At 39.8% G+C, this 58,509-nt stretch overlaps 2 protein-coding genes and 1 long non-coding RNA gene across 7 annotated transcripts; 2 read left to right on the top strand and 1 right to left on the bottom strand.

Annotated features, from left to right (window-relative positions):
• Positions 1-3,280: 3,280 nt before the first annotated feature.
• On the top strand, positions 3,281-11,190 carry LOC124120678. Of its 5 annotated transcripts, none has more exons than XR_007218044.1 (3): positions 3,281-3,315; positions 7,277-7,343; positions 11,020-11,190. It is a non-coding gene; the product is annotated as an uncharacterized LOC124120678 (long non-coding RNA). The 5 variants fall into 5 exon arrangements; XR_007218043.1 differs by lacking the exon at positions 3,281-3,315 and adding an exon at positions 4,026-4,095; XR_007218047.1 differs by lacking the exon at positions 3,281-3,315 and adding an exon at positions 4,275-4,306.
• A 12,537-nt stretch (positions 11,191-23,727) lies between these two features.
• On the top strand, positions 23,728-30,847 carry LOC125372583. The gene is made up of 4 exons (XM_048383033.1): positions 23,728-23,774; positions 24,454-24,643; positions 25,753-25,957; positions 29,556-30,847. The coding sequence occupies exons 1-4, from the start codon at positions 23,728-23,730 to the stop codon at positions 30,722-30,724; spliced, it is 1,611 nt and encodes a 536-aa protein (XP_048238990.1). The 3' UTR covers positions 30,725-30,847.
• Positions 30,848-31,494: 647 nt separating this feature from the next.
• LOC124150094 (DNA polymerase iota-like) lies at positions 31,495-48,670 on the bottom strand. Its single transcript, XM_046522008.2, has 9 exons — positions 48,492-48,670; positions 46,389-46,508; positions 45,176-45,340; positions 42,190-42,339; positions 40,612-40,848; positions 38,747-38,925; positions 38,129-38,220; positions 36,491-36,621; positions 31,495-33,445 (listed from the first exon to the last, which is right to left on the bottom strand). Exons 1-9 carry the CDS (start codon positions 48,604-48,606, stop codon positions 31,506-31,508), a joined length of 3,129 nt encoding a protein of 1,042 aa, XP_046377964.2. The 5' UTR covers positions 48,607-48,670; the 3' UTR covers positions 31,495-31,505.
• Positions 48,671-58,509: the final 9,839 nt, after the last annotated feature.

Here is a 58,509-nt window from a genome sequence, read left to right as displayed (position 1 = left end):
CAACTGTTGGTAATATTTGAAACATGTAACACACGTTCTTGCAAAAGTATTAGGTCATCAGGTAACTATAATGTTATTCATGATACTTGTCAGTATTTACAGAAAGTTTATCAATACGGAACTGCACTCTTAAATGATGAGTGATATTTATAGTTCATTGAAACATAATGTCTCAATGTCAAACAACTATTGTCAACATGTGAAACATGTACCAACTTTCTTGCATATGATTGACATTGTACATCTGCCTTTATATTAGCGTAAGCGCAGTACATGTGAATAAAATCAAGCATGGGCCTTTGGCCTTTATACTGTAATAAAGAATCTGAATCTATTGTCTTTTTATAGACTTACAAAAGCTTTTGACAGTGTGAACCACAAAATGTTATTTAACAGATTCCTTCAACTTAAAGTTAAAGGTAAATTTCTCAAGTTTATAATTCAGATGTATTCAACACTATGAGCATGTGTGAGAACTGATTGTGGACTATCGCCATACTTCAAGTGTACCATGGGTACTCGTCAGGGGTGTATCTTAAGCCCTAAGATCTTCATCATATTCATTAATCTGTTAGTTTCAATGTTGGAGGAAGAAGGTGGTAGAGGTGTGTTTATATCTACTCATATCCCTGATGTATTTGCTCTGTTATTTGCTGATGATGTGTCAACCGTCTCTGATACTGCTTAACAGCTTCAAAAGAAAATAAAGACCCTTGAGAAATTCTATGATGATACTGGCATGAAAGTCAATCTGAATAAGACTAAAATAATAGTATTTCTGAATGGAGGTCCTCTTCGCAGTTATGAAAAGTGGTTTTTGAATGGTCAACAGATAGAAGTTGTCAACATGTACAGCTATTTAGGAATTATTTTCTCACCAAAGTTATCTTGGACCAAGACCCAAGCATGTCTAGCAGCCCGGGCAAGGAAAGCACTTCTATCAATATATAATTATCAAAAACAATTTGGATACATTAATCACCATGATCTTTTTAATATTTTTGATGCTATGATTTCACCAATCCTATGCTATGGATCAGAGATCTGGGGAACCAGCTACTGTAACATTATTGAGAGTGTCCATAACAGATTCTGCAAATCCTTTTTGAAAGTAAATAAGTTCACCAACAACAACATGGTTCTAGGAGACTGTGCTAGGATCCCCCTACAGTATAACTACATGTCAAGAGCAGTCAAGTACTGCTGCAGACTAATTCAGATGGAACAACACAGGCTACCCATCCAAGCTTATTATATACTAACATCTCTTGATGATAATGGTAAAATACATGGGCATCACATATTAGAATGATTTTATTTCAGTTTGGATTTGGTTTTGTTTGGCTAAGCCAAGACATTGGTAATATTCAACATTTCATGACAGATTTTAAACGAAGATTTTACGACTGCCTCACTCAATATTGGCACTTCTCCCTGACATCATCAACGAAATGCAATTACTACTCACAGTTCAAGTCATTACTAAATGTTGAATCATATATAACTTGTGATATGTCTTCTTACCAACGTAGACGTATAGCCATGTTCCGATGTAATAATTTCAGACTTGCTGTCGAACTGGGGCGTCACAACAACATCCCATATAATGAACGTGTCTACACTTTCTGTTTTTCAAAGGGACATAACCATGTAGAAGATGAATTCCATGTTCTTATGATTTGTGACCAATATTCTAGAGCAAGAAAAAACTCAAGAAGAAACTCTTCCCAAGCGTCTCGTTACCCCTCCCTCTATTGAGAATTTTATAAGACTTATGTCAGCTGAAAACGAAGAAATTATAAAAGGCTTAGGTAAATGTCTCTCCCAAGTCATGAACATCGAAAGGAAACAGTGTGGAACGGTAAATCTTTATTAAATCTACCCAGTATGCAGTATATAAGTATACAGTATATTTCCATTGTATGGCCTAAAGTACCGAATAAATTTGTCTGTCTGTCTGTCTGTCTGTCTGTCTGTCAATTAAGGCAAGAGGCGAAATTAACTGCAACAGATAGACTAACGAACCATCCAGGAAATATTACCTACTACTAGCACAGAGTTGTTAGCAACTATGACCTGCTACTAGTAGGTACAAAGACGGTCTCTACGTCTCTGGAGACTAACATTTACTGCTGCATATATACTAGCTAACAGTAAGAATTAAATAGCATAACCATATTAGGGTGTATGTTCACAGGGGCGCATTTCACGCCATATTGGAACATGCAGTGTCCAACACAGCATTCAGCAGATGGTAGGATGTCTGTCATCATTTTGTTGTTGTTTTTTATCCCCGGTCTAGACAGGCTAGACTTAGATTTAGTATATTCATACGGTATATGTATTTTATACATCACCTTATTACAATTTTAACAACCAATAGATAGATCTATAGATATAGTAATCCGGTCTTAATAGAAGATCGTTACGGTTTTCATTCATACATGCCATTGTATGTGTATTTGTTTGATAGAACTACACATATTTATAAGAACTTATCGTTACAAAATATATTGACAAACAAGGTTAAAATTTGTCTTTGGAAAAATCGTCCCGACGTGGTCAGAAAGAGTTATCACCCTTGGCCGGCATAGCGATCGGTTTTCGATCAAACATTTATCGGTCAGATCTTGCTTTTAGTTTACTGTTCTTACTTGTTATCTAGTCTTTGTGCAAACATAATTTACAGCCTACAACCATTCACTATGGTACTTTTTATTTTCAGATATGGATCTACTGAGGTGGAGAACGTCAACGTGCCGCTGACCCTGCACATGACGCATGTTTGTATTCTATGTCTGTAGGCCTAGAATGAGTGTAGGACTAACACAGATATATCATCGGGGAAGCATCTAATCTCATCTAGATTTTTAGTGTTAATTAATTTGTTTTGCTGAAAGGTCTGTGTTCCGGGTTGAAAGTGAGGTCCATTTCTGGCGTTCGCTCCATTGTGAGATAATTAAGGCTCACGCTCTAATTCACTATAGTGAACAACACCAACAACAAACAAAAAAGAGGGGATGTAGACTATAGTCTACATCCCCTCTTTTTTGTTTGTTGTTGGTGTTGTTGTTGTTATGATGAACATTGGGGGAATATGTAGACATACGAGATTAATAAAGGATCATAAAAATTATTGTGCATCCGTCAAATTTATAGTAAACTATGTATCATTGATTACCTCCCTTTGCAACCAATATGTCAAAATATCAGTACCAATTTAGACCTACACATGTTTTTATTCCCAGGGTATCCTAGTGGGCTGTGTCCTGCCACATTCAGGACATTTGAGGTGCAACCCTTGTAGGAAATCAGGTATGTTGTATTCTACCCCTATACATGTTGGGAATAACATTAATTTGTATTATTACACTAAGGCTAATTTATATTACTGTTGTATAGATTTAGCACAAGCTAAGCACAGGTGGTGTGAACATTTATCTTTATGCACCCCCATGATAAAGTCAGGGATAACAATAGAGGAATCATCATACATCAAATTAAATCATGGATGTCATGATATGAAATACCACATTTGTAGTATTATGGGTACCTCATTATATCAGTCTTTCATCGCTGGATCATCAGCCGACACACTGTGATATTACTGAAACTCAACCATTCACTTTGCAAACTTACTGACCTGATTATGGCAATTGTGAAAGTATTACTTTCCCTCAGACCTTAAGCCATTTATTAAGTTATGAGGTGTGAGTTGGTATACTGTTATCAAACTACAGGCTATCATGAATACAGGAATATCCAATTTGAAGTCAAATGAGCTTATGTCATGGTGCATTATCTGTCATCTGTCCAATACTAACTTGTACACTTTCAAACTCTCCTCTGAATCTACTAGGCCTATGAAACTGAAATCTCAGCAATGATATTCTAAAACATGAGGCCATTTACAAAATATCACTTTTGTGTATCACACAGCCATTTCAGATGTGGCATTATGAAACTTGATACGTGTTATGGGGTTTACATTGATGCATTTTTTGCTTGATCTGGGAAGAACATCTTAGATATTAACCACTTGGTGAGACCCACCAGCGTGGAAATGGTGCTGACAAACCAAGGAAAATAATCATGGTAATTATGGGATTTGAACCCATTGTCATAGATATCTGGCATATGAAAGGGATGCAGCTTAGTCTATGAAAATGTAAAATATTGATAGAAACATTTTATATTCATTTTAGTTTAAAAGTAGACCCAGTGAGATGGGCTTGGCGGAAGGGAAAATAATATGGTTCAAGGACTGTGAGACAGACAGGGATGCAACTCTGCCCAGCAAATTGAGGTGGCTTCTTAGATAACTGTATTACCTGAGCCTTCTATGGCCTTAAACTTTCACATACCTCGTTTTATGAAGTTTGTTTGTGTTTTCATTACCTTTTCTGAAAATCATATTTTCAATAAGCTGAGATTTTGTGTATTTGATCCCACTAACATGATGCCAATACAACTTCAAGCTGTCTAGACATGGCAACCATATTGAACTTATACGTTTCACCCTTTAGAAAGACCCTTCTGCATTTACATTATGAAATTTTATATACAGTAATTATTTGGTAAACCCAACAACAGGGTCATATTTTGCAAGTTATTCTTATGTTTGGAACTGCAACATTTTGTCTTCATGTGCTGCTGCAGCAGTCATGATGAATGTTTTCTTTTGACTTGTTTCATTACCAATTATTATCCCCCACAACATGTTTTGCGGGGGTATTAAAATGGACATGGTCAGTCCTTGCATTCATACTTCTGTGTAAGATTTTGAAAAAATGTTTACTATTTTCTTCACCAATCATGGTACATGGGTAGGCCTAGTGGTGACCTGGTGCCTGTTGATAGTTTTGGATTTTTGTAAAATGTATCTTTTTAGTTTCCATGGCAACATCTTTGACTGAAAAAGGAGGGTAGTGATCGTTCTTGGAACATACCTTAAAAACCTACAATATTTCTTCACCAAACTTGACACACAGATCGGTCTAGTGGTGAACTGGTGCCTTTTGATAGTTTAGTATTTTTAAAAAATTATTATTTTGAGATGCCACAACTTTGACTCATACTGAAAATGAGGGTAGTGCTCCTTTCTATGCAGATTTTAAAAAAAATACAATATTTCCTTAACAAGCATGGAACATAGATAGGTCTAGTGTTGAACTGGTGCCTTTTGGTAGTTTAGGATTTAAAAACATATATGATATTTTGAGATGCCACAACTTTGACTCATACTGAAAATGAGGGTAGTGCTCCTTTCTATGCAGATTAAAAAAAAACTTACAATATTTCCTTAACAAACATGGCACATAGATAGGTCTAGTGTTGAACTGGTGCCTTTTGATAATTTAGGATTTTTTAAACAAATATTTAGTTTCCATAGCAAGTATTGAAATATTTAGGGGATAATGGTGAATTTGTCTTCTTGCATATACTGTCATCCTTTTAATTGGTCAAGATGCTGTGAGAAAGTCTGTTCTGTAGATAAATAGTTTAGTTTCTTTTGCTTATTTATTATACCCTTGTATTGCCTTTTTGTTGTAATAATATATTCCGTGAAAAAGTACAGGGAAGCTACAGAGCCTTTACCCAGGGTAGTTTGTTCGAACAGTATTTCTGTCAGTCATGTGAGGGGACAGCCAAAAGGTAATGAAGGGAAAAATTATTACATCAGAGCTACAGATAAGCAGCGTATTTGTGTAAAATACCCCCCCAAATTATTTAAAACCCAATTACTTTCCATTAAGTTGTGTACAGAAACGCATGCATTAGATGAAAAACGCAAATTATTAAAACAGCTCGCGTAAATGCCAAATGAAGCTTTTTCACCATGCATACAAAGGAGCTAATTTCTGAAACACAATTACAAGCTTATTTGCTTTCTGAGTCAAACCTAGGTATTTAGAACATTTTTTCATTTTTTTGAAATCTTAAAATGTTCACTAATTTTGGGAAAGACCCAAGAGAGTGATGAATAGATGAGTGAAAAAATATTGGTTACCCAATGAAAAATGTAATAACCCAATTAAAATAGAAACCCTAGAGTAAAAACTGAATTGCTCAAAAAGTTATCTGGAGCTCTGTTAGATGAATCAGTTTAATGGCACCAATACAATGGGCACATCTGGCCTCCATAAGGTTGAATCTGGTAAACTGTCTGTGATGTTTTGGGGTGACGACATTGCAGCCATATTGAATGTTATTTTGACCAGGTACTCATGTATCATGGTGTTATTTATTTAACAGGCTGTAATACTATATTTCAATCTCCAATGTGCTATGTTTCAGTGATCATATGTTGCATTTGGTCATGCCATCATCTTTCACCTTTTTGTGTCCTACTAATGGAATGTACCAGTAAGTGTAATAACCTTGTACCTGCAATATTTCCTATGAATCTTTTTGGAAGTGAAGCTATGATTGGTTATATATGTGTGTTGTCATGCACTCCAACATTGGTATAAAATATATCTACTGTTCTTTTCAGATTTCAGATTCAGATTATCATGCCATGGTCATACCCTTTGCATGCACCCTTGTATCTAGATTACAGGTATACTAACACGGACATGATCCAAGTAATTCAGTCTCAAAACGTAGTCACAGAATTTGATTCTTATCATTCACAAAGGGCAACTGTATGGAATGTCAGTTTTGTGTGACCTGGCTGATTTGGTGACATTACACCCCAATTACATGGATAGTTGTTAGTGCTATCAACCTCTTGCCTGCCTGGACCAAGCACCATTAATTTAAGTGGTCATAAAAAATTCACATTTGTCATTGATTATTAAATATTCATATCATTTGGTGTATCTGAACATTTGTTACTTATTTCTGCATAATCTTGTTAATCTATTTATGATGACCTTTACCAGTATTTAATTCCCTAAAAATAAATTCTGATCAGTTTCAGGCCCATTCAAACGGTACGTAGTGAGGCATATTTTTGTTTATCCTAGATAACCTTAGCAAAGTTTTCATGAAGAGGTTGATGGGTGTTTATTACACTTTTTTAACCTTCATTTGCAAATGTATTTTTGTATCTTCCAATTCTGATTTGTTCAACTTTAAGAACTTTCTTCTCAGAAACCAAGGAAACTAAAACTTAATGACACCTGGCATGTGTAGCACCACAATGGGACTCGGATTAAGTTATGTGGTTGTCCCAGTGTTTTCTTTGACAATTTGTTCATTCAGTTCTGTAGTGTCATGTGTTGTGTTTGTTCTTATGAAGATTTTCATTCTTCGTATACCATGTTCACAGGTTTCACTGTCCAGTTACAAGAAGCCTGGTGTAAATAGCTTGTTTGGTCCAGTTGCACCCAACAAAGGTAACATTGATCGCCTCGAAACGTAGGATTCATGTCTGCATGTCTTTAAACAAACTGGTTGTAATATAGCATAGACTATTTTTCCAGATACGACAAATATACAAATAAAACAAAATACTTTTTGAATACAAACAACATGGCCTGCTTGTCTGGTGTTTATCATCCTGACACAACTATTAGCTCACCAAGGTGAGCTTATGCCATACCATGGGGTACGTCGTCCGTATGTGAACAATTTTAAAAAAAACCTTCTTCTTTTGACCACAAATTGACAATTAACGAAATTTGACTGGAAGCATCCCTAGGTGGTGAGGATTCAAAATTGTACAAATGGGGGTAATTTGGCTATATTGCTTTAAGCGACATCTTCTCTGGAACTAAGACATAGATATCAACCATATATTGTTGGAAGCATTCTCCGTCGGTGAGAAGTCAAAATTTTACAAATGGTGGGCTGACCCCCGCAAGAGCTGGGTGGCGGGCCCAAATAAGAGTAATTTGGCTATATTGCTTTAAACAACTTCTTTATTGGAACTAAGAGATAGATATCAACCATATTTGGTTGGAATCAATTCTCCAATGGAGGGGCTGAAATTGCTTCTTGAAAAACAATTAAGAATGAAACTAAGAAAAGAGAAACCACACTCTGCAGGAAGCTGAAACTTAACTTTGTAGAAATGATGATGATCACTTGTAGCCTTCACAAAGCGAAGGAACAAATAAGCTTATGTCATGGCTGTGTTCATCTATACTAATGGAAAAAAGTAGCTGCTGTGTATTAAGTAGTGTAAATGTTATGTTATTGTAAATAACAACATAATATTTGTTTTTTTTGTCTCATCATTGTTTTATCATGACAAATTCATTGACAAAATCCATTCCTGGTAATTGGAGACGGAGAGACAAGCCCCCAAAGAGGGGTGCAACTTGTAGGCGGGCAACTATCCTGCTGCAACATGATGTTACGTCCCTGCATGTGCACAAAGGCAAGAACATTATCTCAAACGATGTCCTCATAACAATGATGAGTTGTGATGCCACCCCACACCATTACACTTCCATCCCAAAACTGATGATGATAAGTAATGCAAGAGTTGCTAAAACATTCTCCAGTATGCATGTAGACCTTTGCACGACGATCAGAGCTGTTCAGATGAAACCCTCATGCATCTGTGAATAGTGTACTGTCCCTGTTTTTCTTCTGAACCTCAGATGCTGTCTACACCAAGTGTGACTGATAGTGCTGTGTAAGCAAAATTAGGCATATTGCTGAATGTTGGGACCGGATGTTGTGCTCTCTGAACTGGTAACGTACAGTTCTGCCACTAATTCGTCTTAACCCAAGAATTGTCCGATTATTAATGTGGCAGATGATATTTGTGATTCGATGAACATTAAAAATGTTTGGCAATTTCGTTTTGCGCATTTCCTGTTTGCAACATGTCATCAAGCCGTGACAGCATTATTAATTACGGTTGAACACATTTTATTAGACCCACATAGCTAAACAATAATTGTGTGCTGTTTACATTATGAAAACGCGTGTAAATACCTTGCTCCCAACAAACATGCAAACACACAAATTATACGCAGTCCATAAACATCTGCATGCAAATTGTGAATCACGACCTTTAAACTGAGGAGATGTCTTCATCAATATGCATATTGAAAGATGCATTATTTAATTTCAGATTAAACTTAGTTTAATTCAATCTCACTAAAATCAGATCTTAGTTTTCGCTACCGCTAACCAAAGATCTGAGGACATCCCATTACGGGTCACGTCAGAACGACCTTTCGCGATCATTGACCGACCAATGAAATGACTGATAAGAAATCGACATTTGCCAATCAGAAGGCAGCTATCTCAAGCTTTACTGCACTAGTTTCAAACTGGCGACTACGCCTCGAAATATATTTTGACGTATTCTTGATTAAAAAAAATTAAAACTGACCAAAACAACATTCTGGAATGACTTATAGATGGCCTAAATTATATGGATATAATCATAAAACCCATAACTGTTGTTCGGAATACCCTCTGTTAAATATTTCGAGGATGCATGATTAGACAACACATTTTGACTGTCACTTTCAGAATCTGGTAAGTGACGCTCTGATTGGTTGGATGAAAGGTCATGCTGACGTGACCCATAATGGGATGTCCTCAGATCTTTTTTAAGCGGTAGCGATAACTAAGATGTGATTTTAATGAGATTGAGTTTTGTTGGACTTTATATTAAGTATAGTTACCTTTTTCCGCTAGTATGTATGTCATTAACGATTACACTTTCAACATCTCCTCTAGAGCTACAAAGCCTATGAAGCTGAAACTTGGCATGAATCATCCCAGCAATGATGTCAGAATTGTGATTTGATGTTAAGCGTGTTGCTGTGTAACAGCAGCGTATAAAATTCCCGGAAGGGCAACTTTGCCAATATTCCTGTCCAGATAAAATGCTTCCCGTCCAGAATTTTCTACACTAATGAACAAAAGTAACAAAATGGTGAACATAAGAAAAGTACTGTTGATTGTTAGTTCTCAGAAAACGACAATAAACTGATGGATTGTCAACTTAGTTACTTTAACTCATTGAAATTCATCAAATTCCAAGTCTGATTGACTGCCTTCATGGTGTACTGGTGGAGTGTCTGCTTGGAGAGCGGAAGGTCAGAAATTCGATCCCTTGAAGCATCATTCCAAGAGACCTTAAAAGATGGTACTTGTTGTTACCCTGTCTTGCTCTCGGTAGTAAGGGCTAAAAGAAGGATGGTCCACTCAGAGTCAGTATACTGTATATAAAATTTGTTTTGCAGGTTTTTGTTGAAGTACATGTATATCTTTTTTTGAAATTCATGTCTAACTGTATCAGTCATCTCCCTCACAAAATGTTAGAAATTTGGTTGTATTTTAAGAACCTTACACTTACATACTTTGAAAATAACAAAATCAGATCAAATTATCATCTGTTATCACATTTTCCTTCACACGAATATCCAGATACAAATTATGAGTCTGTGTCCAGAAGCCAGAAATCTTTTACCAAAAAATAAATGCTTATCAGTTTCTGGATGTGAATTACAAAAAGTACACAAATTATCATAAGATATTTTAATTTTGTTCAAGACAATATTTGTGGTAATAACACCATCTTAATTTTGTATCCTGGACACATTTAACGGGCTTGAGAAAAATTCCTTGCAGGTTGAGATAAATGCAAATTATAACTTCCCATTAAGTTTTGAATTTAAGTGAGACAACATGATATTAAAGTATAATATCTTTACAGGCATTTTTAATGGAACATAACTTGATGTTGCCATGAACCTAAAATAAATGTATGCCATACCCACAAACGGTCAACTGTTTCCTGATTGGCTGATAATAGAATGGGCGGGGCTTGTTTTTCATTATATTGGGTTTAACAATGTCACTGATTTTCTTTTGTTGTCTTCCTGTTTTTTATGTAAGTACTTAATTAGGAGTCTATAAAATTGTTAATATTGACATATTTATTTAAAAGAATTGACTCCAATATAATTTTAAATTAATATGGGTATAAATGTAAAAATAAGGTGTACTACGTGGATTTATTTATATTGAAGTTAAATCATAAGTTATTTTTCCATGAAAAATGTTCAATCAAACTTATGTGAATATTTTCAACCTTTCCAGGGCAACTACCATGCTGTAATGAAACTTGATGGTATCAGTTTACACCAACGCTAAACTACATATACAGCTCCCAATACAGTGTGCTTTGAGAAGGGGGAGCAACTATGCCCTGTACGTTTCTGGAAAGAAGAAGTGTTGAGAAGAAGAGTTCTGTGTTGAAGTCAGCATTGACATCCTCACTAAAGTACCCGGTACTCACGGAAATGAAAAAAAACTGTTTTTCGCAATTTAAAAATAGACACAAAGTGTTACGTAGCTGTAAATACGAAATAACAAAACAACTCGAAAAATACTAGTCTGGATTTGCTAGTTTGATCTCAGTGAACAATACAAAATGTACTTTACAGGAGGTAATTTGTCAGCACTTTCAACATTCAAAAATAAAACTAAGTCCAAATTGACATAGCAGAAACAGACTATAGGCATTATGCACCTGTTCTCACCTGTCATCAAGGTGTCATAGGTCACCTTGATCTACCTACAACTGGTTATGCCCTGTTTCACAATAGTCTGTTTTATTCACATTTTTACACACTTTTACGTGTAAAAAGGCATAAAACATTTGATACGCTGTATTTGTGCAACGGCCCAATTATTACTAATTTAGTTGTTTGAATATTTACATATTTTGTATATTAACTGCATTTATTTAAGATCTGAGGTCGAAAAAACAGGTTTTTTTCATTTCCGTGAGTACTTTAGTGAAAAGATCAGTAGGTAGTAGCATCAGTTCGCTACTGTGTTTTCAGCATTTTGAGGCAAAACTCTTTTCATGTGTTACATTTGTGTTTATTGTTTCCTCAACAATAAAGAACTAGCAAAATGATGAATTTTGTTTGTAGTTGATTGATTATGACAAGTATAAACAGTATTATGTAGGCATGAATGTGTTCATGTATTCATCACCGAACGACATGATGTCAAATGGCTGATTGTGTTAATGTGCCCAATGGCATGTGTTTTGTCAGCCACTGATTTGCCTTGTCCACAATACATTTACCAGCCGCCATGCTATAGCTTACATTACAATCCTGGCAATCCATGCTACAGATTATGATTTTACATCCAAACAGATGGTAAGTTAGACAGGACCAAAATAATGATGTCACCACATCATCTCAACAGAAACATGAATCGCGAGGTGCTTTGGTAATGGTTACTACCCAATATATGTCCGACAGTGACATAAAACTGCGTTATTCTTGAATCAGATGCTAATGTCGCAAAATATCAACAGAAAAATGAATCATAAGTTCTAGGGTTAGAGTTTCCACCCAATATGTGTCGAACAGTGATGTAAAACTGGGTTATTCTTGAATCAGACGCAGATGTCACGAAATCTCAACAGAAACATGAGTGATAAGGTGTTAGGGTTAGGGTTTCTACTCAATATGTGTCCGACAGTGATGTAAATCTGGATAATTCCCGATACAGACGCTGATGTTCTCGTATCTCAACATAAACATGAATCATGAGGTGCTAGGGTTAGGGTTTCTACTCAATATATGTCCGGCAGTGATGTTACACTGGATAATTCCTGATACAGACGCTGATGTTCTCGTATCTCAACAGAAACATGAATCATGAGGTGCTAGGGTTAGGGTTTCTACTCAGTATATGCCCAATAGTGATCTAAAACTGGGTTATTCCTGATACAGACGCTGGTGACATGAAATCTCAACATAAACATGAATCATGCTAGGGTTAGGGTTTCTACTCAATATATGTCCGACAGTGATGTAAAACTGCATTATTCTTGAATCAGACGCAGCTGTGACGGAATCTCAAAAGAACAAGAATCGTAAGGTTCTAGTGTTAGTGTTCCTACCCAATATATGTCTAATTGTGATATAAAACTGTGCCGAAAAGTGACAAGAAACTGCTTTATCAGTCACACAGACCCTACTTATTAATTTCTGCCTTTATGGTACTGCAATTGTGCTGAAGTAGAGTGAAAGAAACTTGGGTGCACAGGTGTCCCAATTGTCATGGTTGATGGAACTTGATGTACTGGTCATGGGTTCAAATCAAATACGATCCTTTGTTTCAGCACAATACCTCATGTGGTTGCAGAAATTTGTGTCTCACTTTCAAATCACACTGCCACATGTCCATCTGTTCACTATTCTCCAAACCAGTGATCAGAATGGATCCTCACATAACCAATCGGCACAACTCTGCAGTGTTGAAGCATTTTAGACCATTAGGCCAACTTTTCTCTCAAACAGCATAAAAGCATCCACACTATGGTGACGACAATCTCATTAAAATCAGACCTTAGTTCTTGCTACTGCTAAACAAAGATCTGAGGACATCCCATTACGGATCACGTCAGACTGACCTTGTGCGAACTTTGACCGACCAATAGAATGACCAATCCGAAGGCAGCTTTCTCGTGCTTTACGGCACTAATTTCAAATTGGCGACTACACTTCGAAACATATTTGGACAAATTCTCGATTACAAATTTGAAAAACTAAACAAAAGAACATTCTGGAGTGGCTAATAGATGGTCTACATTGTATGGATTCAGTCGTTAAAACCGTAACTATCTTTCGGAATACCCAATGTTAAAGTTTTCGAGGTTGTATGATTAGAAATCACATTCTGACTGTCACTTTCATGATCTGGTAAGCGACGCTCTGATTGGTCGAATGAAAGGTCGTTCTAGCGTGACCCCTAATGGGATGTCTTCAGGTCTTTGTTTAGCGGTAGCGAGAACTAAGGTCTGATTTTAATGAGATAGTGGTGACGGAAACACACCTAGTATCACATGTATTCCAATACTTTATTTTATTACAGAAATCCGTTTTTTTATACTATATATACATCAGTAGTGAAAACAAAAAACTTCTGAATACCATATTTGTGAAACTCATACTTAAAGATGGTGTCAGTTTTCTTCAACTTGCTGAATATGAACTTTAACATTTGGTCATGACAATATTAGTGTTGGAATCAAGAGTGCAGCATCCAGTTCATGACATCACTTTAAAGTAGATATCTGAAACCACAAAAAAACTGAATCAAAAATCTTATCTGGGGCTCTGTTAAAATACTGTAAAATTTGCATTTTATCTCAAACCTCAAATCAAAAATTTCAAATTCACACATTTCTCAGCCCATTTATACACTTTATTAACAACAATTAGTGAAAGCACACTTTCAAGATTTATTTTCTGGCATATTTCTCAGCAATGGTGCCCCAAAACTGCTACCATTTTGATAATTCCAACCCAATAAGTACATAGAAAGTTGCATGATCAAAAACATAAGAACAAATAAGAAGCACATAGTGTTTCAAAAAAAAAAAATATGACAACTTAATCAAATAGATTGCAAACATATGTCCAAAGTCTAGATGTATACAATGAACACTTCTCAAGAACATCTGTGCATCCTTACAACAGGACTAACTAGCATAATTTCAGAGCAGATTTGTTGGCACTTGATATGCTATTTCCGATGACCTAAAAATGCGTTTGTGGGGGAAATATTTAAATGTATGGGACCCATTTATTTTACCTGAAGTTTAACCCAATCTGTGGTATTTCATGAAGGGTGTTTTAGCAAGGGATGACTGTATTTATGTTTATGTTGCAACATTACAAAAAGAACCAGATATTTCAAATCCTTAACTTGAACAAATATACAGTTTCGAATCCCAATAAAATTCACATTTCTAGAACTGATTTGCCACTCTGATAAAGGGTACTTATATATTTTATTATGTGGCTGTTTTCTCAATATCATTTTCATTTTAACACTTTGATCAATTCATAACATTTAATACACCCCTGTGTCGCAATTTACAGTGTTGATATTTTCCATTCATCACTCCAATTTACCGGTATATGCACAAAACCAAAAGGACTAAACGAAAATGCAGTAAATGTTGGTTGGTTGGTTGGTTTGTTGTTTAACGCCGCACTCAGCAATATTCCAGCTATATGACGGCGGTCTGTAAATAATCGAGTCTAGACCAGACAATCCAGTGATTAACATCATGAGCATCGATCCACGCAATTGTGATCGATGACATGCATCATTCAAGTCAGCGAGCCTGACCACTCGATCCCGTTAGTCGCCTTTTACGACAGGCATAGTCGCCTTTTACGACAAGCATGGTCGCCTTTTATGACAAGCATGGTCCCCTTTTACGGCAAGCATGGTCGCCTTTTACGACAAGCATGGTCGCCTTTTACGACAAGCATGGTCGCCTTTTACGACAAGCATGGTCGCCTTTTACGGCAAGCATGGTCGCCTTTTACGACAAGCATGGTCGCCTTTTACGACAGGCATGGTCGCCTTTTACGACAAGCATGGTCGCCTTTTACGGCAAGCATGGGTTGTAGAAGAGGGCATGTGTGAAGTATGTGCAGTTAAAGTAACAGCAGTTAAAAAAATAAGAGTACGCCCCAAAGTACAATGTAATATAATTTAGCATAGATGACAATTTCAATATGGTTGACATGGTGGCCATATTTAGAATCTAGATATTATCACTGTCATCTTGTTACAATAACAAGCAACTAACCAAGTCACCGAACCTGACCACCCAATCACTAAACTTATAACAAGGATAGGTTGCAGAGGACCTATTCTAACACAGAATCACCACGGTGGACTGATGTTTGTGATTCTGGGATTTCTGGGATTGTCAGTAAAGTAAAAGTTTTAAACAACTGAAGGTTGATGCAAACTAACATTAGCTGACTTCAACGCTTGGTACCTGAACACATAACACATCTACAGACTGAATTTGGTTAAAATATATCAACATTGGTCTATTTTTGTGTCGTTATATCCGCAGCCATGTTATTTTCGACCACCCTAAAGGAAGATAAATTTGAAAGTGACTATTGAACATAACATGTCTTTACACACATGACCATTCTATTTTATGTTGTAATTTAAATTTCATGTCCATTATTCATGTGTTCAATCATTTTCAGATGACTTTTGGACCCCACAGCCCCTCAATACCTGAAAAGTTCATGGTGAATCTCAAACCTGAACTGTACATGCATGTGTTCAGATAACAGCAGTTACGTGGGTGATTTCTGACCTGCTGACAGATTATTGTTCAGATCAATATTTGCTTCAACTCAGACACCCGCCTCAATGCAGTTATGTTTGGGATTTCGGACCTTCTTGATTTTGACTGATCTTGCTGACTTTTTGCCTAGTTTTAAAAATTTAATGTATATTTTATAAAAATAAAAGTCCAAACAAAGGAAACAGTGGATAAATAACACATAACAAGCCATGAGGAATTTATCATCCTTTAATTTTCAAACCCCTGATGAAATTTGGAAGTTTAATCTTACCCTAAATGTTGAAAAACTTACTTTTCCACATAAATGTTTTAACCAGATGTTATTCTTCCACCTTATTTGATTTGCAGATTTCCATGTCAGACAAAGATCAAGTGGTGTCATAGGATTCCTTTTCACTTGATCAGGAGGGATGCTGTTGTGTGCCAACTGAAATAAAAAATATGACGATGATAATCAATGCTAGTCCACAGTCATACAGTCATTGGGGCCATGGTCTATAATTCAGGGTACGATTTCATTCTGTCTTACCACCTGCACCAGTTAATCATAAATTGAAACACGCTATTTTCTGTTATCTCCCTCCATGGCACCTTGCACAGTTTCAAGAGAGGTGCCAGTTATTTGAAGGAAACGATTACTAGAATGATGGCATATATTTTTGTCGCCATTAATAGTGTCATGATTTAGGAATTGTTATCTGTTGCAACTAGAGAAATACCTACTCATGTTTTTTTATCAATAGTAATGAAATACGAATAAATATATTATTTAGTGACACAATCATTACGAAAATTAAAATAAATAATACTAAAAATATTTCCTTATAACATAACACGGGGGAGCTTTTCGTAAAATCCTAAATATATCCTTCATGCTTTCATTTTGTTGCTGTGACAAAGGATGTTATGAGTACCTTTTCAAAACACAGAAAGACGCAGGATTTCAAGAATGCATGGACGGGAAATAATGATAATGAATAATGTTTCGAGAAAGCAGTTGTTTAATATATATTCACTTGGTATTGATTATATTGATAATAATTTTTAAAAGGTGTAAATTTTACTTTTGCTATTTATGGGATATTTTTTTCACAAAGTTCAAATGTCTCATTATGTGTATTTGCTTGTTTAATAAATACTTTTCTTTTCTTTTTAATTCCGATATTAAAATCCCTCGTCCCCTGCCAACTCGATTTTAGATTAAACATGTTTCATTTTGCACTTCATCTAATATTTATTTGTAGATTAATTTCATGATGAACTAAAGACAAAATAACTGACACGAATGGGACCCAAAAGAATAACAGGGGGAGCTCAGCGATTCTACAATATTAATACACTGGGCAAGGTAGATTCTACGCTACATGCTTACACAAAGGGAAACCATTCTTATCTAGAGTATAAACTATGATTAGCTGCCCTGGAGTTATCGAAAAGGTCACGGACATTACTAATCGCTTGCATACAACTTGTCATCCTTCCCTTGATTAGTGAAAAGGTATGTTGTTTCACACTTCTTTCAGCATTGAGTCCAGTGGGTATAGTACTTTTACTTTTAGCTATCGATTCGATAGTTAAGTGGTTGCAATTAACAATATTTCTGACGTTAAATCTTAAATAAAAGTGTTGATTTGAATCATAAAGTTAACAAAATAAAGAGGCAATATTTGAACATAAGGCAGAATATTTATGTGAAACAGATGAGGTCCTGCACACCATTTTGTCAAGTTTATTCTCGGAACAAAACGATCTTAGCTACTTGAGATTGGTTTGGACCAATTGTAAGTTTCGCTTGTAGCTTACAATGATCATAGCCTAAAATCCCTTTGATCAATTGGACAGCGATTGTAGCCGAAGCCTAAGATCGCGATCTTAAGGATTTACAATAATTGTAGTGCTAAGATTGTTCTGTGCAAGTGGACCCAGCAATGTTTTTACCTGCACTGGTGGGGCTTGTATAAAGAGAAATCGATCCCTGTAATTGAATGTGATTATGGCTATTAATGTAGTGTTGAAGTAAAAGTATAGACAAATACTACAATGACAATGACAGAATTTACTGCGTATATTTCGTATTTATCAATGTCATTAAAGCCTTAATCATGTTAATGATATTTAACATAACCCAAAGGTAATGATTGTTCTCTTCCTGTCAACATTAACAGATTTCTACATTCAACTGTTTATTACTCAAAATTGTGTATCTTGTGTAAGTGAATAGGCAATATAATCAGAAACCTGTTATCAGGATGAGTTGGTTTTCAAACACAGAGATCCGTGAAAAACGTTGGACAGTGACCATCATACGTAAGGGCAATGTGTTGAATTCGAACCCCCTTTGATCACATGTGTCTAATGGTACGCTCTCTGATTGGGTGCTGCCTAACTTCCTTCTTTCTAACATGTCATTCACTGGATACAATAGATCATATTTGAAGATATTGATGAATTTCAAAACAATTGTCATACACACTGGTATACCATAATGACATTATACATGTAGATGGAAATAAATACCTTCTACAGCAATTTAATATCATCTAACAGTTCTGGAATAGCTAAATATGCAAACAAAAGAATCGACATGTTTTTACACTACAGACGACTTACTGTACAATAACTTACATGTCTGAGTAGTGGAAGAAAACAACATTTTAAACATATCTGCCATGTTGGTCATGCTCAAACTCAGAAAACAAAATTGAATTCATTTCTGGTGACATTATTCCTGGAACCACACAAAAAATGACAGCTTCATAACAATTGTAGGTTATCAAAGAAATGTAAAAATAAAGCATCACTGGATTCAAGGATTACATTAAGGTTAAAGTTCATAAATGTGCAAGTTATTGAAATACACACAACAGAACCTTGTGCAACATTGTCACCTTATATTGAATTACATGAGCAGTCTGTGCCCCAAAATGATGTGTCAACTAGCCCGAACAGGATTTTAGTGTTGTCATATTGACTATTATTAATTGGACTTACTACATCTAGCACAATATTACTAGACTTGCGTTACAAATTTGGAGTCTTTTCAAGAAGAATTGCTCAAGCAAAACATGTTATGTGTTTCCTGTATAAAGAATTAGTACATGCATTATAGTATACTTTAAAGTACCTGACAACAGTCTACCGCTTGCTACTTGAATTCCGAAATGAAAAGACGTTGATCCTTCATTGTGTTTAGTAGTATACAGTGCAGAGTCTGGTGAGTTCAGTAAAGGGTTAGAATATAATATAGCAGTTGCCTTATTAGTCTATAGCAATTTGTTATCTGCAAATATAACAAAAAATATTGGACATTACTATTTAATTGGATGAGGAATTCCACAGAGAGTAGATAAGTACTTAAAACATAATTTTAACAGTATGATTAGAGAATCAAGATGATATTTTTAAGATTAGAAATTGAATTTGTCCCCAGTTTTAAGAGGCTTGGGTAAACCCTGTAGTGACCAGGCTCTATGGTCTAGTGCACAACATTTACAATGTAGTTCTAAACTAAACAGGGGGCCCTAGCACTTGACTTTACATCTTCCACAAACAGCCTGTCAGCTGAAAAGGAACATAGCAGTTTTCTTTATAATGTTCAATTCTTCCAATCCAGGTGCAAAGAGTTTTAATATGTATAATATTAATAAAAAAACATATACTTTATGCTGACATCCCTAGCACCGGTTAAAATGATGGTGACTCGCTTGTATTACTTTTCCCATTTCTACTAGATGGGAGACACTTATTTCAGAATATGATGAGCAAACTTGACTCTTGTCAGGTAATATTATCAATACACCAGGTAGGCACCTTGCACAAACATAACTTGAGAAAGACAGAGACGTGTTCAATAAAAAATACCACAACAAGGTAGTGCACATTAGCTCTGTTGTGAGGAAGATACTGATTGAACAACTAAAGTGGACACTTTCTAGCACTTTTTACAAACATACATAACCTGAAGATACCATATTAATTGTGGTATGACAAAGCATGTGCAGATAGTTGTGGGAACCTTGGTTTGTGTCTCTTACAAACTGATACAAACAGTCTGTATTCATAATAATCAATAAAAATAGCACATTATAATACTAGAGTATAAGATTATTTAAAAAATTGAACTGTATAACTTTGTTTGTTTGTTGTTTAATGCTGTTCTAAGCAATATTCGTGCTTTGACAGCTGCCTGTAAATAATCAAATCTGGACCTGACAATCCAGTAATTGACATCATGAGCATCAATCCATGCAAATGGGATACGATGACATGCATCAACATGGTCTCTGAGCCTGACCCCTCAATCACGTTAGTTGCCTCTTATGACAAGGACAGTCGCCTCTTAAAGCAAGCATGGGTTGCTGAAGACCTATTCTGACCCTGATCTTCACTGGTAAATGTGTATAACTAAACATGCTGAAGTAGTGCCCATGATCATGTGGCACTTGCTGCCAAGACAATAACAAGAACTACAGTAACAATATTCCCTCTATTTGGGTACAACACAAATTGACTAAAACACTGAGAAATATGCACATTTGCTCTTAGTCCTTATTTTAGTGTACTGGTATTGTACAGACAAATCTTATTTTGGAATGTATCAGAAATAACAGGAAAATGACAAGGACTTATGCAGGCCAGTAGACAAAGTGAAAAGAAGAATATAAAACACTGCCAAACAGATCACTATTTAAAAACAACACTATGTCGTTTTTTGTATGTACAATGACATTATAATGGGGGATTCAATTATACTTACTAAAACAGGATGTTGCCAGCAATGTTCACCACGGTTCATGATAAGGTATTCTCAGTTCTGTCCATTTTTCATAGACAGATGTAGTGTCTGCTACTGTCAACAAAAACATTCCAACATTACACCCTACACTAAACTGTATGAGTTAAATGGATATATATTCATCAATAAAATGGTATTTTGCCTTCAGACAATTAGTTATCAGAGAATTACAGTTAGTTAGATGCTGTAGGCCTAGTCATAATCTTAAATTATGACAACACAATTATTCAGGTATGAATGGATAAATTTGAGTTTGTTGACAGAGGTTGCAAAGAAACAATACAGATGTAGACTGACCAGTGTAATTAACTAACAGTTGGGGAATGTTGATCATGACTTGTTATAAAGTCTATCAATCAGCCTCTCTACTATCAACAAACATTTAGGCCTACAAAACAAACACTTTCACCAGCACTTTGAGAATACGAGGGTCACGTGATGGTGTTTTGGAACATTTTCAGTTGTTTGGGACTTCAGAGCTTGAATAAATTTTTCTGCCTCCGATGCATACTGCTGAAATGTAAACAAAATACGACATATAATAGTAAATATATGTAGATCTAAGTACTAATTACTAGTATTTACTACCAGTTGGACTAAAGAAACGACCGAGTCTGAAAAGGAACGTGACCCAATCGTCTTTGGATGCAAGTGATTCGCGTCAAAACATGGGCGCTGGATACCAGGCAACAACTCCAATACAATATACGATAGGTAGTAGGCCATACTGTAGCGGTAAAGCACTCTCTCTCTTTTAGAATAAACGGCATTTATGATGCGTGACCTTGCCTGTGCACGTCGACGTTGTTTCTTGGGACGCAAAGAATGCATGGCTCCCTGTAGAAAACACGCACGACATTACGTTCCAATTTGTGGCAATGGCAGGAATATTGAAGAGTATTTATTGTTATGACAACACCCACGTTTGTTGTGCTCTATTTAGAGAAAAGACAGAATTAACTAGCCTAAACTTGGCCTAGGTTGAGTGGGACAAATGACGTGACCTTACACAAAATGGCGGCGGAAGATAATGCATGACGAGGTCATGTGACCAGCTGGTGATGTAATATTATCAATGGTTACCGTATAATTTTCTTCATGATAATGTAGATTCTATTTGTAATTTCAGGTGACTGGGAACATACTGGAATGGTGGTTGAAAGGTTTGCATGGCGCATTTCACCATTACGAAGCTACTTCTACATCTAGAAAGCTAGCTGGTTACAGGCTGATGTTGCTCTGCGGTAATCTTTTTATTTTTTCTGTTGAGACAGAGCCCGGTTTGCATACCGTCTACGTAGAACTCGTTGACCAATGAAAATCATTTTAGACATGCTTCTTTGCCGTTAGCTAGTAGTAGCAGTAAATGTTAGTCTCCAGAGACGTAGAGACCGTCTTTGTACCTACTAGTAGCAGGTCATAGTTGCTAACAACTCTGTGCTAGTAGTAGGTAATATTTCCTGGATCGGGTGAACGAACCGGAAGAAATATGTCCGAGAGAAGGCAGCTGTTTCAAATTACACGGTCATTAACTGCGTGATTCAAACATTACTTCCCTAATTACGGTAAAACACAGTTGGAGAAATGCTAGTTATAAATGAAACCCGAAAACATGAAAGTAGAACCGAGGCGAGCGGGGAAAAAACAGTCGAGCGAGCCTGCACGTTTGCTGTTTCATTCATTCTCGGCCTTCGGTTTCAAAGGGTAGTTTGGACAATGAATATGCATGAAAGTCGCTTAATGTCCTGTGCATGACGATACACGTGAGCAGAAAGGGAATTCCCTCGACTGTAATATTGGGATCCCCCGACATTCCGCAGTAATAAAAGTAGTGCGCCGCGGTGGGCGTGTCTTAATTTTTTACATTCATTAGGAAATGAATGCAATAACACGTGATCAATTCAGCTAATCAGAATGCAGGAATTTCCATGAACACAACGAAAATTTAATTATTGTGCAAACAATATTGAATATACACATGTATATTTAAAGTAATGTTTCGGAAACGTAACGATAACACATAGATGGGTATATAATTATATGACCTCGGACCATGTATACCGTGCAAGTCTCACACAAACCCTTTAACTGAATCCGCCCATATGATTGTTGCTAGACGTTATGCAATCGCTCGGTACACGCGGACGTTATTTAGATGCCATTAATAATGAACTCTAGATGTTCACGCAAGGGTTACATGAACATAAGCATACAAAGAACGATGCTAGTGCTGTGAAGTGTGAACGCCCAGGCGTCGTAACCTAATGGACATACATGTCTTAATCACTTAAGGCTTTACAATCTCTTGAAATGATAAAGACACGCCTACATGAGTGAATATCCCCCTGTCCAATCTGGCGATGCTGCGGGCGGGTTTAGCCGACTGGAGTATTGGAGAATGTTGGAAGGTAGAACTGGCTCCCAGTTATAGCCGCGCTGATGCCGATAACTGTTCTACTTTCGTGTCACGGGAAAAAAATCTCTTTTGTTCCTCAGTAGCAGCAGCTTATCACTTTGGTTGATTGATATTGACATACTTAACTTTCGATCGAGAGACCGAGAAGTGCGTCTTTTTTTAAGTAGCAATGAGTTATATGCTGCCTTCATCATTCTGGCCAACAGGGTCGGCGACATCAAGAAAGGGTTCGAACCTATAGTGTGTTGGCGTCAAGTTTGATTCCCTCAATCAGACAATATGTTAAGTCGCTTATAGACGCAAACTTGACAACCCGTAGATTGCCCATGAATATGAAGGCGATGTGAATAAGTAACAACGGCAATATCCATGCCGTGTTCCTCTCTTAAGAGCTCGGACCCGTCTCAGTTTGTCTTAAGACCCGACCCATATTAGAGCATGAATCATATTGGAAGTCCGGCTCTCATTCCTTTCGGGATGGGAAGGTCGGTGTTCGATCCCCTGGCTGCATCATACCAAAAGGCGTTAAAATGAGGTCATCTGGTTACCTGCCTGGCACAGGTAACAGGAACTGGTAACCTTGTCAGTGAGGATGATATGTGTAAGTAAGGTATCAATGTTAAACTGCGCATGGTATCTCGGCGGAGGGGCACTATACTGGGTGGTGTGTGGGGGTAGTCTAATGGTTAAAGCGTTCGCTCGTCACGCCGAAGAACCGTCTTCGATTTACCACATGGGAACAATGTGTGAAGCCCATTTCTGGTGTCCCCTTCGTGATATTGCTTGAATGTTGCTATAAACGTATGAAACTCACTGACTCAAGAGAATATGATATTGGCTCTTCCTCGCGTTACTCACCAACAAGAAGACAAGAAAAGTGATAAAGCCAAAAGACTCGTTTCTATTTACCATCAACCCGTACAAACAGGAAACAACTCTCTCCTGTTACCCTTTTCACGTTTGGCTAATGGGGCTTTCTCATAAGAAAGGAAACGGATCGGGTTTAACTAATGCATTAATCAGCTAGTGGTGTCAACTTAACATTGACTTAAATGAATAACGCTGTAGTTAGACATCACTAGACAAGAAGCTTCCAAAGACGATGGTCGGACTCCTGACCCCTTTTTCAATAGGCTTATTGTGTTTGTATGTACGGGTGTGCAGTGGGGAAATAGGGTTCTTCTTTCCACCCGGTTTCGGGACACCGGACGTCACAACTAGAAGTCCCCCTAAAGACATCCCATGTAACAGCTCAGCCGTCTCCTGCAGCGGCCGTTGTGGTGACGACGTCCACATCCCGTGTTCCTGTGATGATGATTGCCAGACGTACGAAGACTGTTGTCATGACTTCAAGGTAAGCTGTTCTTTTAGTGTTTGAAGAACGTGAAAATGAAGATACCCACGAACGATTGCAATTGTCGTAACTGCCATGAAACAACATTCAAATTTTATCAAAACATTGTGTCGTAACTGCCTTTGGGCGTCCAGTGCGACCCTAATACAGTTAATAAATGTATTGCCGTTCCTGGTCCTTGTGGTCAATTACTCCATGACATTGCCACTCGCCTTGTCCGCCGCGGCTCGGCTCCGTCAAGGAGTGATTGATCTGACGACACTTACTCCAAGTTGTCTCTACCAGCATTCACACACGCATAATAAAGAAACGCAACACCAGTTTATACTCACATAGTTTTACTTACTCTCAGCCCATCTATCAATACACGACAGGATCAGACCGGCCAGACTCGTCACTAGCTGGGGGAAACTTAGAACGATCGGGATTACACTCGATCGATTGCAAACCGCGCTCTCCTCTCCTAATGTTGAGGGTATCATTTTATAGTGTTCGAGCCTGGCCTGTCCTTGTCACATGTCACAATACCTCATTTTGATTCGTTAAAAGTTAGATCTGACCATGAACTCATGTGTGTCGTAATCGGAAAAATACAGAAGCCGACGTACCATATTGCTCATCTCTCTATTGATTTTGTAACACGCATCCGGAAGCTCCAAATGAAATATACCTTGAAACTCTCTATTTGTTTCATTAACTAATGGACGATAGCCAGAAACCAATCCAATGATAATTATGAAATGTCCAGAATACATTTGTGATAAATGTGAAATGTCTTTTATCTATTGATTCCTTTCAAACTAAACGTTCTGTCAAAAACTATATCTAATGCAACTCCTCATTGCAGTTATAATGGTTTTATTTGTTATCATTTTCTAATGTTTTTGAGATGCATTTTTAACCTTATAACACAATAAAGAATCCTTGATTTTTCTGTTTGTGTATGTAGGGATCCTTAAAGATCTCTTCTGGAGTTAATCATCAGATTAACGCTCTTCCATCTAGGCTTCATTGTACAGATGCGGATACCCATGACACACCACCATCCCAACCTCTCCATCCAAACACCCCATCCACCACTTATGAAGGTTGTTTTTTTATCCTTCCAGGACGTGTGTAACCCGTCGTCAGAACCCCTTCCTCTCTCCATGATCCGCAACAGCGACTGTTTTGAGACAGACACTGGCCTTGAGAGGTTCATCAACAGGTGTCCGCCAGGCTACTCGAATGCAACCATACGAGACAAGTGCCACAACGATGGCTGGGACGCTGCCAGCACTGTTGATCGCATCCCTGTAACGGATAAAGCAACCGGTAAGCCTGGCTTTCAGGTCAAACATTGTCTTGGAACTCTTCTACATATATCAAATTATCAGTGCAAGAAAATAACCAATCTAGATTACCAACCGAAATAGATTCCATTTGATATAAAGGGCAAATTAACTCTGAACATTTGATGAATGGACCACTGAAAATCAGTGATGACACCAGGTGTTCGCGAAAAGGGCAGTCATGTCCTACCGTACCGTTAATATTCGCCATTGACACAATTTGCATTAAAAGGGTAAGTATTTATTGCCTGACACCGCACAATATACGTTTGGTTTTTCTTGCTTGTTTTCTTAACGCCGCACTCAGCAATATTCCATCTATATGACGGCGGTTTGTAAATAATCAAGTCTGGACCATACAATCCAGTGATTGACATCATGAGCATCGATCCATGCTATTGGGATACGATGACAGGCATATTTAACTTAAATGGCCCTTTTACTATGATGGAAGTTTTGTTTCATATTGATAAGTTGGGATTAAATAAATCCCCTGGTCCTGATGGCCTTGCTGCTGAATTTCTGAAAGCATCATCAGATTATATTCTACCTGTGTTGGTCTTATTGTTTAACAACATATTTGATAATGGTGAATTCCCTAAAGAATGGGGAAAAGTATAATATGTCCTTTATTAAAGTCAGGAGATAAACACTGTATTGATAATTATCGTGGAATCTCCTTGATAGATATTATTTGTTAAGTGTTTTTCTCTACTCTTAACTCCAGACTGCAGCTTTGGTGTGACGAACATAATGTCATTAATGAAGCACAGTTTGGCTTCAGAGCTAATCGCTCCACTATTGATAGTATTTTCCGTTTGCAATATATTGCCCAAAAATTAGCCCATAGGAAATAAATGGAAGATTTTATGGTTTATTTACAGACTTTTCAAAGACTTTTGATTCGATTAAACATGACGTTTTGTTAAAAAGCTTAAATGAAGTAGGAGTTAGTGGCAAATTTTATAAGATAATAGTTTCAATGTATTCAAATTTAAGTGCTTGTGTAAGACTCTCTGGTGGTTTATCAAACTATTTTAGGTGTAACATTGGTACGAGGCAGGGATGTACCTTAAGCCCGCAGTTTATTATTATTTTTATAAACAAGTTAATGTACTTCATGCAAGAAACTGGTGGCAGGGGTGTCTATGTTTCACCTTCCTTTAGAGAGATGTTTGTTTTGATGTTTGCTGACGATGTGTCATCTATGGCGGATTCGTGTTTACAGTTACATAAAAAAATATATGCCTTGCAACACTTTTGTAATGTAACGGGTATGAAAGTTAATTTGAATAAAACAAAGATAATGGTTTTTCGTAATGGAGGCCCTTTGCGGGCATATGAGAAGTGGTATTTTATGGGAAAACAGATTGATGTTGTATCGTCATATAGATCTTGGTCTGTTTTTTACACCCAAACTTGTTTGGAGTAAGGCACATCTTTCACTTACCGCTCAAGCACAAAAGGATTTATTGGCTATTTATACATATTCCAGGAAATTTGGTAATTCATGTAAAGATTTGTTTAAACTATTTGATGCTACAGTTGTACCCATTCTTTGTTATGGTGCAGAGATATGGGGTGTGAATTACCGTAGGAGAGTTGAAAGTGTACAGATAAAGTTATGTAAATGGATACTTAAAGTTGGTAAAAGTACTACAAATAATATGGTTCTAGGGGAATGTGGAAGAATTCCTCTCCAGTATATCTATATGACAAGAACAGTTAAATATTGGACTTAACTTATTAATTCAAAGGACAATAGATTACCATTTCAATGTTATAGCATGATGTTATCACAGGATGAGAGTGGAAGAGTAAATTGGGTCACACATATAAAACATATTCTGTTTCAATTTGGATTTGGATTTGTTTGGGTTGCACAGGATGTGGGTCATATTGATACATTTATTTCAACATTCAAGCAGAGAATGTTTGATAATCTCCATCAAACATGGGTTGCAGAACTAGGTAGTTCTTCAAAGACATGTTATTATAGGAAGTTTAAGTCATTACTCAATGTTGAATTGTATCTATCCTATAATCTACATTTATCTATCAAGACAGCCATGTCACGATTTAGATGTGGTAATTATGGACTTGCAATAGAAACGGGACGTTATAATAATATTGAATACTGAATGCGATTGTGCCCTTTTTTTCTCAAGGAAGGTATTTCATCTATTGAAGATGAACATCATGTATTACTTGTGTGTAAACAGTATGATACCTTAAGAAGTATGTACATTGTTTAGCACTTTAAATCAGCCTCATTACTGGCGTTTATAAGTTTTATGTCATCAGATAATTATAATGTCTTTAGCCTTTATACTGTAATAAAGAATCGAATCTATCAAAAAATTCAGCAAGCCTGACCACCCGATCCCGTTAGTCGCCTCTTACGATAATCATAGTCGCCTTTTACGGCAAGAATGGATTGCTGGAGTCCTATTTTACCCCGGATCTTCACGGGTCCGAACAGCATACTCCGTCTAGAGTGAGTGAATGAGTGAGTGAGGGAGGGATGGAGGGATGGAGGGAACCTCTCACATCCTCTTTAGTGTTCATGGCAACATGTTTTTGTTATATAAACGGGTGCTTGAATGGTGATCACATTGCCTCTCACAGTCGTGTGCCTTTGCTTGGGTTAAATCAGAAGTACCGTCTCTATACCCCTATAGCTATGAGTTCCCGGGGTTGTCATCACACTGGAGTCCTCGGACCTAATACTGTCAGCTCCTCTGTGGCTCGCTCATCCATGGTCCTCTCAGAGTTGTGCTGGAGCTGTTACGTGCACTATTGTAATTAAAAACAGTTGTGTTGACGTCTGTGTTGACGTGGATGGGATCAATATCTGATGGATATCATAGGGTCATGAGGGATCCATCTGATGGCGTCCTCGCTAGTTTCATATTTGAACCTCTTGTACAACATTATGTGGCAACAAGCATGTGAAGTTTCTCAGTCTCCAAACATGACTCTAAGTCAGGTCTATCAGATCATATCCGTGATAACCCCAGCCACAGCATGCAGTGGGAGAAAATCAAGCCCTCACCACCAACCTCAAAAACTTCAAAATGAAAAAAAAACTCCATGAAGCCATCAATCAACCGTGACCAAGTCTATTACATACCCCCGGCGTACCATCAACTCAACTCAAAGTCCCCAATCTGTCATAATCCTTTTGTTTATATGACTGGCTTCACCCTTGTGTTTATATTACTGATGTTATTGACTTCACCGGTCAATAAGTTTACCCTTTTGTGTACATAACAAGCTTCTCCACTCTAGTGTAACTACAAGTACATCTTAAATCTACTCTATCAACCATACTCTGTACATCACTTGCTTGATAACGGTGTTAGAACCCAAACCGAAACGTCGCTCCTAATTGTAATAAAGAATTTGTTCAACCATATATCTTATACTTCTATAATTCTTATAAATATTTAAGTCAACAATAATAACGTAACAGGCATATTTAATTGTTAATACTTAAATTCAACGATACGATTCGCCTGGCTAGCCAATTAAATGACATGGATTGGTTGTAATTTATTACCGTAAATTTTCGATTTCAGGCTTGAATTATCGGAACATCTTCTGTGCAGTATGCAATGGTGCGAAATCCCCGAGAGGATGGGAGGCCCGAGTGTTATGTGCAGTCTTTCCCGCCGTCTTTGATACATTGGTTGCCCGGATAAGAGCTGGCCTATGCGAGATCAGAGTAGAGAGACCCACAGATGTTGGAGGACGGCCTTGTGTGATGGGAGCCATACAGTCATGTCCCAACACCAGTTCTACTGAACTCGCACAGGAATGTTTAGCCTACACTTCCTACATCAGACCTGTATCACAGCCGCTGAAGATTTACGCCAACATCCATTGCTACCAGTGTAACAACGACCTGACACCACCAGGGGTTTGCACTGACACGATAGAAGTCGACCATCAGAGAAAGGACTTATTCTTTCATAATCAGTTTGACATGAGTATTTTGATATGGAATCAAGACATGAAGGCATGGGGGTTGGGTTTCACATCACTAAACATGCGTCCACTTACGTCCACTCTGAGTGTCTGTGAATTAGGGGATGTTATTACCAGCACATGTCCTATTAAGATAGAGGGGGAAGGTAAGACAGTTAACATGATACCATTCACAGTAGAGATCATTTTATGTTTTGTACCTGGAGAACAAGTTCCTATACTTGACCCTGAGGTATTGAACATTCATGACGTCCGCACTAGTATTTACAACGTAAGTACAGTATCTGACTTTGTAATCCGTGGATGGTTTAAGCACACGCATAGAGGCATAACCGGTGACGGCAATAGTCTCTTGACACTGATTGTGTTTGTGTACTTTGAACAATGTCCATCAATGACCGAAATGGAATTGATTGCAGCCTCAATGTCCAACGGTTTGAGCCCATACTTTCTTAACAACTATCCGGACCTCGAGGGGAAGCTCGTACTTCATTATGCCAGACAGTTTGCCATACCAATTATATATAAATCTATCATACAATTCATAAATTCTGACAATTTTGTTGACACCGAATCATTGATCAAACCAGTCGATAATTACAGGAGTGGTGGTGCTCCGAGCACAACCCGTCGTACAGATGCAGCAATCTATCTGCTCAGCATGTCTATTGGAATAGCTTTATCACAACTAATCGAAATACGATTCAGCCTAACAGTGCTCAACATGTGCCCGTTCATACCAGAAATGGTGAATCATTAACAGCATATTGTCCAAATGATTCAAAACATGGAATAGCCAACATACGAGTATGTTGATAAGGATAAACTCCCGGAAAACACAGATGGTGTCATATTAGGATTTTTCTGTACTTCAATGGGAATAAAACCGATACATTAACGTATTAACTGTTTTTGTTCGTATATTGCAAGTACCATAAGATGCATGGTAAAGCGAGTGAGTGAGTATGGTTTTACGCTGCTTTTAGTAATATTCCAGCAATATCACGGCGGGGGACACCAGAAATGGGCTTCACACATTGTACCCATGTCGGGAATCGAACGCGGGTCTTTGGCATGACGAGCAAACGCTTTAACCACTAGGCTACCCGACCGCCCCTACATGGTAAAGCCCAGTGACATGTAACGAAGTGTGAGTGATGTTGTACGCAGCAGTAGGCTGGCTATCTGATGGTGAACTGCAAGAAACCGATTCTTGAGAAAACAAGCCACCAGCACTCGGGTCCACTCGGGTCAAGCCTATGTGGTTGGTTGGTTGGTTGGCTGGAATGTTGTTGAACTCCACACTCAGCAATATTCCAGCTTTATGATGGCGGTCTGTAAATAATCGAGTCCTGATATTAATATCATGAGCATCGATCCACGCATTTGGGATCGATGACATGCATCAACCAAGTCATGCTCATGATGTCAATCTCTGGATTGTCTGGTCCATAAATTGTCTTCCTTATGTGTATCACTTCTAAATGCCTTTCAAAGACTTAATGATAAACAGGATCAAAAGAGAAGAGATTGATAATAAATCATTTTTTATTTCCACTTCTAAACAATGTTGTGGACTTTGGCATTGTGTTCTTGGAACTCTTTGGACTTTTCTTCTTTGATTCTCTAATTCTGCCCATGTGTGAGGTGGTACTTCTCATATTTTTGAATTCCCACTGAAGAGCCAACTCTGCTTGGATCTCAATGGGGAGTGATCGGAACACTTCAGGATCTGTATTGGGTGGTACAGAAGGAGCTGGACCCGTCATCATCTTGAACACAGGCTCGGATGTACTGGTGTCTCCTCCAGCTTCTGCAACCAATGTTCCTCGACTGTGACAAGAAGATGCTGATAAAGGTGTCGTTGATTCTGCTGCTGTTATGCACTTTTGCAGTGCTGTTGATACCAATTGTCTTGCAGGTGCTGAAGGTTTTGTTGATGCTGAAGGTTTTGTTGTTGAAGCTGATTTAATTGTTGCTGCCGATGGTGTAGTTGGTGGTGGTTGTGTTGATGTTGATGCTGCTGAGGAATATTTGCGTATTGTCACATGAATCTTTGACTTTCTACTTTCAATGAAATCTGCTGAATTGTGACTGTTGCTGAATAATGAATCACCAGCTGCATGACTTACCTTATCCACAGTGCTTTCACAATCAAACCTATCAATCCATGGCAGAATGACTGATGATGATCCCGGACAAATATTCCGTTCACTGACCTTTCCACTGGCAACCTGATCACTATTGTTACATGTTGGTATGAGCATATTGTCATCATAATCATCATCATCATCATCATCATCAGCAGCAGCAGCAGCAGCAGCAGCACAGTCTGCCTTACTCATGTTCTCTGAATCAGTAAACATGTTATTATTATCATCAGCTTCTGTCAAAGCAGTGGCCCAAGACTTACTTGGACTGAACAGCCTCTTTTTCTTCTTGAATGGGCTGACATTATCAGTGGAATCAATAGCTCCTTTTTCAGGAGTTCTTAACCCATTGGAACACTCATCCCTGGCAATGTCAGACATAGGTAAGCTAACAGATCCAGATGGTCGTAATGAGTTATTTTGTCTTCTTTTCATTTGTCTTCTTCCTCTTTCTTGTCCAGTGGAGTGATCTGATGTGTAAAGTCCTGACCTTGTTGATCGACAGTCAGCTAGGATATCCTGTTGCATGTCTGGTGGCAGCTGATGAAACACGTCTGCATCAATACCATCAGGAAGTGATGCAGTACGACCCACAGTCTGGTCCATTGGGGGTGGAAAAAGGCCATGGTCCTCATAGGCAGTGGTGCTTGATAGAGATGAGATTTCTCCACTATGAACATCAGCCTTACTACAATGAGTTTCTTCCTTAGAATCAGAAGTTGAACTGAGTTCCTTAAAATGCTTTTCCCTTGTGGACAGTATTCCTGGCCTTTCATTACTTTCAAATGTATTCAAAGGTAACAGATCTGAAGCTTTGTAAAATCCATCCATTTTTGAAGTCCCCTTTCTCTTGAAGAAACCGATTTTACCCTTGTCAGATTTCACGTGTGGTGACAAACTGTTAGCATCTTTGACTAGAGCATTAAGTTGATCTGACTGATTCAGTGATATGTTAGTATCATTATCTGACATAACTGGGCTTTCCAAACTCTTTCCAGCTAGACCAACATATTGATCATTCAAATGACAAATCTCTGTATTCAGTGTACTACTCTCCCTTGAAGAGTGTTCACTGATCTTGTTCTTCACAGGTCCCGGTGAGAGTTCCTCATCCACATCCATCTGGGATGGTACCTCCCTCTCTACACCCACCCTCTCATGTCCTCGAGGGAGTTGGAAAAAGCTACTGATGTCACTTTTGGATTTTTGCTGCAGTTTTGCAAAGGCTACATTGATCAAAGTGAGATGGAAAGGTTGTTTCACATTGATAATTTTCTCAAACAGAGACATAGATGTTTTTCTCAGGAACTCATGGGCAAACGAGACATCACCTGCAATGATGACAAAAAAATATTTTAACCTGGTCAACAAAGGTATTCGTCATAAGAAAAGAAAGAACAATGTGTACGAAAGAACGTCAGTGAGCATGAAAGGACGTTTACAATTTAGAATGTCAGTGAGCACGAAAGGACGTTTACAATAAAGAACGCCAGTGAGCACGAAAGGACGTTGACAATAAAGAACGCCAGATAGTGCTGCAATTTGCAAAACATTTCGAGTTTTATCGGCTTTTTCCGCTGTGTTTATGATAACTGCATGCTGAGGTGCACAATGTATTACGTCATTCCTCATCGTCTGACGTCACACACACACATATACTGTAAAACGTGAAATTAATGCATCTCCAAAAGAATGTGACCGCTGGCCCCTAGCCAAAAATGCGACTCAATATGAATGCGACACCCCCTCCTCTCAAGCATCAGTGGATTCATATCTAAACAAAATGTCCTCTGTCAGGTTTACAGGAGAATCCTCACCTCAATCCAACCTAACATTAATCAAATCACACACCAAACACACACCAAATAGCACTGCTTATTAGCGCTGAGTATAGTACTTCGCTAAAACAATACATGCGTGCTGGCTCGTGTAGGCCTTTGACGCAGTCGCAAAGAACAAAGACACTGTGTTGTGTGGGTGGCGTCTCTCTGGACTTGCAGGTGTGATCAGTGATGACATAAGTGAGTAGAGCTCTTGTCTTGATCCCAGCAGTGACAATTCACAGGATGTAATCAGTGCTTGAATGACATTGTTTATATACTTGTTACAAGTGCTGCTCAATAAACAGTAATGTGGAATACATAGTTGTTTGTTTTTAGCGTATGTCTAAGTTGGTGTTTCTGCAAACCAAAATGTCTTATTGTTGATATAAATGTGATTTTTATTAATGCGAGCAAAGAGCACTCGCATTTTTCCCACTTAATTCATGCTCGCATTAATTTCATGATTTACAGTATACTGTAAATCGTGAAATTAATGAGTCTCCAAAAGAATGCGACCACTAGACCCTAGCCAAAAATGCGACTCAATATGAATGCGACACCCCCTCCTCTCAAGCATCAGTGGATTTCTATCTAAAGATGTCTTCAGTCAGGTTTAGAATCCTCACATTAATCCAATCACACACCAAATAGCACCGCTTATTAGCGCTGAGTAAAGTACTTCCGCAAAAACAATACATGCGTGCTGACTCGTGTCGGCCTTTGACGCAGTCGCAAAGAACAAAGGGTGGCATCTGTCTGGACTTGCAGGTGTGATCAGTGATGACATAAGTGAGTAGAACTCTTGTCTTGACCCCAGCAGTGACAATTCACAGGACGTAATTAGTGTTTGAATGACATTGTTTGTATACTTTATATACAAGTGCTGCTCAATAAACAGTGGTGTGGAATACATGTCTAAGTTGGTATTTTTGCTATCCAAAATGTCTTATTGTTGATATAAATGCGATGTTTAAAAATGCGAGCAAAGACCACTCGCATTTTTCGCATTTAATTCACGCTCGCGTTAATATCAAGATTTACAGTATACTGTAAAACAGGAATTTAATGCGACATGAAAATAATGCGAGCTCTTGATTTTAGACATAAATGCGCATTTTAAAAATGCGAGTGCCCATACCCTTTCCTAAAAAATTATGCGGATTTATGTTCTGTGTTATTTTAATTAATGTAACCTACGTAAATAGAAGCCTTACCTGAAAATGCTTCGTTTGTTTCAAATGACGTTTTGAGCAGGAACTGTGAGTAGAGTAGTAAATAAAATAACTGTGCACATTAAATCCCCTGTCCATGTTTTTTCAGTGTGAGATTCCTTCCTTATTTTAATATTATTTAAGCTAATTGCCCGTACGTTTGATGGCCAAGCGTGAGAATGGTTTCCCCGCAGCTATCATTGTGTTAGTGTTGTTTTAGTTGACAGTCTGTTGGTACTAGTATATACGTTCCGCGCTTTGATTTAAAGAAGTAGAAAACAGATCAGTGTATCAAATCTTCGATCAGGTGACAATCCTCACACTCCTGTTGACCTGCGGATTAGTGTCATGAAACCCATTCATGCGCGTTGGCTCAAGTCTGCTCTTGACAAGCTTGTAAAGGACACTGATGGGATAATTTGTGGCTGGCGCCAATCTGGGCTGCTAAACAGGATGTGAACTGACCACTACTCAACTTCACTTTGTGTAGGTGACTTTGTTATTTGAAAAATTAATGCGCATAAAATTAATGCGACCTTCCGTCACTCGCATTTTTCGCATTAATATTCTGCTCACATTAATTTCCTGTTTTACAGTATATATATATATACATGTATGTATAATGTAAAGTGTACACATTGTGTATATACATTGTGTATATACAAGCATCGTCACTGGCCAAGGGCCTTTTCCTAAATACAGTATACTGTGTAATCCGACATCTGCCTAATTAGTACATGTATTTTGTATACAACTTTCAATAAACCCTATGATTGTGGGTTTGAATCCTGGTTCGCCCCGATAATGTTTCAAGGTTTGTCAGCACCATACCCGTGCTCATGGGTTTCACCGAAGTGGTAAAGGTCCAAGACCTGCATCACTTCGGGCTTTCCTCCCACATTAAGCTGACACGCCGTGATATAACTGGAATACTGTTAAAAGCGGCGTTAAACCCAACTCACTCACTCATGCTTGGTGCAACACGCGGATACATATGCATACAAATCCATTTGATATATATTTTTGACGTTCACGTATTAGGCAGCATTTTGTTTGCACACAGTTTCTGAAAAGCTGTTCAATAAAACAAATTCTCGCACAACGTTCACTTTTCAGATGTTATGGAATTGTGTGTCTGAAACAAAAACTCGGCTTCATAGCACCCTCGTGTTGCACCAAACATGAACAGTTAATGGATCATTGTAGATTAATCAATGAAACCTTAAGATTACTTTATTGTGGTCTTGTAGTCAGTTTTCAGGACAAACAGACAAAGGGATCTGTTCTGTCATGATAGCATATGAGATTAAAGAATAAGACAAGAAACTGTTTTTAAACTGACCCTTTCCCACTTTCTGGAAGACGTGTGCTGGCACAGGACATTGCTTGCTCTCTCTTTTGGTGTACTTCTGATACTCTGCTCTCCGCACTGTCAGCCTGAACGTGTGTGGAGTCCGACCATCCTCTACCAGCCTACACTCCAAGTACAAAGCACAAACATCTAGACATTGGGTACGGAGACGGAGACGGAGATTACTTTTACTGAAAAAAACCTTGGCAGGCAGGAACTTTCAGAACTGAGAATGAAAACATTCGGCGTGACGAGCGAACGCTTAAACCACCAGGCTACCTGACCGCCCCTTCTACAGCAGAACAAGGCAAACTGAAAATTGGAGTGAATGTTGTTGTTCAAAGCCGCACTCAGCAATATTCCAGCTATATGATGAACCGTTGCGAAGACATCATATGTTGTTTCTTTGTTGTTCAACGCCGCACTCAGCAATATTCCAACTATATGAAAAACTGTTGCTAAGACATCCTATGTTGTTATTTGTTTGTTTGTTGATCAACGCCGCACTTGGCAATTTTCCAGCTATATGACGGCGGTCTGTAAATAATCGAGTCTCGACCAGACAGTCCAGTGATTGACATTTTGAGCATCAATCCACGCAATTGGGATACGATGACATGCATCAACCAAGTCAGCGAGCATGATCACCTGATCCCGTTAGTCGCCTTTTACGGCAAGCATGGGTTGCTGAAGACCTATTCTACCCCGGATCTTCACAGGTATGGAATGAATGAGTTATTGAATACGGTGTTAATACCTTCACACTGACATTGGTGAGAATGTTCAAATCTACAGTTGGCGAGTAACTGAATGAGTGCTTTCAGCTATATCACGGATGGCGACACCAGAAATGGGCTCCACACATAGAAGCCATGTGGGAATCAAACATGGACCTTTCAGCATGATGAGTGAATGCTTTAACCACAAGGCTACTCGGTCACCCCTTATTAGTGACAGAGGAGCAGTGATCATAATCACAGTACTAATTAAACTTTAACAGGTTAAAAAGAAAAAGACTGTGCCACAGCACTGTCAATCACCCTGAAAGTAAGACGAATGTTTTACGCAACGCTATCCTCAACCAAGAAAAGATGATTCACAGAAATCAGTGTGCAACCAACCTCACTTTCATTCAGCATTAAAATGCAAAGGTAACATACCACGTACATGTTATTTGACATTTATAAGACTTGTCGATAAATACATTTGAGGACTTCAAATGGGACTAGCCAATAAACAGTTTTAGGAACAAATCCTTCAATATTTGTCAGAAACCAAACCAATAACAGAATGGTGAATCAATGAATGCCATCCCAGCGTATCAGCTCTACTGGTCATCAACAACCAGATGAGCTCTTCCTGGAGTGTCCCCTTGATGTGAAAGGCAAGCATGTCACAGACATTTACAACTATGGTGAAACCCACAAGCACGGGTATGGTGCCAAGAAACCATGAAATATAATCAGTGATCTGGAATTCAAACCCATGATCATAGATTTCTGCATCACCCATGAGCATCAATCTACACAATTGGGATACGATGACGTGCATCGACCAAGCCAGTGAGTCTGACCACCCGATCCTGCCATGTCCCTGTAGCTAAGTGCCTCATACTGAGCTGATACTCACCTCTTAAGGAGACTGGACAATAAGTTGTCAATCTTCTGCTGAGTCTGTGCCATGGTGTTGCACTTTCTGAAGGAATCTTCATCACTGATTGTCTGATTAAAAAAAACCACTCACAGAATAACATGCTGTATGTCAAACTTCAAATATTTACTAATAATTAACAACTTCCATTGAAATATGCAGCTGCAGATAACTTGTCGTCTTGTCAAAATTTGAATTTGTTCTTAATGGATTAGAAAAGGATAATGACATAAGTAATGTGGGGTTGGGCACAATGTTTAATAGAATACCTGAGCGCCAGCTTATTGTGCCCGAGATGTTTGCCACTGGGGAAAACATATGACTTGTATTGATATAAAGGACAAAAACATGTTTATGATTAATTAATCAACACTCTACACAGCAACCAGGGTACAACTAGAGCTCTTTCATATCTGGATTGTTTGATTGAAACAGAAATGAATTCATTTAAGGCATTTACTTCATACAGGACAACTGGCTACATTAGTGGACATGTTTATTCATTGACATTAGTAAAGGCAGCTTATGCAGAAGATCTTGATTTGTCTGCAAGAAAATCTCCCATCTGTCCTATCCCAAAGACTTCCTACTACCAACCTGTGGGAGACTGTACTGCACTACAGGGGAGTCGTCCACTCCATGACTCAGCTGTTTGATGGTGACAGCCATTGTAGTGCCACATTCCTCTGTCAGAGTGGCCAGGTCACACTCCTGTAAGTCCATAACGCCGTGGACGCCAGCTTCAGCCAACTTCTTGGATGTGTTCCAGCCTACTCCTGCAACAATGCATAGGATGATGTGTGTGGGATTCCGGATTAGAATATGTTCCCAGCAACCTATGCCGGTCGTAAGAGGTGTCCTAATGGATCGGGTGGTCAGCCTCGCTGATAAGATTGATATCGTGCCTGTTCTTGATGGTGTGGACATAGTTGGTCACAATATCAATCACTGAATTGTTGCTTCCTGACTTATTTACAGGCCGCCATCATATAGCTGGAATATTGCTGAGTGCGGCGCTAAACAATAAACAAATACAGAAACAACAAGAATCCAACTAATGAAGGCAGTAAGTCTGGACAATACAACATGATACAATGCATCGATTGATACAATGAGCAATTAACCACTCCACACCATCAGGGTACAATGACCATCAATCAACCAAGTCCCTGAGTCTAATAAAGTCACCCCTTACGCCCAACACAAGTTCGATACTGAGTTCGATACTGAGTTCGATAGTGAGTGAGTTCGATAGTTCGATAGTTCGATAGTTCGATAGTGAGTTCGATAGTGAGTTCGATAGTGAGTGAGTGAGTGAGTGAGTGTGGTTTTACGCCGCTTTTAGCAATATTCCAGCAATATCTCGACTGGGTACACTAGAAATGGGCTTCACACATTGTACCCATGTCAGGAATCGAAGACTCGGGTTAGACCAGGGTCTTCAGCAACCCATGCTTGTTGTAAGAGATCAATTTGCTTGTTGGAGGGGCGACTAACAGGATCGTGTGGTCTAACTTGCTGACTTGGTTGATGCATGACATTGTATCCCAATTATGTGGATCGATGCTCATGATATCAATCACTGGATTGTCTTGGACAGACTCGATTAATTACAAACCGCTATCATATAGCTGGAATATTGATGAGTGCAGTGTAAACAACAAAGAAAGAAAGATCAATCTGACATTTCTTTTCCTACTGCCCGCAACCCCCAATATGCAAACCAAGAAACAAAAATACAGCCACAAGGCCCCAAAATTATCTAAAGAAATAATGGCTTCTATGTTTTAATTGAGATCAGACTTCTGACTTACAACTTGCCATGACATAAGCTCACTTGATTCAGTCAGCTGAGCTAAAAAATACTTGACTGACTCACATGTAGATTAGACTGACAGTAACACTGACACAAAGCAACCATGGCGTTCCAGAAAATATTTGTGACGATGGACAACGCTGAGCGGTCCAGAATATGTTTGCGACGCACGATGCAGGACGAACAACGCTGAGCGGCCCAGAATATGTTCGTGATGCATGATGCATGACTAACAACGCTGAACGGCCCAGAATATGTTTGTGATGCACGATGCATGACGAACAACACTGAGCGGCCCAGAAGATGTGTGCGACGCACGATGCAAGACGAACAACGCTGAGCGGCCCAGAATATTTTTGTGATGCACGATGCACAACGAACAACGCTGATTGGCCCAGAATATGTTTGTGATGCACGATGCATGACAAACAACGCTGATCGGCCCAGAATATGTTTGCGACGCAAGATGCAGGACGAACAATGCTGAGCGGCCCAGAATATGTTTGTGACGCATGATGCACAACGAACAACACTGAGCGGCCCAGAAGATGTTTGTGACGCATGATGCACGACGAACAACGCTGAGCGGCCCAGAATATGTTTGTGACACACGATGCATGACGGACAATGCTGTTGTTGAGAATACCTGGTATACTTCTTGCCTTTGGCAGTGATGAGAGGAGCGTGGAGGTGTTGTTTGGGAACAGGGTGGTCTGTTGATTGGGCTTGTGCGTCCCTGCCACGAGTTTTGCCAGCAGTTTGTTGTGAGCTATGCCAGCACAGCAGGTGATACCCAGCTCCTCATGGAGAGCTTCCCGGATGTCTGCCGCTATCCGAGACCCCACCGCCAGACGGAGATGGCATCCACAGGAGCAGGTAGACACTGGTGACACACATAGTGAGATGGGTTACAATGGGTTTGAACAGAAGTTCAGTTTTATAAAGCATGTCTGAGGGTTTTAATGATATCTAAAACCAGCATCTGGCAGCCCCGAGATTTTATCCCTAGGATAAAAGTTTTCAATATCATAAAAACCTGAGGGGAAATGTATTATCTAACTTATAAATCGAAAAAAAGAAATTTAAAATAACATTTATCAACATTATTATGTTTCAAACATATTTTCCATGAACCTTAGGAAACAGGCGTAAAAGGTCGGTTGCTGGCGTACAGTTCTTAAAAAAAGAGATACTTAAAAGCATTGTGATTTATCAGCGCCTCTGTAGCCTAGTGGTACACTTGTGTGTCTGCTTGATGATGAAGGATAGGCCTAAGTGATGCAGCTCTTAGATGTGTACCACTTGGGTGAAACCCACATGCGCAAGTATGGTGGTGCTGATGAATTAAGAATCACGATCAAGGCCAATCTGGGATTTGAACCCAAGTTCATGCAATCTCATTTAGGTCAAATCTTCGTGCTCACTACCGGTACACACAGATCTGAGGACATCCCATTACAGATCACATCGGAATGACAAGATCACATCAGCCATTACTTAACACAATTGCACGCCTCAGTCTAACAATACAGCTCACAGATGCATGCTTCACGAAGGGGAGATTTTATTATGCTTCATGTGGTTTGAATGGGATAATGGGATTCTTGTTTGAGGGGTTCCTGGCTTGATTCCATGATTTATCAGTAGTGGGATATTTTCACAGAATCGTCTTCTTCATGCAGAAATGTATTTGCAGAAAAATCACTTGAACAGAATTTAGCCTTTTGTGCTGCAGTATTGGTCAAATATATTGAAGACATTATGTTAATTAGCAGGTCAAGTATATTTGTGTTCATAAATAACTTCAAATTATTATTCTAGTAACATTCTATACATGTTTTTTTTCAATTTAAACGTTATGATTGTGTTAAAATCAAAATTCTGGTATAAATATGTGAATCCAACTTAGGTATTATGATTACTGGAAGCACAGGTCTTCGGTTTCACCTTGTGACTGTCAGTGCACTTATCATGGCTATATTTGTTGCACAAACACTTTCATTCAGAAAATAAACCTAGTTTAAGAACTTTGTTCAGAATTCCTGAAAATCTGTTGTAAATTTAATAAAATAATAACCACAGAATTTTTATTGTTTTGGCTGCAGAATTCAGCAGGACATAACCTTTCTCAAACCTGTGAATGGAGCATTATCACAGACCCATTATTTGTCAAACAAACTCTGCCAAGTAATAAGTGTGGCCTTGATATGATGCCAGTCAATACCTTGAGTCCCTGTTTCAGCTCCGTACACAAAGCCAGCTTGGTGTGTGTCATCGTTGAGCGCCAGTCGCTGCTCCACCATGTCACTCACGTCCAGGTAGTTCTCATCAAAACCCAGTCTCTCCACCTTTGGGGTGTACTTTTGGAGAAATTCTGAAAAAGGTAGCAAGTTACAGAAAATAATGCTTGAGTTACTGACAATACTGCAATTTAGCAACATGGAGGTAGTCATTTATACTTGGACAGATACTTCAAGTCTTGGCAGTATGTTGTAAATAACAAACACTGTTGACAGACTCAATATAACCCATTAATAAATAACTACTTGGAAAGTTAAGATAGACACAATTTTATGGATAACAACTTCTTTAATACTGTAAAAAGCGACGTTTCGGTATAGATCCTTATACCGTTGTCAAGCAAGGTTGACAACGGTATAAGGATCTATACCGAAACGTCGCTTTTTACAGTATTAAAGAAGTTGTTATCCATAAAATTGTGTCTATCTTGTCATCCGCCAACTTCTAAGTAATGCCTACCAAACAAGTTACTTGGAAAGTTGACAACTTCTGAATCAAAAAAATACCTTTTCGAATTTTCAACGAGACCTGACAACTTGCAGCATGGCAGCTGTGACAGGTCACCAGTGGAAGATTTGCTGTTGTGTGACATAAGCCAGAGAATGTACCATTCATTTCTGAAGCTACACTTCTTACTTTTATAGTTCATGGGATTTTGGTAACCAATTACATGTAGCTTGGGTCAATAGAAAAATATAACTGTGGTTTTTTTTGTTTGATTCTAGAATTCTATAAATCATGACAGTGCTGCCTAACCACCTGGTTCTTAAGGCCAACAAAACTAAGAGTCATCAGAAAGTCTGCCGAATGTTTTGTTAATATTTCCATTTTCCAAAAAAATATAAAAATCCTAATATTTGAAAACAATGGGATCCAATATAGCACACAGTTACTTCCCTTTACATGCACACTGCTTTGCTGTGTATCTTGTGTCATGGTCATGGTGGCAATAGGAGTTTGTATGCTTGCTCATGCAGAGAAGCCCTTTCCCAGGTTGATGGTACACAACTGTTTTTTTGGTAACATGCTAGTTTGAACAAGCAACAACCGCCCGCACTAAATTTTCAAAAGTCATTGCCCGAGAACCAATTCTTTTATTTTTTAAAGCCTAAGACCACACTTTTTTTACTTTACAGATCTACCGACTATAAATTTGTTGAAATGGAAAAAACAAAACCATATTGAATTTGCATCTTTTGATGACATGTTATAAATATTTGTTCTAAATAAGGACACACTGAAGTTGACATACATATATATTAAACATGGGGAGTCAAAAAAAGGTGGCTGATCCTGAAGTAGATAGGATGCATACAACAGTATTCCCACTTGATTAGTCAGGTTTGCATTGCTTAAATCAACAGCTGTGTTGCAGGCTCTCCTGCCATACTAAACCATTCCTAGCAACAGCTGTGTTGCAGGCTCTCCTGCCATACTAAACCATTCCTAGCAACAGCTGCGTTGCAGGCTTTCCTGCCATACTAAACCATTCCTAGCAACAGCTGTGTTGCAGGCTCTCCTGCCATACTAAACCATTCCTAGCAACAGCTGTGTTGCAGGCTCTCCTGCCACACTAAACCATTCCTAGCAACAGCTGTGTTGCAGGCTCTCCTGCCATACTAAACCATTCCTAGCAACAGCTGTGTTGCAGGCTCTCCTGCCATACTAAACCATTCCTAGCAACAGCTGCATTGCAGGCTCTCCTGCCATACTAAACCATTCCTAGCAACAGCTGTGTTGCAGGCTCTCCTGCCATACTAAACCATTCCTAGCAACAGCTGTGTTGCAGGCTCTCCTGCCATACTAAACCATTCCTAGCAACAGCTGTGTTGCAGGCTCTCCTGCCATACTATACCATTCCTAGCAACAGCTGTGTTGCAGGCTCTCCTGCCATACTAAACCATTCCTATTTTTTGTATATCAGCCAACCTGTGGTGAAGCAGAAAACTGAAGAAAAATATTGAATTGCATTTTTTACCCTCTTTTTGCCCCACCTACTGACACATATTTTCCTTTAAAAAAATCCTTAAAGCAAGTTATGAAAACTTTGTTTTGCATTTAACACTTGTTACCCAGAGAATGACTGAATGGTTTTCACTATGGTCAGCAATTTACAGCAAATATAACAGCTACATGTAATTAATTGAGTTTTGACATTGCTGTTTACTGTAAACAGGGAATTTTTTGCGACTGTTTTTTTATTGCGAGTTTTGCGAACAAGACTCAATTGCAAAAATTAAAAATGCAAAAATAAGTATAAATAATATATACATACTTTATTCATTGCAACACGTCATCAAATGTTGAAATCATCAACCAGAACCACAAGTTACTCAATAAGATAAAAAAACAAATGAATGCAGAATGGTCACACAATACATCACAAATGACAGTGTAAACAGACCAATTAGTGTCACTGTTACCTCACAGTAATCCTGCCTTCTTCCAACCTCGTTTGATTGCGTCAGTGTTCAAACTCACAGTCATGACACTGAGTTGAGTCAATTATCGTATTTGATAATTGGTCGCAATCCCTTCCGGTCAACTTTCCGGCCAACTCAGATTAACTAGCTTCGGAGAGAAGCTGTCTATTGTTTGGTAATCGAGGGGTCATCTCAACACGGCAGCTCGCAAAAATATCTCGTCGCAGTATTGTCTTTGATGTGGTATGAGAGACTTTGATCGCCAGTCTGTTGTATATGTTCACTTACCTTGACAACAGGTAAAATACCATATGTGCAGTTGAGACATTTTCTTTATGTGATATGAGTAATCATTACCTGATAGATTAACCTATATCACAAACATTTGAGATAGGAAAACAAGCTGGTGTTTGAACCACTCGAAGCCATCTTGCTATGCTTGCCAATTAGACAAAGCCTCACCCCCAAAGAAGAAGTCTACAGTACCTGAAATCTTGTAGGACATCTCTCTGTAGTGGGTGAGGTCTTCGCCGTTGACCAGAACGAGGTCCGGACATGTCTCCCTGGCGTCCTTGATGCTCATCAGCTTCGTCAGCCCTCTCTCCCTCGCCACATAGTTACATGTAACGATGATGTACTTCTGTTGTATTCCTGGCATTGAGGGATGAAAACAATTAAACCAGTTTCTATTCTTAAGCACAAACAGACCCGCGAAGATCCGGGGTAGAATAGGTCTTTGGCAACCCATGCTTGCCGTAAAAGGTGACTATGATTGTCGTAAGAGGCGACTGATGGGATCGGGTGGTCAGACTCGCTGACTTGGTTGATGCATGTCATCGATCCCAATTGCGGGGATCGATGTTCATGATGTCAATCACTGGATTGTCTGGTCCAGACTTGATTATTTACAGACCGCTGTCATATAGCTGGAATATTGCTGAGTGTGGCGTTAAACAACAAAGAAAGAAAGAAAGCACAAACATATCCTATATTGATGCATCAATTGGCTCCAAAAGATTCACTGTAAAATAGGTAATTGTTCCGATTGGTGTGAATAATCCCAAATAGAAATGAAAAGAACAGATGTAATAACAATAACAGCAAACTTGTACCCATCCAGTTAACCATGATATCATCATACACCTGCAGGTGTCCTTCCTAGAATTACAATCTGGCATCTAATCCATGAACCACTCAGTATTAATCAACAGCCGAGTGAGACAAAACGTTGTAGCGTACCTAGGTGTTTAGGAAGGTGTCAACTTAATAATGTTATATGAGGTTAGGTTAGTTTGGTTGGTTTGTTGTTTTACACCGCACTAAGCAATATTCCAGCTATATGACGGCGGTCTGTAAATAATCAAGTCTGGAGCAGACAATCCAGTGATTGATATCATGAGCATCATTTCATGCAATTGGGATGTGTGGCTGCTTGATATAGTCAGGACTAATGCCGATTTTAAATTGCTAGCCAAATAAGATACCATGTGGTTTTAACCCCTAAATGCTGAGTGCCAGGCAGGGTAACAACAAGCACCATCTGTTAACATATTTTGGTATGATGCAGCCTGGGGATTGAACCCTGATCCTTCCGCTCTCCGGGCGGACGCTCTACCACTCGACCACGGAGGTGGTTTCATGTCCTATGAGACAAGAACTAGCTATGTATACACTGCTGTTTGGGAAGGTGTTAACTTACCGAGTGGTTTGCGGCGTAGTTGAGGGTTGCGAATCATTTCAACCTGAGCGTAGAAGCAGTCAATATCGATGTGGATGATGGTTCTCTTGTGACCCAGTTTAGACACCAACATGGACTCGCCTGCACAAACATGCCAGATTAAGTACATGGACCCGCCTGCACAAACATGCCAGATAAAGAACATGGACTCGCCTGCACAAACATGCCAGATTAAGTACATGGACCCGCCTGCACAAACATGCCAGATTAAGAACATGGACTCGCCTGCACAAACATGCCAGATTAAGTACATGGACTCGCCTGCACAAACATGCCAGATTAAGAACATGGACTCACCTGCATGTACATGCCACATTTAAACATGAACGCACCTGCATGTATATACCAGATTTAGAAAACTAACTCACCTGCACAGGTTAAGGTGCATACAGTGCATACAATGAAACAGTGTTGAAAATACCCGCCTGCCTGACAGTCCGAGACAGTCTATTTTGCTGACAGACGGTCAGTTTTGAAAAGCTGCAATGCAGGCTATTATTGTATTCCCTAAAGTACCTGAGCTTTCTAGTTTTAATTCAGTATGAGGTAAATTAACTGCAGCTCGAAAAATTACTTAAACCCAACTTGTCCTCAAGGACAAGTAGATATTATATTGTACTTGTTCCACAATATTTTCACTTGCCTCCTTTCAAAGAATAGACCTGCTGTGCAAACACCCTTTTTGTTATTTCAACAGACAGTTGCCAAATATGCCGTCTATTCATGATATAGCGACATGTATTTCGTTTTCATTAAGAACGAACGTAAAAGAAATGAAAACATATCTTAGTTTAGAAATTATCCCGCATAGTTAATCAAAATTGATTAGAGATGAACTGATATAATTGAAATATATGTACTTGCCCTGTAGGGCGAGTGTTTCTTCACTTCTTTCTCCCCCTACACATACTGCCACTCGTCAATACGAGAGGACGAGTGCTTTTTTTGTTAATCCTGCTGTAGGCCTTAGCATCAAACACATTATTGATGAATAAACTGTCAATGAGTTAAAGTTGAAATCCACCTGTTTATAGAACTTTTATTTTCCTACAAGCAAACTTGGTGTTTGATGTTTTTGGTCAGTGCCAGTGGGCTATGGCTAAATAAGCTTATGAATGATTGGTTTGAACATCGCATGTTGTGACAGTTGGCGTTGCACATGCAGCAGAAGAAACAATTTCCATTGAACAGTCAGCTGTTGTGGAGGAGTGAGTGAGTAAGTTTCAGTGCCGCTTTTAGCTATACCCCTGCAATAACACGGCAGAGGATACCAGAATGAGCTTCACACATTGTAGTCTTTATTCATGTGGGGAATCGGCTGCTGTAGAGTGTGATGTGGTGCATGTGGAATGCATGTGTATTCATCAATGCACCCCAGCAAATTGACACATGCATGAGAAAACCTTCCACCAGTTGGATTATGACACAGATTCATAGTAGTGTAGTGATTTTTCTGGTGTTCCCGCTGTGATATTGCTAAAAGTGGCGTAAAACAGTGTTAGAAATTGACACTAGTCCTGTAGTCCTTGCCAAACTGGCCAATAGTTAGGGTATCATAAGGACTAGTAGAAATTTACCCTTTTTAAGGGTTTTGCTATATGTTATAATTATAAGGACTAGTGGACTAAAACTGTAAGTTAGTTTTGTAAAACCATACTCACTCACTCACTCTAAAGCTTGTTTATCAATAGTCTGGGTTAGATTAGGCTACAATCTGCTACAGGCTGCACTGCCACATATCTGAGAGAGGGACACTGCTGCACTGATCTATATGGTGTTTGGAAGCTGAAAGTAACCATTTCATCTACTGATACGATTTAGATCTACTGGAATATCTTGATTTCAATTTGGAAACGTGTTAATGACATACGACTACAGACAACAGAATGCGTTTCCACTGTGACAAAGAAATACCCCCTGAAGCTGGATAGTGATATTACTGATATATAGGACCTTTTTATACATAGTCTATTTCTATGGATCCCGTGTCCAGTGTTTCAATAATATCACTATCCTGCTTCTGGCGCCCCCACAGGGACACAGGATTTTCTTAACGTTGCTTACATTGTGTATTCGACTTATTGAGAACGGACGGCTGAATTACTGTTCCAACTTCGGCAACAGGTCGGCTCCAATCTTCGCCGTCCGACTGCACATCATCGTCAACGTCGGAATCCATGTCAGGCAACCTTGTTGTGATACTGCCACCCGCGATAATGTTTATTTCCTGTTCAGGAAGTTACCTCCCCTTAATAGCTTTCCACGTTGGAGCGGCATTTGCGCTAAGACAGAGCCAAGTTCAATGCAGCAGCCCTGCTTCGACTGTCTTAGTTCATATATAGTTACGGTACACCCTCCAGATTCCTGGCGAGCAGATATATGAGCCGCAATAATCATCGCAGCTCGTGTGTTTGCCCTAAATCCAAATGCTACTATTATGTAGCCTTGGTTATGAATATGAATAATGAAACGTCGTAAATGGAGACACCAGTTATGTAGGCTATGTGTTATATTACTAACAGAGACCATATAATAGATATAGAGAATCTCACTCGAGTGTCTTTTGATATCAAATATATCGACACGAGTTGATAAAAGTGGAAAAACGCCGAGGCTTGCCAAGGAGTTTTTTCCACTTTTAACAAGCGTTGATATATTTGATATCAAAAGACACGAGGGTGAGATTTTATTTATCATCCAACATCATTCTTCCAACTTTTTCAGTTTGTCAACAATAATACTGCTAACAGCTTCAATAGCAGAGCCATTAGTGATGTCATTTCATTGTGACGTCATGTTAACAATGACGTCGCAATGGTCTTCAAAGCATTGTGATGCAATTTCATTGCAGCGATATCTACAATGTAGTTATCGCTTGATATCACGCAAGCATTATCCCCTGTGGGAGCCAGTTTTGGATGATAAATGTTATATGATAAATGATAAATGTTATATGATAAATGTTATAATAAGAGGAACCAATCAGCGAGGGAGAAAAAATACAATACTCTTAATACGTGTAGAAAATAATACGCTTACATCCGTTTCTTATACATTTTGCACCAAGTCTATAGTCTATAGTTTGGATTGTTTACGAAACGGCCCTAGTGAGAGTGTGTGTCAGGTTAGATGGATATGCCAATTAGAGCTCCATCAAGTCACCAGGAGGATTATATGACCCGAGAAGATCCGGGGTAGAATAGGTCTTCAGCATCCCATGCCTGCCGTAAAAGACGACTCTGCTTTGTGTAAGTGAGGACTAACGGGATCGGGTGGTCAGGCTCGCTGACTTATTTGATGCATGTCATCGATCCCAATTGCGTGGATCGATGCTCATGATATTATTATCACTGGATTGTCTGGTCCAGACTCGATTATTTACAGACCGCCGTTATATACCTGGAATATTGCTGAGTGTGGCGTTAAACAACAAACAAACAAACCTGGAGGATTGCAGCAGTAATGTGACAGGATACATGTATACGGATACATTTTGTCTGGGTTGGTTGGTTGGTTTGTTGTTTACACCAGTAGCAGGGATAGTTGTACTGATTGTGGTAGTAGTAGTGGTAGTATTAGGAGTAGTAGTAGGAGTAGTGGTACTAGTAGTAGTAGTGGTAGTTGCACTAGCTGTGTGGTAGTAGTAGTTGTGGCTGTGGCTGTAGTAGTAGTAGTGGTTGTGGTAATGGTTGTGGTAGTAGAAGTGGTTGTGGTTGTGGTAGTTGTAGTACTAGTGTAGTGTTGTGGTAGAGGTAGTGGTTGTGGTTGTGGTAGTAGTAGTGGTTGTGGTAGTGGTCGTGGTACTAGTAGTGGTAATGGTTGTAGCAGTGGTGGTGGTGGTAGTAGTGGTCGTGGTCGTGGTAGTGGTAGTGGTGGTGTTAGTGGGAGTGGTTGTGGTTGTAGTAGTAGTGGTCGTGGTCATGGTAGTGGTCGTGGTCGTGGTAGTGGTAGTGGTAGTGGTTGTGGTTGTAGTAGTAGAAGTGGTAGTAGTAGTAGTAGCAGTAGTAGTAGTAGTTGTAAAAGTTTGTTGTCTACAATCACTTCAACATCGATGCCCAAACATTTGTGAATTTTGTGTCTGAGATTCATAAATCAAATAATTTAAAAAGCAAAATTCAACCTGAAGATGATCATGGTCACTTTTACCCCGAGTAAGTATTCTAATACAAAACACAATACATGTTGATACAAGTATATTCGTCATATGGTATTGCCCAAATCCCGAATGTAGACGCTCCCCAACTCAACATCACCTACTACATTGGGAACGACGCCGAACTGCACTGCAATCTGGCCCCGGAACACGGTAAGAGAAACCGGGTATTCCTGGAGACAACATCAGCTGAAGAAACGTTTATCTTTGTGGCCAGTTGGGTAGTGAAGTAGCAAGTATTCTGTAAACGACTATACACCTGTCCAGGATGGCAGTATTCCTACAGTAAACAGTGAATAGATCGACGGTGATTGTCCCGGATATCAGTATTCCTACAGTAAACAGTGAATAGATCGACGGTGATTGTCCCGGATATCAGTATTCCTACAGTAAACAGTGAATAGATCGAAGGTGATTGTTCCGGATATCAGTATTCCTACAGTAAACAGTGAATAGACAGAAAGGGGATAGATAAAAGGTGGTTGTCCATGATATCAGTTTTCCTTTCGTTAAAAGGGAATAGATAGTGGGGTGAATGTCCAGGACAGCAGTGTTCTGATAGTAAATGGCCCAAATGTGAATTGATAGAGGGATGATCGTCCAGGGAGGCAGTTTTCCTATAATGTAGAGTGAATAGACTCGTTTTACCAGGTGGGCGGCTGCAGACTCTCACACTCGTTATACCAGGTGGGCGGCTGCAGACTCTCACACTCGTTATACCAGGTGGGCGGCTGCAGACTCTCACACTCGTTATACCAGGTGGGTGGCTGCAGACTCTCACACTCCTTATACCAGGTGGGCGGCTGCAGACTCTCACACTCATACCAGGTGGGTGGCTGCAGACTCTCACACTCCTTATACCAGGTGGGTAGCTGCAGACTCTCACACTCGTTATACCAGGTGGGCGGCTGCAGACTCTCACACTCGTTATACAATGTGGGTAGCTGCAGACTCTCACACTCATACCAGGTGGGCGGCTGCAGACTCTCACACTCGTTATACAATGTGGGCGGCTGCAGACTCTCACACTCCTTATACCAGGTGGGCGGCTGCAGACTCTCACACTCCTTATACCAGGTGGGTAGCTGCAGACTCTCACACTCGTTATACCAGGTGGGTGGCTGCAGACTCTCACACTCCTTATACCAGGTGGGTGGCTGCAGACTCTCACACTCGTTATACAAGGTGGGTAGCTGCAGACTCTCACACTCCTTATACCAGGTGGGCGGCTGCAGACTCTCACACTCCTTATACCAGGTGGGCGGCTGCAGACTCTCACACTCGTTATACCAGGTGGGTGGCTGCAGACTCTCACACTCCTTATACCAGGTGGGTGGCTGCAGACTCTCACACTCGTTATACAATGTGGGCGGCTGCAGACTCTCACACTCGTTATACAATGTGGGTAGCTGCAGACTCTCACACTCGTACCAGGTGGGCGGCTGCAGACTCTCACACTCGTTATACAATGTGGGCGGCTGCAGACTCTCACACTCCTTATACCAGGTGGGCGGCTGCAGACTCTCACACTCCTTATACCAGGTGGGTAGCTGCAGACTCTCACACTCGTTATACCAGGTGGGTGGCTGCAGACTCTCACACTCCTTATACCAGGTGGGTGGCTGCAGACTCTCACACTCGTTATACAATGTGGGCGGCTGCAGACTCTCACAATCGTTTTACCAGGTGGGCGGCTGCAGACTCTCACACTCCTTATACCAGGTGGGCGGCTGCAGACTCTCACACTCCTTATACCAGGTGGGCGGCTGCAGACTCTCACACTCCTTATACCAGGTGGGTAGCTGCAGACTCTCACACTCCTTATACCAGGTGGGTGGCTGCAGACTCTCACACTCCTTATACCAGGTGGGTAGCTGCAGACTCTCACACTCATACCAGGTGGGCGGCTGCAGACTCTCACACTCCTTATACCAGGTGGGTAGCTGCAGACTCTCACACTCGTTATACCAGGTGGGCGGCTGCAGACTCTCACACTCGTTATACAATGTGGGCGGCTGCAGACTCTCACACTCGTTATACCAGGTGGGTAGCTGCAGACTCTCACAATCGTTATACAAGGTGGGTAGCTGCAGACTCTCACACTCCTTATACCAGGTGGGTGGCTGCAGACTCTCACACTCGTTATACAATGTGGGCGGCTGCAGACTCTCACACTCGTTATACCAGGTGGGTAGCTGCAGACTCTCACAATCGTTATACAAGGTGGGTGGCTGCAGACTCTCACACTCGTTATACAATGTGGGCGGCTGCAGACTCTCACACTCGTTATACCAGGTGGGTAGCTGCAGACTCTCACAATCGTTATACAAGGTGGGTGGCTGCAGACTCTCACACTCGTTATACAATGTGGGCGGCTGCAGACTCTCACACTCGTTATACCAGGTGGGTAGCTGCAGACTCTCACACTCCTTATACCAGGTGGGTGGCTGCAGACTCTCACACTCGTTATACAATGTGGGCGGCTGCAGACTCTCACACTCGTTATACCAGGTGGGTAGCTGCAGACTCTCACAATCGTTATACAAGGTGGGTGGCTGCAGACTCTCACACTCATACCAGGTGGGAAGCTGCAGACTCTCACACTCATACCAGGTGGGCGGCTGCAGACTCTCACACTCGTTATACCAGGTGGGTGGCTGCAGACTCTCACAATCGTTATACAAGGTGGGTAGCTGCAGACTCTCACACTCCTTATACCAGGTGGGTAGCTGCAGACTCTCACACTCGTTAAACCAGGTGGGTGGCTGCAGACTCTCACACTCGTTATACCAGGTGGGTAGCTGCAGACTCTCACACTCATACCAGGTGGGTAGCTGCAGACTCTCACACTCGTTATACCAGGTGGGTGGCTGCAGACTCTCACACTCGTTAAACCAGGTGGGTAGCTGCAGACTCTCACAATCGTTATACAAGGTGGGTAGCTGCAGACTCTCACACTCCTTATACCAGGTGGGTAGCTGCAGACTCTCACACTCGTTAAACCAGGTGGGTGGCTGCAGACTCTCACACTCATACCAGGTGGGTAGCTGCAGACTCTCACACTCGTTATACAATGTGGGTAGCTGCAGACTCTCACACTCGTTTTACCAGGTTGGTAGCTGCAGACTCTCACACTCGTTATACCAGGTGGGTGGCTGCAGACTCTCACACTCGTTATACCAGGTGGGTGACTGCAGACTCTCACACTCGTTATACCAGGTGGGTGGCTGCAGACTCTATCACTCATGATGCCAGGTGGGTGTTGTTAGGAACAAGATAGTTTTTCGGTCACAGCTCCAAATCACTCATTTTTTTCCACACCACATGTTGCTCTGCTCTCAAACTGTAACTTGGCGTTAAGTCGCTTTAAGGAAGAAGTCCTCGGTGTTTATGATTAGGTGTGTTTGATGGAAATATCATATCCTACTTTCCAAACATTGAGGAAATTTGAACCATGAAACTGGCTGCAATAACTGGCGAATCGAAATGTATTTTAAACATTGAAACAATTGCGTTGACAATAACTGACAAAATGTATTGAATAAACATATCTAATTTGTTCAATATAATATATTTATATGGTGGAAGTATTTCCTACGTACGACCTTTAAACTGTGACTTTTGTAATGGGTGGTGTATCTGTACATGAAACGCCAGGTATGTTGGTGCCCGCTCTGCACATACACACAACTAGTTATCAATATAGAGTGGAAGGTATCCTCTTGTCACGGGATATATGGGAAGCTAATGTGGGTTGTGTCTGAAAACAGATAACCAGGTGTCCGTGTTTATATTACGGCAGTGGAAAACACTTCCTTGCGACAGGATGCTTATTTTTGTAACTTTTAGGTAGAATATAATGAAGTGTGATTAGCAGTAGGGTTCCGTGGAAAGTTTTTTCTAGGGCGTCTGTGAGTTATGGTGGCCTCTTTAAACTCTAGTTAACACCAGTAACGCTCAGATACCAACGTAAATCCTAGCAATCAACATTGTCGACGGAGCCTTGGTATGATCTATATGGCGACTCGTTAATGATCAATGGCCGTTTTTCACGAAGAGTTACCTCCCTTCCATTGCTGCGCGTAGCGACTTATTCAACAAATTATCACGTTTGCAACGAGTTACTGTCAAAAATGTTCAACCCAGCATGAAATATTCAGTTACATGTATGTAAATCAGGTAAGTCTTCACTAGCGGAAATAAAGGCACATGAGTTACATTATCTAGTGACGTTTCTGTTTATATTCGTGATTAGGTTCAGACCTCGGGTTAATATCGACACGTGATACCGTAAAACCGACACAACTTGACACAAGTACATCTGTCAATACAGAGCAAACGGTGCTTTCCGTAGATAAGTTCATAGAACCTTTACATTGTTTATTCATATGTGTCATCACCACGTTATTATTTTCTTTAGGGGTGAAGTGGATTGAGCGCCTGCTAGGAGAGCGGAAGGTCCGGGGTTCGATCCCCTTACCGTGTCATAGCATATTAAAATATGTTACTTGTTGTCCCCTTGGCATTAAGGGGATACAACAAGGACTGGTCGGCTCGGAGTCAGAAAACTGTGTCTGAGTAGGGTATCCATGCATGTTAAACTGAGGCATGATTTCTCTATGAGCTTGCGCAATAAAGTGCGGATTAGTACATATTCACACACACACACACACACACACACACACACACACACACACACACACATGCACGTCGCCATATCAGCACAATAGTCATGAACGCGACATTAAACTCCATTTCCCTCACCTCGTTTTTGATACGAGAATTACATCAATCGGGAGCCCAATGGTCAGTGTTGTCGTATCTCGAGGTTCCAATCTCAACATGAAGGCAAAATATTAAAAAAACTATCCATGTCGCAACTTTTTGACTGAACAAATACTAACAGTGATGGTGTAGACACCAGGTACGCATGTACAGTACAATTCCGTTAGTCTGGACCCTGTTAGCGCGGACACCCCACAATCCGGGTGTGATCTATTGGGATCGTGTATATTCGATTAATTCCACGTACCTATTGTTCAAACGGTAATTTAATTTGTTCATGCGTTCAAATTAACTGTCCAAACAGTCCGTATTAACGGGGTTATACTGTATACCAACCATTAATGATCGCAAATTGTCATCGGAACCATGATTGACGGCAATGTGTTCCAGTACACTGTCAGTTCCCCGCCTTTCTTGTCCAGGTGTTGTGGGTAGGAGAGATGGGTGGGGTGTTGGCGTACAGGATGGAGGTCCTCTCCAGTGACAGCCGTTCCACCCTCTACGCGTGAATAATGGAGTATCCGCATCAGGAACGCCAAGGACAGCGACTTAAGCACATATAAATTCATCGTCAATACCAATCCAGTCCTCTGTGGCACTTATAGTGAGTGAGTGAGTGAGTGAGTATGGTTTTACGCCGCTTTTAGCAATATTCCAGATATATCACGGCGGGGGACACCAGAAATGGGCTTCACACATTGTACCCATGTCGGCAATCGAACCCGGGTCTTCGGCGTGACGAGCGAACGCTTTAACCACTAGGCTACCCGACCGCCCCTGTGGCACTTATAAACCAAGGAGCAAAGGTACGGCCAGGTCATAGCGTGATAGGGCAGTTGAGTAGCCGAGTGGTGAAAACGTTAGTTCGTCACGCTGAAGACCCTGGTTCGATTCCCTATATGAGTACAAATGTGTGAAACCCATATATGGTGTTCCCCGCCGTGATGTTGCCGGAACATTGTTCAAAGCGGCGTAAACTTTAACTCACTCACTCCCTCATGGCGCAAAGCACAGACTTAGCGTGGCATCGTACCAGAACGATGTTTAGCATCTGGACAGCGGTCAGTCTGCTCCATGTCCGATCACAGCTTCCAGCCGGCCGTAGCTCGACCCTACTGCCCAGGGATAAAGCAACCTTTTCACTGCCGCAGTCATTCACAAAATAACTAGTTCTCTCTTTAACTCACCCCCTTACAGTCTGTATTATGCCTTATTACATTCAAGTAGAGATGTAAGATGCTTTCATTGGTATTCAATCCCCTATATTTCCGCAGTGTTTAAGTGTATGCCTTATAGGTGGACGTGTGACCCTGATGTCTGAGGTACACCAATTTATTTAACAGAGTTACGTCCCTTAGTCTGGGTAGGCTATGCTGACAGTATATTTGAAACTCAAACTGACGTCGATTATTACCTTTGCTTTGTCGGAACCATATCCGCCCTCGTAGGTTTTCGCCAAGTAGGAAAACATGTACCATCTTGCCCCTTGGCTTATATTGCCCTCATAGGCCGGTATGTAACTGGCATTCTATTCCAAGTGGTGCTAAACCAAACTCATCCAAAGGAGGATCCAATATTTGGATCAAAATCCTCAACATACTACATTTTTTTCAAAAGGAAATTGTCACCTCCTTGCTCTTCAACAGACGTTATTTCCAATGTACGTACAAATCCAAATTGTCCCTGCCTCTGCAGTAAGCGATTTTATGAACGCTTGTTCCAGGTCCTCAAAAGCAAGCTCCGGTACTCATCACCAATAGCCAGTCAGTGTGGTGAATGTCAAGGAAGGAGGCCCCGCGACCTTGGTCTGTAACGTCAGGGGTCACCCTGCCCCAAGATCAGCTGGAGTGCACGTGTTATGGTCGCAAGCAAGAAGATCAAGAAAAGTAAACATGGGCTAAAAAAACATGACGTTATTTCATCAATATAATCATAAAAAAACCCGATTTCTTTCGAGCCTAATATGTCGGCTAAACAGTTTTGACGGAAGTGTGTACTTCGTGCTGCAGTAACACATTTATAGTCGCCAATAGTTCATTGTCCGTGCACTTAATTCAATCTCTTCCCTCGCAACAGATCTGGGGGTGCTTGTGGTACAACATATAAGATTGCCAGGGCTAGCCCGGAGGACGGCGACAACCACACTTGCACCTGCAGGAACGGCGCCTACCACACCGGCAGGGGCAGGGGCATATTGGTCATAGGTACTAGTATGTTACATGAACATATACCTTGAAGCCCAGGGCCCACTTGCACAAAGCGATCTTAGCGCTAAGATGATCATAACTCCCATACTTTAACATAGGCTTACAATAGTCTTAGCGCTAAGGTCGCTTTGTGCAAGTGGGCCCTGGAAGACGTCCAAGGCTACGTTATATACCCACAACTATTCTCAATTTCCAAAGTAAGGGAAACGTTACACCAAAATAACGTCTTTTGTTAAACAACACATTTCTCTCCTCTAGTTATATCTATTTTTTAATGTAATTCTCATTACAGATTTTATAATCTAAATAATCTTCATAAAATCAAATGAAGAGATTCCAGATTCATGGTGTAGGACTATAGACACGTTCACAGTTTGTTGTGACAAGTTTGACTGGGTTTGGGTCCAGGCCGACACTGTCAGTGTTGCGCAAGCGCAGCCTACACAGGGAACCAGGCTTATTGGATGTCGCAAATGTTCCCACAGTCGTTACTATAGACTTGCACAAATCCCTAAGGCAATAATTATTAGTTAAAATCGTAATTTCTAGATTATATAAATGATAATAACAAGTTGTCCCCATAAAATAATGGCGTCCTTAGACTTACTGTCCACATATCTAGACTTGCCTATTACGAGGACAGAATTACCCCACATCCATGGACCTATATATTTGCCAGTATAGCCATGGAGCAAGGCTATCGCCACTACTTTCCCTGATAGTTCGTATGGAGTGAGTAAGTTTGGTTTTACGCCCTTTTTAGCAATATTCCGGCAACAACACGACCGTTGACGCCAGAAAATTGTCATCACAGTTAGTTTAATTGAGTATATGTCAAGTCACTTAATCATGGCACCAATTACTCCGGGCCCTCAACGGTTTCCTGTTTTTTTACCGTTAATATATGACACATGTAAAGCCATACAACTTTTTGTCA

This window comes from Haliotis rufescens, unplaced genomic scaffold (assembly GCF_023055435.1).
Source record: "Haliotis rufescens isolate VD_foot unplaced genomic scaffold, xgHalRufe1.0.p SCAF_1, whole genome shotgun sequence".
Classification (NCBI taxonomy): Eukaryota; Metazoa; Mollusca; class Gastropoda; order Lepetellida; family Haliotidae; genus Haliotis; species Haliotis rufescens.
The sequence above is the reverse complement of the archived record's forward strand: the minus strand, read 5'-3'. Positions and strand labels throughout refer to the sequence as shown.

Excerpts from the sequence above, each read along its gene's own strand:
- LOC125372583 (XM_048383033.1), top strand. The coding sequence starts at position 23,728 with ATGAATCATATTGGAAGTCCGGCTCTCATTCCTTTCGGGATGGGAAG. Across the intron at positions 23,775-24,453 it reads ATTCCTTTCGGGATGGGAAG|TGGGGAAATAGGGTTCTTCT; the intron begins GTCGGTGTTCGA and ends ACGGGTGTGCAG. Across the intron at positions 25,958-29,555 it reads TGTAACGGATAAAGCAACCG|GCTTGAATTATCGGAACATC; the intron begins GTAAGCCTGGCT and ends TTTCGATTTCAG.
- LOC124150094 (XM_046522008.2), bottom strand. The coding sequence starts at position 48,606 with ATGGATTCCGACGTTGACGATGATGTGCAGTCGGACGGCGAAGATTGG. Across the intron at positions 38,926-40,611 it reads AAAGGCAAGAAGTATACCAG|GAGTAGGCTGGAACACATCC; the intron begins GTATTCTCAACA and ends GCATTGTTGCAG. Across the intron at positions 36,622-38,128 it reads TTGTCCAGTCTCCTTAAGAG|GCTGGTAGAGGATGGTCGGA; the intron begins GTGAGTATCAGC and ends CTTGGAGTGTAG.